The sequence below is a fragment of the Neltuma alba genome, unplaced genomic scaffold (assembly GCF_004799145.2).
Source record: "Neltuma alba isolate B1F8T4 unplaced genomic scaffold, ASM479914v2 tig00011388_pilon, whole genome shotgun sequence".
In the NCBI taxonomy this organism is placed as follows: Eukaryota; Viridiplantae; Streptophyta; class Magnoliopsida; order Fabales; family Fabaceae; genus Neltuma; species Neltuma alba.
Genome location: NW_021636081.1, coordinates 97901 through 169989, shown reverse-complemented (window position 1 = coordinate 169989; position 72089 = coordinate 97901). Strand labels below are relative to the sequence as shown.

The 72089-nt window shown below is 31.5% G+C and overlaps 2 protein-coding genes and 2 long non-coding RNA genes across 4 annotated transcripts; 3 read left to right on the top strand and 1 right to left on the bottom strand.

Annotated features, from left to right (window-relative positions):
- Positions 1 to 22093: 22093 nt before the first annotated feature.
- On the top strand, positions 22094 to 39913 carry LOC114712650 (uncharacterized). Its single transcript, XR_003737257.1, has 3 exons — positions 22094 to 23298; positions 23926 to 23927; positions 39903 to 39913. It is a non-coding gene; the product is annotated as an uncharacterized LOC114712650 (long non-coding RNA).
- LOC114712651 (uncharacterized) lies at positions 38606 to 39516 on the top strand. The gene is made up of 2 exons (XR_003737258.1): positions 38606 to 38739; positions 39260 to 39516. It is a non-coding gene; the product is annotated as an uncharacterized LOC114712651 (long non-coding RNA).
- Positions 39914 to 40115: 202 nt separating the features above from the next.
- On the top strand, positions 40116 to 42647 carry LOC114712659 (TMV resistance protein N-like). The gene is made up of 5 exons (XM_028897206.1): positions 40116 to 40352; positions 40487 to 40783; positions 40882 to 41892; positions 41975 to 42067; positions 42150 to 42647. The coding sequence occupies exons 1-5, from the start codon at positions 40116 to 40118 to the stop codon at positions 42645 to 42647; spliced, it is 2136 nt and encodes a 711-aa protein (XP_028753039.1).
- A 1060-nt stretch (positions 42648 to 43707) lies between these two features.
- LOC114712658 (BURP domain protein RD22-like) lies at positions 43708 to 44949 on the bottom strand. Its single transcript, XM_028897205.1, has 4 exons — positions 44908 to 44949; positions 44702 to 44816; positions 44309 to 44580; positions 43708 to 44223 (listed from the first exon to the last, which is right to left on the bottom strand). Exons 1-4 carry the CDS (start codon positions 44947 to 44949, stop codon positions 43708 to 43710), a joined length of 945 nt encoding a protein of 314 aa, XP_028753038.1.
- Positions 44950 to 72089: the final 27140 nt, after the last annotated feature.

Below are 72089 nucleotides of genomic sequence, written 5' to 3'. Positions count from 1 at the left end.
TTGAATTTTCAAAGTTGAAATGATAATCAAGAGAAACCAAATTAGACAATGGTGCAATTTCAATTGGCCCTATTTGTGATCACGATTGAAATCACTAATAACTAATAAGCATGTTTCACATAAATTGGGACAAAACTCCTATCATATATTTATTTCGTATTCCATAAATCACGATTGAAAAATTATTTATAAGCTATTCAAAATAGAACCAAGAAGAATCTCACCTACAAAAGAAGAGAGGCTTAAATTCAGACGCGTGAGAGTAGGATGATCACCAAAAAAAGAAAAAATGTTAAGGTATTAGCTATTCCGCTATATACATCTGGGCCAAAACTAATGAACCAATATACTTTCAATCTGTCACATCCCGAGAAATTTTACTTCGACATAGGGAATCAAAAATTGGGATGAGGGCTAATATAGAAACTAGATGTGGAGATGAACCAACTTTTGATGTGAAACCCCGATAAAGTTCGGGCTGGTATTTTCGTAATCAGTGTAGGAAGGGCAAAATGGAAAAACTTGAAAAAAATTCTAGAAAATTCTTGAAAAATAGTAAAAGTATAAATTGGAAGTTTTGGAAGCTTGGTTGAGGCCCGAAAGGTGAATTATCATAACGAGAAATGAATTTTTGCAGGTCTAGAAAAATTATAGAATGTTACTAGTGAATAGTAACTGATAAAATTTCAAATTAGTCTGAGATAGTGATTTGGTTTATGAGCCAGCTTTTTGCACTAGTCCAAATCATTTGTAGGGCCCACATTAAGCCCAATAAGGGTCCAATTTTGTTCAGCTTCTAGGTCCTTCTATTTTTATTAAATAAAATGTGAAATTCATGGATAAATGCTTGGAAAAATCTGGAAATTGGCCACTTGTTCAAATCTGACTACTTCTAGCATTTGATGACTACCACATAACCCCCATGAGGTGGCAAATTTCATCCAAACAGAGAGAGGGAAGGCAGATCAGATTTTTCTATATATATCCCTTTAGAAAATACAAATAAATGTTGGAAAATTAGAAAAACAAGGGAAGACTCTATCACTGTAGCTCCAGCCCTATTTGTTCAAAAATTTCAAGTGTTTTAGGCAAGGAATCATCCAACTTACATCAAGAAAACACCAAGGTATGCTTAAACCTTCCTATCCCTAAGCTTTAAAGTAGTTTTGGTTGAGTTTTGAGTTGAAAAACTAAGTGTAAATGCTGTCAAATTTTTGGTTTGTCCATGGAAGGTTTAGGGAAGGATAGAAACCTTAAATACCAAATCGAATAAGTAAGATTAAGTAGTGTATGGATTGGTTTTTGGAAGAAAATCCACCTAGGGTTTAAGAGCAAGATTTCAGCCTAGCATTGTTTATGAAGAAGCAAATTGTTTTGGCTTGATTTGATGATTCCAATGGGTTTAAAACATGTTTTTGTGTAGGGATATGTCGTTGGAACGTATTTAAAATCATTGGAATAAAAAATAAAATTTTTGGAAGATTACACCCCTATTTAGCCAAACCAAGTTCATGGAGAAGGAGTTTGAATTTCAAAAATCTGATTCCATATTTGAATTCCTCATGAAAAATTGTGTAGGAATAATTCGTGAGGTTATTGATTCAGAAGGAGAAATCATTTTAGCAAAAATCAAAGAAAGGGGGAGAAAATGCTAAGTTAAAGTTTAAGAATTATGTTTAAGTTGTTTGGTTATTAATATAGCCTATATTTATGCTTGATTTAATAGGCTTTGTGAGGAGGAATTAAGGAAGATCATTGTTCCTTGAGGTAACCGAACTGGACAAGTGATAAAAGGTATATTTGAATTATAATTTGATTGTTTATCTTGCTTGTTCAATGTGACATATTGATTGCTTGGATCAAGAGACTTGTGTTGTGATATTGGTTGGTTGAATGATCTTTATCTATGCTTTGGCCAAATGCATTGATTGGTGTTAATACGAAAGTGCTGATGTTCCTTTCCTAGCATGAGAATAAGTATGATTTTATGTGACTTGAGGATGTCTTGAAGTTCTATAATGTGTCACATGATAACTTGCTTGGTTTGCATGATAATTATAATTCAAATGCTACTGAGATTTCTATGAAATCTCATCCCTCCTATATCGAATTATGTCTCAATAGGGAGTGGCTCATTCATGGATCAAGGTAAGGAGTTGATATTGGGATCACTACAAAAAAACATATTTTATAGCGGTTAAAATATGACGTTTCTAGCGATTTTAACCGCAACAAATAATATTTGTAGCGGTTAGACAAACTACTAGAAAATCAAGTGCAACAAACAGATTTCTAGCGTTTATAAGAAGCGCTACATAGTATGGTCAAAGCGCTAGAAACTTTCTAGCGGTTAACACAACTACTAGAAAAAACCAGGATTTCCACGGTAATGAGATGAAATTTGTAGTGGTTATAAACCGCTAAAAATTTTTGAAAATTTCTAGCGGGTTATTAACTGCTAGAAAGTTATGAGTGAAATTTCATTTTGTCAGGAAACAAAAATTTTTATTTTGGCGCCAAATATTTCTAGTGGTTTATAAACACTAGAAATTTTGAAGGAAATCAAATTTTGTTGGGAAACAAAATTTTGGAATTAGCGCCAATAATTTCTAGTAGTTAGAAACCACTAGAAATGTGGTGGCAAATTTAAATTTTGCGAAATTTGTCCCTCTTTTTTCATTTTCTAGCGGTTTGGGAACCCCTAGAAAGTTTATTCTATGCGAAAAAAAATAAATTGAGATGTTTGATTATTAAAAAATATAATATTATAAATTTAAAAACCATTAAGTAGATTATATTAAAGAATATTTGTTAATATGTATATTTACTAATGTATTACATGTTATATATTTGAATTTTTTGATAAATAATAAGTAATTAAATGATGATTGTGTTAAATGAAGTGAATTTAATTTAATAAGATAGTTGAATTGGAGATGAGATAGTTTATAATATTGAATCTAAATTGTTATGTTGATAAGTACTTGAATCAGTTGAGGAAGGTGTAACAAATGTGAAGAAGAAAAATCTAAAAAAATAAGAGAAATAAATATGTTAGTAAATTATAAATAAAGACAAATAAAAGATATTAAGACTTATAAAATGAAAATCACCTTATCATATAATGAAGAGAAAAAAACTACCATATCAGAGAGTAAGAAAAAAAGATAGAATTATAAAGAAGAAAGGGGGAGAAAGGAAAAGAGATGGGGTAAATGAATGAGTAGTTGATGTGGTATTTATAATGATCAGCAAGATATTTGTCGCAGTTTTTCTGCAACGTTTTAATTCATTTTGTAGCGGCTTTGCATTTTCCAGCGTATAATACAACTGCTAGTTTTGTTAGCAGTTTTACAATTTGTAACAATTATAAAACCGCTACAAATTGTAATTTTTTACTTTTTAAAAAACTAAACCAATTTTAATTTATACATATTTCTTTATGAAAAAAAAATTTTGAATGATAAAAATTTTTGAAACTACTATTCTTGATCCTCATCCCGCTTGAAAGGAGATATTTAAAAAAATTATGTTAGAATTATAATATATTGAGACAAAAATTAGTAATTAGTAGTTAATTATTTAAATAATTTAAAAAAAGACATATGCCTGATAATTGCCAAATTATCGTCTCCTTGAGAAAAGAAGTTTTCAAAATTCGAGGGTTAGAAGGGTTCATTGTCATAAGTAATGTCACTATCACCCATATCATAAAGATCCCGTGGCTGGAAGTGAACGACCATATTCCAATCTTTATGTTTCTCGTCCTCAACATAATAAACTTGGTGTGCCTCGGAGGTAAGAATATATGGCTTATCATCTTCAGATTTCCCCGTATAAATAAGTCTAGAAAAATTAACAGAGGTGATGCCTAAGTGGTCAGTAGTGAGTCCCCGTGAAATTGTTGTATTTGCTCAGGAGCACTTGAACAGAGTTACAATGAAAAGCTGGTAACTTAACTCAATGATGTTAATTAGCTTTCCATAGTAAGTGGTGCCTCCAAAGTGCATATCACCGTCGCTGCTGCTAACATAATATCTCATCCCGAATGTCCCGCCAACTCCAAAGTTTTGTGTGAGCAATCCTTGATCATGTCCAACTGTACAGAACTTGAAGCTGTTGATATTATACGCGGTAAACCTTCGTACATGGTCTAACAAACTGAGGGAAAGAGCTATGAATTAATTTGTGTATGGGTTCTTGTCATTATATATTCGATGTGTAAACCAGTCGAGAAACTCTTTGTGGACTCTTTTATCAATGTCAGTAGAACGCGCACGCCCCCATAGCTGCCGCCTGAGGTAACTTCTAAACTCACCACAGTAAAGTGTAATTTGTTAGAAGAGTCAGTGAAAAACAAATATAAAGTGAAAAAGTTAGTGAGCTTATATAATACTTACTGCATGAAGGGTTCAACTTGCCTGTAATTTATCAAAACATGTTTGTGTGCCTGGAGTTTCTCTGTGGGAGTGAGTATGAAGAATTCATATCCTCCAACTAGTTTCCTAACAGGAGGAAATAAAGTTGATGTGGAAGGACTAGGAGGAGAATCATCTACGCAGCGCTGGCGGTTAAAAGATGTCTTTATGTCATCAAAGTACCTTGAATAGAAAGTTAGAACCTTATCTCCGGAATAACCTTCTGCTATTGTCCTCTCAAGCCACACCTTATTCCTAACATATGATTTAAATTTTCGCAAGTACCTACAGGTTAATATTCCATTAATAACTGCGAGCAAATGAAATAACAATGTGAAATTTAAAGAGGCGGGGATAAAAGATAATCTAGTACCTCTCTATAGGGGACATCCATTGATAGTGAATTGGGCCAGCAACCTTTGCTTCTCGAACAAGGTGGATAGTCAAGTGAACCATAACAGTAAAGAATGATGGAGGAAATATCATCTTCAAGTAACAAAGTGTAAGAATTATTTTATTTTGCAATTGATCAAGCTCTTCCGCTATCCAGACCTTTGCACACAACTTCTTGAAAAATGAACACAATTCCATCAAAACCACTGATACATCAGAAGGAAGTATGTTTTTCAAAGCCAAAGGGAGTAATTGTTGCATAAGAACATGGGAGTCATGATTTTTTAACCCAGTAACCTTTTGCCAGAACATCCATTAGGTACTTTTATGTTCTTCAGTGTCAAAAGGAAGATATCCTTGTTCTGCTTCATCAAGGTGAATTTACCTGGTTGAAACTTGTCATTTTCATCAGGCCAAGCCTCTTCACGAATTCCCCAGGCCCGTAAATCTTTTCTAGCTGGGAGATTGTCTTTGTGTTGGAAATTGTGCCCTAGGGGCCAATCATTGTGTTATGAACATTGTTGATTTATGAATTTCTTAATTATGTTATCATATTATTTGCATGTTTACTATGATGACTATCCTTGGATAACTCATGATTTATCCTAAATGTCCCTGGTCGGTCATTTATGTAGGAGCAGAGATGAAATAAGACCAGTATGACTTTGAAGATATATAGAGATATAAATCAAAGTCATAGGCACACGTAAGAGTACAAGGTGTTAGACCGACCCGCTATGAGAGAGCTGCATGGGTTAAGTCATAAGATTCTCTCATATACAAACCATATCACTGTGCCCTTTGACCTGAGATCATCATGGATTCCTACATGAGAAACGCTCAGCTTTGACCTAGTCAAAAGTCACTTTTGACCGAGTGATCATAAAGACTATGTTCAGGCTTAGTGGTTTTTCATGCAGAGGAATGTGAATGGTCGAGATGGAATTTGTCCCTCACATTCGTAGAGAGATATTACTGGGCCCCTCGATGAGTGAGTCTGAGAAACGTATGGCCATACTATAATGGAAAGGTAGTTCCGTTTTTATGTTCAGACTACTTAGGGATCGAGAAAGTAACGGTCATAAATAGGAGGATGACGTTCTCTATGCCTCATCCATGACCAAAATGTCGTGTGACAAAAGGGACATGATATGGTTGTATGAAAGGTTACATCGTTCAACGATCCTCATATGATTTGGGTAGTCGTGATGTCTTGCTAGAGACCGTTTACGACTTGTGAGTCATTATAGTTAATGGCCCACTGCTAACTTTATATGGGCCTACAGGGTTGCACACAAAATAGCCCAACACGAGCTATGATGTCCAGATTCAATGAATAATATAGGGTGGACGTGTATATATATATATAAATTCGTATATATATACATATTATATATAAGAAATATATATATCTTAGATTTAATTTATTAGGATAAATTAAATCTATATATCAATTTTAAATTGATAAGATATAATATAATATTTCAAATTTGATTTATGAGAATAAATCAAATATAATTCCGTCATATCTTTATTTTGAATTAAATAAATAGGTGAATTAAATCTGTAGAACGGATTTAATATAAACCATATTTATTTAATTGTTTTCTTATCTGATTAGGCAATATTTGATATTGTATTAATTTCGGAATTAATTTATGATTAATTTCGAAATTAAATATCCTTCATAATACCTATAGCATCCTATATATTTGATATTAGGAGCTAGGGTTTTGGGTGTGAGAGTGGAAAAAACACTTGCAGATAAGAGACGGCCAAAAATAGAGAAGGGAGGATGGATTCTTCGAACAAAAACCCTAGAAGGACAAGAGGTGCTAGCATGTCGTTCGTGATTGGAACGCTGTTCGTGTGGATACCGGTAGAGGAAGTCGATCTGAGTTGTCGACTTCGAGCGATAAAAGAGGCGAGCAGAGGCATCCTGAACGGCGGAATCCCCGAGCCACCAAGAAACCGAACATCGAAGGTAATGCTTTTTACTACTTGACTTAAACACAATCAGTAGATCCGGGCAAGGGATTGAAAATTTTAAAGTTTATTCCATTGCGCGTCTTTCAATTCCCTTCACTTTGGACTTTCCAGCTTTGTTGAGCAACGTATATAGCATATTATGGCACACATTTTTTTTCAATGTGCATAACATCCAAATTGTATCGTAGCACATTAGATTTCCAATAAGGAAAAGTGAAAAATATGCTTCTCTTCCACCATTACATAGGTTACGCATCAAATGTCCCACGAGACTGTCGTCCCAGTCGTTCAGGATCCACATTCTTGCCAAACTTGACATTAACATCTTCTAACTGCTGCAAAATATCAACACCAGACAAAGTAACAAGAGGATCTCTCTTATCCTGTTTCCCATCAAAGCGAATCCATTGCAATCTAAATTTGTGCTTGGAATCGAGGAACCATCGATGTCCTATGAAGCACCACTAACGACTGTGTGTAAGGCGACGTGGTACGGCATCAAAACTGCACTCAGAACAGGCCAACCCAGTATGTACGTTCTAGCGGGATAAAGTTCTCAAACCGGAAAAATCACTTACTGTCCACATCAAGGCTGCATGGAGATTGAATATTCACTTGTTATATGAGTCATATGTCTAAACACCATTCATCTACAGGTCGATCAATTCGTGTATCGACGGTTGCAGGTATATGTCTATATCATTTCCCGATGCTTTCTTGTCAGGAATGACCATGGAAAAGAGCTTTACTTCATGCACATCCAAGGTGGTAGATTGTATGGAATTAACATCGCTGGCCAGATACTGTAACTTGTGCTCATATTTCCAAAGGGATTAAAACCATTGGTTGCCAACGCAAGATATACATTTCTAGGATCACTAGCAAAGTTTGGAAATTTCGGATCAAATGTTTTCTACGCCTCCGAATCTCGTGGGTGCCTTAACTTGCCATCTGAATTTTCCTCAGTTACATACCACCTCATGTGTTGAGCCATTTTTGATGACATATACATTCTTTACAACCGCGATTTCAAAAGAAAGTATCTAAGGAAATAATGTATTAAAAATTTCAAATATGGAATATTTAAAGACTGAATAAGTAACACATTATAATCAATTGTATTGAAAATTTCAAATATCAATATTTAGAGACAGAACAAATAACACATTATAATGAATTATACCTGAGAATTTTGGCTAGTTTCTTCTTCTACTTTTTCCCCTTCCGTACTGATGTATACCAAGATATCTTACATCTTGTACAAATCTCCTTATTTGCATCATCTCCTTAGTACAACATACAGTTATTTGGGCATGCATCTATCTTCTTATAGTTCAAGCCAAGCTTGTTAATAATCTTCTTTGTTTCATAAAAAGATGGAGGGAATTCAGCTTGAGGGAAAGCATCTCTCAGTAATTCCAGTAGCATGGACATCGCCTTATCAGTCATGCCACACAAGCATTTGATATGATACAACCTCACCAAGAATGACAACTTACAATACATTGTGCACCCAGAGTAAAGAGACTTATCAGCTTCACTCATGAGGTCAAAAAATTCTCGAGCATTTTCATTTCTAAGAAACTCCGATTGAGGCCCCTCTACTTCATCTTTATTGGGATCCTTACTTTCGTGAATGCCAAAAGCATCACTCAAGCATCATTCACGGCATCGGCTTCTTCCACTTGAACTCCCATCCATGAAGCTACTAGAAATGACTCAGCAACCATATCTGGTCGTTCCCCATGTAGTTGCCAAAATACATATTCTCACGGGAAGGGCTTAAAGATCAAATGTTCTTTGACAATATCTCTGGGATGCCACTTCTTGAAATTACATTTAGGACATGGATATTGAATCTTACTGTTTACGGCGGCATTAGCTAAAGCAAAATCCAAGAAATAGTTTAGACCAACTAAGTATTACGGAGTCGACCGGTGCAAGTTGATTCACAACCTATCCATCACTAATGTTGCTCAAATTTCATGAACATATATGACATGGAAAGCTCAAAGAGAAGTTAAAATGAATTTCAGATAGAGTTATTCAGCTTATAAAGGAGGTTGCCAACGGATAGATAACGGTTAAATTTTTGCAGCAGTTCTAAACCGCTAGAAATTTATAGCGGTTTTAACAGCTAGAAATTTGAATTCACAAGCATTTTCTAGCGATTATGGATTTTCCAACGGTTTATAACCGCTAGAAGTTTCGAGTCGGGAGGGAAATTTGAATTTGCCAACGGTTATCTATTTTCTAAAGGTTTCTAATCGCTAGAAATGTTTTTGGTAACAGTTCTTTATATTCTATCGGTTTATAACCACTAGAAATTCGAGGGAGGAGGGAAATTTGAATTTCACTGTAACAGTGTGACTTTTCTAGCGGTTATTAACCGCTAGAAATTGTTAACATTTTCCCAGGTTTTGTAGCAGTTTATAACTGCTAGAAAGTGTTAGTTAGTATAAATTGATATTTATTAAATTAAATTTCACAAAAATAATAAAATAATAAATAGGTATTAAAAGGTACAAATAATATATGTATGCATAAAATTAAAAAAATTCCATGATATGTTAAATATTAAAATACATATTACAAGAAAGAATTTTAATGTTAAAAGGATATATGTTTAGCATGTTTTATATAGTGCAACAATATATTAATTAATACTTGATATAAATAAAATTATAGAAATAAATAATAAAAGTAAACAAATAAACATAAAATTTAAATAAATATCCACATAAAACATAAGATAATAAAATCCTACATAAGGAAAACAGGGGAAATCAGGGGTGAGGGGTAGAAGCAGCATCATTGTGATCATCAGGCACTGGATCCTCCTACTGGTTCTGCTGGTCATGCAAGGGCTGGACTGGTGGCAGGCGTATGTTAGGGATCCCGAGAATCGGGATGTTTGGAGCGAAAGTGATCATAATATCACGCATGGTCATAGCACCTGCCTTCAACTGGTTAAGCTGCAACTGAAACTGACGATCACGCTCCTCCATCCTGGCCTCCATCTCTTGCCTGATCTCCTGTCGGAGCTCGTCTGAGGATGAGGAACCCGGCCACTTCGATCCTGCACTTGCCTGAGAGCTTCTCGCAGTGTATGAAGGGCCAACGCAACCAGGGTGCTGCGCTCGGCCACGACGGACTAAAAGTGAGGCGGTGGGATCCAAGACAAACCGCCTGAGACTCACACAACTCGGTATCGACCTGAGTCATCCACACCTATCAAAATTAATATAAAAATATTGATTAGTATGAAATAATATTTATACTGCATGCAATATGATATTAATATTTAATTAATTACGTACTGCCATCTCCTTAACCTCATCCGATGCAAGAGACCCGTCTCGAGGCCTGTATAGAATCAACCATATCTCGCCATAAGTGGGCATGTATCCCCACTCCTGTCGCATCTTTTCCCTCTGTAAATGAAATGAAAGAAATTATTAATTACAAATTAAATACACATGCATATTTAACAAATTCTTTTCAAGTACTTACAATCTCATCATAGGTGATAGCAAAGCTCCTGGATCTAGCCCTATAACGTATTGTCTACTAGGAAAGAGCCTGAAACAAAATGTAAAGAAATTCAATTAGTCAAATTGGACAAAAAATAAAAAATTATAATTAATGCAATACTATCATACCATCTGGTCAGCCGACATCCTAAAATAAACATAACTCGACTAGTCTTGCTTCGGGACTCCACCAGGTATGTCTGCCAGTATCTCCTGCAGGGGTCTCGTCCCGTCACCTTTCTTCTTCCGTCCACCCCAAGTCTCCTGATCATATCCTCCCTCAACTCCTCTCCCAGTATAAAGTTACTCTGTAATTAAAAAAATAAAAATTATATTCATTTCGCTAATATAAATAAAAAATAAATTAAATAAATAAAAAATTATAATCAAATAATTAAGCAATTTAAATAAAATATATATTCATTTAACTAATTTAAAACTATTATAAATAAAAATAAACCACATCAATAACAAATCATAATCAAACAATTAGATAATTTAAATAAAAATATATTTTAATTCAAATAATTTAAAAATATTATAAGTAATAAATTAATAAAATAAATAAAAAATTATAATCAAACAATTAATTAATTTAAATAAACAATATATATTCATTTAACTAATTTCAAAATATTAGAAATAAAAATAAATTACATCAACAACAAATCATAATCGAACAATTAAATAATTTAAATAAAAATATGTGTTCGTTCAACTAATGTAAATATTATAAGCAATAAATTTATTAAATAAATAAAAATTTAAATACAAAAAAATTAAGTACTTTAAATAAAAAATATATATTCATTTAACTAATTTCAAAATATTATAAATAAAAAATAAATTACATCAATAACAAATCATAATCAAACAATTAAGTAATGTAAATAAAAATATATTTTCATTCAACTAATTTAAAAATATTATAGGTAATAAATTAATTAAATAAATAACAAATTATAATAAAAAAATTAAGTAATTTAGATAAAAAAATATATTTTCATTAAATAATTTTAAAATATTATAAATAAAAATAAATTACATCAATAACAAATCAGAATCAAACAATTAAGTAATTTAAATAAAAATATATATTAATTCAACTAATTTAAAAATATTATACGCAATAAAGTAATTAAATAAATAAAAATTTAAATACAAACAATTAAGTACTTTAAATAAAAAATATGTATTCATTTAACTAATTTCAAAATATTATAAATAAAAATAAATTACATCGATAACAAATTATAATAAAACAATTAAGTACTTTAAATAAAAATATATATTCATTTAACTAATTTAAAAATATTATAAATAACAAATTAATTAAATAAATAAGAGATTACAATCAAACAATTCAATAATTTAAAAAATATATATTCATTTACTTAAATTAAAAATTTATAAATAATAATTTTATATTACCTTCATCATTTCCCAACTTTGTTGCTTCTTCTCCAACGTGATTTTCTCCTAGTCCTTCACATAAATGGGGAACAGGGTCCACTGCTAACCAAGAAGGACCACATGCTTATTATACAGCTAGCCACCTTTCTTGGTCAGTTGGCCCAATTCATTCAGCGACACAGCCACTCGTCCATTCGTCCTCATGGACAGTTATCTGGCTGTCAGCCTCCTGTAGGACCTGTTCCCCTCAGAGTATGCAAAATTTAATTAAAAAATTAATTATATATTAATTAATTAAAATAATTTCTATATAAATTAAATAGTTGCCAAATTTAAAAAAGTTCAATAAATACTTACCCTCAAATTCCATTTTAAAACTGCTCTGGTGTCGGGAAGCAGGATGCTGCTCATTATGGGGATTCTTATTCCCCTGAACCTGCTCCTCCTCCTCCTCCTCCTCCTCACTAGCATCACCATAGGGTTGTTCATCTCCCGAGAAATGAGCCTCCTTAGTCTACTGGATATCATCATACTCCATAAAGCTCAAAATATCCTCCTCGTTTAGATCGTAGTCATGAATGCTCGGGAACGGCTCACCAGCACCATGACCCCCACCACCACGATGCTCGTTGGGTCCTGCTCTCTCAGGATCAATCAGCTCTTTCCCTGGTTGACGACTCATCCTAATAATAGCAAATAGCAATTGTAATGAAAAGTATATTTTACAACTAACAATTATTAAAAATAAATAATTATATCAAATATGTTATGAAAAATGAGAAAAGTACAAAGATTGAGATGAGGGAGATGGAGAAAATAAGAGGAAATTGGAGGAGAAATTAAGGGGGAGTTCTCATTCACTTCATTGTCTCAAATGTGTGTACATCATCTCCTATTTATAGGACCCCAATATTGAAGATTAACCTAAAGAGTTACAAGTACATAAAAAAAGGAATTAAGCAACATAATTGTACAATTGGAGGTTATAGGAAATCAATACTTGAAACCCTTCAATTTGGAAGTTATAAGGTATAATGCCATTAACCATGAGAAGGCTAAGGAGTTATGAATATCCACACAACATAATATTTACAACACTCCCCCTTGGATGTTCATAAACAAATATTGTGCCTTATTAAAACCTTAGTAGGAAAAACCCAGTGGGACAAAATCCTAGTGAAGGAAAAAGAGTACACAATATACATTGAAGCTGTTTTGTTAAAAAACCTTAACAGAAAAACCCTGTGGGACAAAATCTTGGCTAAGGAAAAGAGTACAACATGATCTTTACTCCCCCTAATGACAACATCACTTTTACTCCCCTTGTCAACAGCATCACTCTCTATCATTTTATCATAATAGAGTATACTAATTTCTCAAGTTGTCCAATGCTTTTTCAAGCATATCTTCTTTTTTGCTGAACTATGCATAGTATGTCATCATCAAATTATATTGAAATGTATTCCTCTAACATATCTTCTAGATATGTGGAATTATCAATATATTCTTTACTTGCACTGAGAAAAATGTAAAGAAAGTTTATTCTGAAAAATACTATAATACTCCCTCCGTTCCTTATTATAAGAGACATTTGGTGCTTATAGCATGTTCCTATATATAAGAGACACTTAAAAGTTGTCTCTACTTTTTTGTGTTGATTTTCTATTTTACCCATATTTATTGTCTCCAACTCACACTCTCTCTCCTTCCCATTTCTCTTTCTTTTAATAAATTACTATTGTTCTCTCTCATATTCTCTCTCCTTATTAATGAGGGCATTTTTGGAAAAAAAATTATACTTTTTACATATTAATTGTTCTTAACTAATTTTAACTGTTTTTTTGATCAACGTAATTCGGTTATTCGTCTCTTATAATAAGGAACGGAGGGAGTATACCTTGTATCGACATAATTAATTTAATTTGAATAAAATGATATCATGTAATAGTTTCATAGAACTGCATATCCAATCTCAATTTCGTTATTCACATGCATACCTGCAGAAACTTATCTTTACTATAATATTGACAATATATGTAAATATTATTATAGAATAAATATATAGGACTTCTAATATATTTAGTTGAATATATTTTGCAAACAAAATTATCATAACAAAATCAATCATTTTGCAATCATTGATGCATTCAATAACTTGATCTACGGGTCAAGTAAGATACGAAATTATTTATTTTCTAATACATTTTTCTAAGCTAGATATGTATACTCAGATTATCTTATTCAGCATAATATTTTAAACATTGGATGATTTTCTTCTATATAAATGCTTCTGGCATTTTAAATCCCTCAAGAATTCTCATGTAAACTTCATTATTTAGTGAGCCACATGTATAGGCTATAACGATATCTAACAGACGCATATTTCATTTTTCATATACTGCCAAACTAGTAATATATGCAAAAATTATTGCATCCATCATAAAATATTATGCCTAATCATAATCACTGGACCTTTGTGAAATTCTTTATTTTCACAAAAATATTCATATGTCACATAATAACTTCGTATTTGATGTGTTTGGACTGCAGATCCATAATTTTCACATATTAAAATAATAATTATGGTTCCATTTCATCTTTTCTCTTTTCCTTTTGCTTTTGGCCAAATTTCTATTTTCATATAAGATCCTCTTTAAAATCACATGATATTATTATCAAAAATGTTGTTGACAACTTTATCTTTTTGGTTCCATTTTTACTCTTGTGACATAACTTATTGAAATCTATTCATTACTTTTCAGGTACCTGAACCTCTTTTGGGGCTTTTTTTTTTCAACTAGTTATGTCTCAATACTCTTCTAGAGCACATGCCTCCTTAATATAACTTTTAAATTTCATGCTCCTTTTTGTTCAATATAATTATATTGGAACCAATTAATCTTTCATGCTTCAGGCATGTCTCACTTTTATTTATATTAATTGGAGCATTTTCAACTGGAATATGAGATTTAGTAATACTCACTTAGGTCAGTAATAGCATCTGTCACATATTTTGTAATATCTCATGGATGCATTCTTTGATGAACTTCTGGTTCATACTATGATATATCTGAGGATCTATACTTGATAATAATAATGCATTCTATATGTTATCTTTTCCAGCTACTCGATTTCTCCCCCTCATGTTGGGAAAATTTGTCGAATGATAATCAATTAATCATGCAGTATGAGTCTCCTCAATTCATTTGCTTCTTTTAGAAACATTTCTTTTGTTTCTTTTAGATACAAACAAGAAGAAGGAGATTCTTACCCAACATTCATTCCAATTTTTTATATCCATCTATATGTATATTGTGGTGGATCAATAGACATAAGCATTGCACATTTAAACTTTTAAGATGGAAAGTATTTGGCTCCTGACCAAAAGCCAATTTCATTGGGAGAATTTTATTGGCTTGATTTGCATAAATGTTGCAACATATCAAACTAAACAAGCCAACCTTGAGATGAAGATCTTCTTCTCAAAAGTATTGATCTAGCCATTCATGGAGGCTAATAATTCTGCCAAATCATTCTGTTAAGTAGACTTTTCAATTATTTTTCTAACAAATGCATGTTGATCACTGAAATTCTGGGATATAAGTTCGCAATCTTTTTCAATAGAAATTTTCTGGATCTCATAGTCTGGAACTTGTGCACTCAACATTATGATTACTCAAATAATTTTGCAAACTTCAGGTTGCAAATTAATAATAATACATGTAACTATCTTATAGATGCATCTATCAAATTTATTAAATACTTGTATGGTTTACATGCTATTGGTATGGGCCCATATATCTGAATTTGATATATTTCCAGAAATGTAGAGATCTATTCAACATCATAACTAGTGATATCAACACAATCAATTTTTCTTTGAGAACAAGAACTATATGAACTCTTGAATCATATAATATATTGTCTATTCATGAAGAATCTTCTGGTTCTTCAATGGATATCAATAATAATCATCAGTGATTTGTTACATCATATATATGATTCATGATGATCAAACAAGGCATACCAACCATAAATTTAATTGGACAAATAAACTTCTGGTTTACTGTAATAAGTTTCTTATATAAGTAAAACTCTATCTAATATCAAATCACACTTGTATTAATTCAGCTGGGCTATTGCGTTTTAGACCCTTTGGAGAATCGAAATTCTAATGTAAATCAATGGGTTATATTTTTCACTATCAATTCTTTGTCTGCCCCCAAAAAAAAATTGTATTAGTTCTTTATGAACTATGTTAATATTTTTACACATAGTTCTTCAGAAACTATATGATTTAGGAAGCATGAGAAGAATTCATCTTAACTAATAATTAATAGTTATAAATATTATGGATTGAACTTGCAATGTACATAGAGTTCACACATGCCATAAAAATGATTTTGTCCAACTAATCAAGATCAATATCAACTATTTATAATAAATTTTCTCATAAAGTTAAATAACTTTTCATTCTCTCAATTCAAATGTGACATAAATATATGATTTTTTTTCTCTCAAATGTCACAGCAAAAACTAATTTAATTGTAGATATACAATTTTCTTTTATATTTTTTCAAAAATGTATGAACTTAAAGAATTAAATAATGTTTGAATTAATCAAATAATCCTAATTTTTTTAAAACTATAATTATCATTTGCACATGCTTAATTTATTCTCATAAACAAACTCATATAATTAAAAAAACACAAATATAGAATATCTTTTAAAATAAACTTTCTAAGAATAAAGTGTAAAATTGAACTTATTGTCAAAACTTCTTAACATTAATATATATTACTTATTTAATTTGTAACACTCAAAATATATCTTTTGAAAAATTACTTACACATTGTATGAATGCTTAACTTTTCTTTCTCAACTAATTTCTTGTTCAGTTAAACTCAAAACAACTTCTAATGCTCACAATAAAATTTATTGTCAATAAATCACAATAAATCATTCAAACTAAGATCACACAAATGGCATATAAATAAACAAAATATGAACAATATATCATCTCTTTAATTTGCGCACAAATAGCACAATAAAGTACCAATATCATAATATGACCATCTTTTTGGCTATTCTATTGATATGAAAATAAATTATATTCACAATTCATATTCATAAATATGCAAGTAAATTGGCACAATAAATTAACATTTCAAAGTGACCAATAACTACTTTTAATGTTTATCAATATCTTAATATCAAATACTTATAATAATACATTTCTACCAATCAATCACAAGAAATTTAAAATAATATTATATAACCTTCTGGATATAGCGTTCTGGGCTAATGATTATATTTCTCAACTTTGACTAATTTGAACATATTTCTCTATAAGACATTACCTTGGGTATTATAACTACATTTTCCTACTTTTCATAATATCTCTTGATCTTTTGATTTCATAACCAATTTTAACATTTACTTTCAATAGATTGGCACATATATTTGTCTATATGACTTCTGGTCATATTATGATATTTACTCATAATTATTTTTTACTATAGAGGTATCAATATCTCCTCAATTATGGTTTAATAGCTAAAACCAAATATTATTGCCCTTTAATTATTAATTCCAATGGTACAATGTGGGCATGCTCTTTATCACTCTTATAGACCTCTTCCATACTTTCAGTAGTACATAATCAATTTATTCAAATATTAGTCTTCAGGACTATAGTAAAAATCTTTCAAATAAAACTCTTTTATGCCATTTGATGTTTGAACTATTAGCCTTCAAGGCTTTGATACTTGTCACAATGTAGCCTTCAGGGCTTCAATCTTTGTCATCATGTAGCTTTTAGGGCTTTGATATTTGTCACTATCAAATCATCAAAGTGCCATAGATTTTTCTTGTCATTCCATTTAAAAGCATCCATAGTGTTCTTTCACAAAAGAACAATTGCAAAAGTGATATGACTTTTGGTCATCTAATCACATATGGCTTCTAGCCATTTAATAAAATGAAATTAAATAATATCGTAATGAAATAAATTAAATAAATTAAAATTCATAATCAAATATAAATAACATTATATAATCATATATATATATAATACTACGACATAACATAAACCAAACAGATATATGTAAACAAACAATAGAACAAGAAGTATGGAAAAATAAATAAAATAAACAACACAATATCACAATGGGGAGATAATAGAATTAAAATGTATAAAAAAAATAAATTAATAAATAACATAAAAGAACAACATAATATATAGCAAATATATAGAAAATTAAAATCAAACGTGATAATAAAATAAAAAGAATAATTGGGTAAGGAGAAGTTAGTAGAAAGTATTATCATATACTATAAGAATATATTAATTTACAAAGGGCTCATACCTCAAATCTTCAGAGCAAACTCGTGCTGATAACGTGTTATGAAAAATGAGAAAAGTACAAAGATTGAGATGAGGGAGATGGAGAAAATAAGAGGAAATTGGAGGAGAAATTAAGGGGGAGTTCTCATTCACTTCATTGTCTCAAATGTGTGTATATCATCTCCTATTTATAGGACCCCAATATTGAAGATTAACCTAAAGAGTTACAAGTACATAAAAAAGGAATTAAGCAACATAATTGTACAATTGGAGGTTATAGGAAATCAATACTTGAAACCCTTCAATTTGGAAGTTATAAGGTATAATGCCATTAACCATGAGAAGGCTAAGGAGTTATGAATATCCACACAACATAATATTTACAACAAAATAATAATTATTTCTATTAACTCTAAATAATAATATCAAATAATATTAATTGAAAAACAGATATTCTTATATTTAAATTTGCCGTTAACTCATTAAAAAAAATAACTACTTCTATTAACTCTATAAAAACTAGCCTACTATAAAAAAAAATTTCTATTAACTTAATTCTAACTAAATTAAGCTAGTCTATCAAACTTAACATAAAAATATAATAAAATAAATAAAATAAAAATAAAAAAAAATTATTTATAAATCAATTTTTGTTCGTACCTAAAAATATGGATCTGGATCTGGATATCGATATACTTTGTGGAGAGAATTCGGCAGAGCTTCGCTTCAAAATTCGGCCAAACAGTGAAAATGACATGGTGGTATAGGCCGCGATTTTCTAGCGGTTCCATGAAAACCGCTAGAAACTTCTAGCGATTTAAATAAAACCACTAGACATTTCTAGCGATTCCCATCTGCCACCACCTGCATTCAGCCACGTGTCAGAACTCCTCAGGAAAAATAAAAAAAATTTCTAGTGGTTTCAAGAGAAACCACTAGAAAGTTAGTTGCAGTAGTAGCGGTTTTGTAACCGCTAGAAAATGCAACGACAATTTGCATTCTCTAGCGGTTCCAATAGCAAAACCGCTAGAAATGAAATACTGGAAATATGATGCCAACTTCGTGCCAAAACACGCGAACAGTTGTGGCAGTTACTTTCTAGCGATTGACTCCTAACCACTAGAAATATATGGAGCCCACTCGGTTTATGGTCAAAGCGCTATGGATTTCTTGCATTCGTGTACAAACCGCAAGAAATTTCTTAACTTGTAGTGGTTTTATTTAATCACTAGAAGTGTGCCACTGCTAAATCACCCTTTTTTTTGTAGTGGATAGAGAAGCTTGATGATCATTATGTTATTTTGGAATGTCATATGATGTGTTACTAAACTTTATGCCAAGTTTGTAATGAATTATGAATGGTAATATGTTATAAATTATGTTGGTATGACATGTCCAAGTGTTGAAATAGTGGTAGAAGGCCTAGAGGGTATGGAGAAGGAAAAAGGAATATAAAATTCAAGAAAGAAGTGATTAGAGGATAAAATTGCCTAAATTAGGGGTAAAATGGTGACACATGAGATAATAAGCAAATGATGGAATTTGGACCTGAGATTTTGTAGGTGAATAGATCTCATTTTTAGCTTTAAATCAAGTAGTAAAACATCAAATTTGGAGTTTTGTGCTAAGAGTTATACCCTTCCAAAGTTTAGCTAAAATCATGAAAATTCAAAAATTGACCATATGAACAGTACACCTTGTCAAATTTTCTTGTGCTGTTCTGGATGGAATTGAGTCTAATAAATATTTTTCCTCTATAGAACTCTTAGCAAACTTTGCGTAAAAATTGAAACCATCTCGTTTTGATTTTTCTAGAATTAGTTATCAATTTTCAAAGTTGGCTCAAATTCAGATGAACAGTGTGTGGACAGAATTAAATGTGACATTTTGAAACTGAAATTTTTTGCTCGGAAACACTAGGAAATGCATTATAATTGTTTCATTTGATGTATAATGGGGTAATAAAGAAGGTGTTACACAATCACAGTGCTTGGCCCAAATATTTTCTCACAAGGGGCCAAAGGACTCTAATTAGACCAGAGGAATATTATTCAATTGGTTAATCTTGGCCCAATTAATTAAAAAAAAGGTAATCCAGAACCATGTCTTGTTGCATTTTAAAGTCGGCTTAGCTTTTATTTTTTTACCATAAGGCATAAGCTTTTATTTTAGGTTTCTATTTATTTTTAAAAAAAAGGTTTTTCCTGGTTTTAAGTGATTATTTTATGTTTCATTTTTTTTTAAAAAATGCCTACTATGTATCCTTCAATTGTTTTATCAACAGAGGGTCTTATTAGATGTACAGTTGAGAAAAAAAAGATTTATAGTAAAGTCTTTCCATGAAGCTAAAACCTTTAATTGATTTGAATGTGAATTTAACTTCTCATAATTGAATCTTCTGAATTATTTTCATCTGGTGTAGTAATTGAAATGAAATAACCAACAACGAATTAACACAAGTTGCTTGTATGTGCTAGCATGAGCAACAAAAAAATTTCTTTGGTCTCAAACCTGTACATACTTCATTAACCTTCAACAAACACAAAACAAAGCAGTGACAAAAAATCCCTTAAAATTACATAAATAGAATAACATGCTATTACATTTAAAACAAAAGATGATACACTCTCAACAGACATGATACAAACAAAGAAAATAAGAAAAACCAAGACCAATAGCTTGTAACAAATTACAAAGCCACATTCTTAGGAAATTTATTCTTTAATTTGCATAACCTCTATTTTTCATCCTTTTGGCCTGTTTCTTGGATTGACCTCCAAAAGTCCCTACAAGCCATTAAGGTTTTCCAATTGAGAACATAACATACCCTATGAAGATTAGAAATACCATTCCACATCTATATCCCCAGGCTACTGGTTTTCAACCAAATCCAAATTTCTCATCAACATCAAAGATTGGTGCAGGATTTTGATAATGGAACACCGCACAATCCTGAATTCCCCTCATATGAATCTCCCTGGAATGTACCAAACTATTTACCACTTGGTATCATCTCCTCAAGCTGACTTTGTGAAAGGTTCAAAATAGCAAGAAAATTGAGATTTGTCAATGTTTGAGGAATCTCACCCTTAACCTTATTGCATGATAAATCCAACAATTCTAGACTTGTCAATTTTCCAATTGATTTTGGAATAGAACCAGAGATTCTATTGTGGGAAAGATTAAGGCCTATTAGTACATGTAGCTCTTTAATGGCTTTTGGAATCTCTCTATCAAATCTATTATTTGACAAGTCAATGGTGGTGAATATTGTCAAGATCCTTTTCAGCTCTATGGTATAACCTTTCTATGTGATCATCACTGAATCCTTATATGCTGAATAGTTTTTATTTTTGATATATTGCGAACTAGCTTTAACTTTATCTATTTTCATCATTCCTTCAAACTGCTTGATGTATGTTGCGGGCAAAGATCCATTAAAATGGTTGCTGGAAATGTAAAAAATCCTTAAGTTAGGGAATGGATGCTTGGTATTGGAACTAGAAATGGCCCTATAAAAGCTATTTTCTCTCAAAACAAGCACTTGTAACTCTGGCAAATCATCAAACCAACTAGGAAAGGTATCCCTGATCTCGTTGTGTCCAACATCAAAAATTTCTAGCTAAGTACAACAAGCCAAAGATAGAGGCAACAATCCCTTAAGTTGATTGCTATTTAAATGCAAAGTTTGCAAGGAACTACTCCTCGAAAAATTATTTGGTAAAGTTTCAAAAAAACCATTCATCTGTAGATCTAGAACTGAGAGATTGGGAAGGCTAACAAGGCATTGTGGAATAGATCCTGACAAGATATTATGAGAGAAGTTGAGTATCTCAAGTGAGCTTGCATTGCAAAAGAGAAAGGAGATATTCCCACTGAATTGATTGTTTGAGACTAAAAAATAATTTGCTCCAAAGAATGGATTTGGGAGGTTTCCATGCAACATGTTGAAGCTAAGATCAAGAAATGTGACACTTGTATTTGAAAGGGTTGAAGGGACTTGACCACTAAAATTATTATTATTAAGTGCCAAAGATTGTAATTCACCAAGCCTTCCAAACACATTTGGTATTTCACCACTAAAATTATTCACTGAAAGATCTAAGTTGTAGAGATGTTCAAAGTTTGAAAGTGAGATGATGGGATTTGACTACTAAAACTATTATTGGAAAGATTCAAGGAAGGGAGATTTACAAGCATTGAAAGAAATGAGACCCCACCACTAAATTAGTTGGAGGAAAGGTCTAACCAGGTGAGATTTACAAGTGTTGAAAGAAATGAGACCCCCCCAACTAAATTTGTTGGAGGAAAGGTCTAACTCGGTGAGTTGAGTGAGATTCTTGAAACTCAAAGGAATAGGCCCTTCAAATTGACAATTGCTAAAATATAATGTTTTAAGAGACTTAAAATGGCCTATGGAATCTGGTACTTCTCTAAAGAAAGGTATGTCATGTAGATACAACTCCACCAAAGGAGAGCTCTAGTTGAGCTTTAGAAGTTGAACCTGAATATTTGTATTCCCTCCCAAACTTAGAATTTTAAGATTTTCTAAATACAAAATGGTATTTGTTATATTACCTTGTAAAGAAGTTTCCACAAGTGAAAGGTAGATCAAAGAGGACAACAAATTCCTGAGTAAAGACAAGGAGTTTGGTGTAATAGAGGACATGTTCACATAACCTAAACCAAGCGTTCTTAAATTAGTTGTATTTAGAATCAGCTTTTCCCAAGTAGATGGCTCAAGTCTTAGCGCTGAACTCCCCTTCATGTCAAAATTTAAAGACAAGTCAAGTGAGACCAATTTAGACAATTGAGAGATTTCGGACTGGATTTCACCAAAAATAATTATTTAGATAAAGGGCTAAGGATGTGAGATGTTCTAGGTTTGAAAGGAATGAGATCTCACCACTAAACTTGTTTGAAGCAAGGTTCAAATAAGTCAGTTGAGTGAGATTGCTCAGACCCAGAGGAATCCGCCCTTCAAAATTATAGAAGTATAGATTCAAATGATTAAGATATTTCAAGTGGCCAATAGAATTAGGCACTTCTCCTAAGAAAGATGTGTCACTAAGATCCAAAAGTGATATAGGAGAGCTCCAATTAGACTTTGGAAGTTGACTGTTGAGATTAACATTACCTGACAAATCTAGTTGTTGAAGGCTTTCTAAGCAGAGAATGTCACTTGTAATATTTCCCTGCAACTTAGTATAAGAAAGTCTAAAAGAGACCAATGAGGATGACAAATTCATGAGCAAAGATAGGGAGCTTGGTGCAATGGAAGACGTGTTTACATCATCTAAAACAAGTTCTCATAGACCAGTCATGTTTAGAATGAGCTTCTTTAACGTGAATGCCTCAAGTCTTAAACCCGACCATTCATCTAAGAAAAATTCATTCCTAGATAAATTAAGAGAGACCAATTTAGATAATTCTGCACCCACAAAACTAGAATAGCTTTAGTTTAGATGCATGGGAGTGGAAAGATCACCAAATCGAGATGATATCAAAGACCCACTAAAATCATTGTAAGCCAACTTGAGTGTTTGGAGATGAGAAATTTGGAAGAGACTATTGTTTGGATGGAGTTGACCTTGAAGCCAACTACAACTAGGATCAAGGCCAATCACGTGGCCTGATATGGAGTCGCATGTAATCCTATCCCACAAGCAACAATTTGAATCATTTCCCCATGAAACTATCTTTGGGTAAGATGAGTTCTTAAACTGAACAGCATAGGGATAAAAGTCATCAAAATATTCAAAATATTCATCACAAATGATTGAAGCAGAGTGATTAAGAGAGAAAGAGTTTTTGAATTCTAGAAGCATAAAGGAGTCATGAGGATTACATAATGGTGGGTTAAGAGAAGAAGAAAGGGAGGGAGAAAGAAAGAACAACTAGAAACAGATGATGATTGGAAATGCCATGACGGAAGCTAGAAGGCTATCAAGAAGCGAAAGATTGATATGGAGTTTAACAAAAGAGGCTATATTTATAATGGTACCTGCACTCCAAATGGCGTGATACACATGCAAACTCAAGATTTTTATTACCAAATGAACCTCAAAACCAAAAATATAAATCAATAATTGTTCTTCAAAAAAGAAGAAGCAAAAGTTTTGGTCTACAGAGCCCACTTTTAGCTGATGCTCCAAACAAAGAGAAAAACATGGAACTTTGCTAATGTTTTCTTATTTGACTTGGTCCATAAAAGAATGTATAATTACAGAAAAAATATGACGAACGAAACTTGGTGGTTGTTTCTTACCAGACTTTGCTATTGATAGTTCTACAATACGGGCAGATATTGTAAACAAATTTGAAAAGCGGGTCCTATTTCTTATTGTGTAATTGATAATATAATATAATGGTAAAAATATACCATAGAAATATCATCTCAGTCCATTCCAAGTAAACAGATGGACTCATTTTTTTTTTTAAAACTACCTTAAGATGATATATTAAAATAAAAGGTTTAAATATCACAAACAGTCGGATAATCTATATTAGAAATATTAAAAGAAAAAAACTATTTTTAGAAATTACATCAATATAGTAAGATGAGAAATTATAAATAAGAGAACTTAATTCCTCATTATCATCAAAATAATTAAAAAAGTATAATACGCAATTAAAGTTTTAAACAGATACATGTTAATTGTTCGTTGGTGTTCATAATTTATACCGACAAGAATTAGCCAAGAATTGACAAATATAATAATAGAAAAATCATAATATAATTATAAATTTGATTACAACAAATTAAACATAATATAATAATTTTCTTCTCCACAATTAATTAAACAGAATCCACTGTTGCATGATTTTATAAGGATGGGACTGTATGGGATAGCATTCAAAAATAATTATTAGCATGTTTTACATAAATTAAGACAAAACTCCTCTCACATACTATTTTGTATTATGTAAATTATAATTGACAAGTTACTTATATAAGCTATTTCAAATGGGCCCATTATCTTTTCCCACTCCTTTCATAATTTTTGTTGAGTTGAAAATTTTGAAAAATGGTAAGACATCTACACAGATATTTTCTTTTCCATTTTTAGAATATATACAAGCTTTTTGTAAACCAAAAAATTTAATATATTCTTATATTCAAATCATGTGGATGTAGTCACCTTCATCGTCGATATATTTATTTTTCTATCACAAATATGCAATGGAAATACCTGTCGCATATTTATATGAAGCGTATTCTACCCTGTTTATAAAATTGATTAAAGTCATCAAAATATGCAATGATATTTTTTTACTCCTTTTGTTATTTTTTGTTTAATTAAAAAATCAAGAGAGATAAATTATACAAGAACTTATGCACAATTTATTTAAAATCACTTGGAGAACTGGATTGAATAAAAGCGCGCTGACTGAAACTTATGCTTCATTTACCTTCAATGCACTCAAATGAAAGTAGTGATAACAAGTCACTTAAAAGTACAAAAATAGAATAACAAGTCATTATATTTAAAACAAAACATATATAATACACTCTTATATTGCTAGAATACTTAACAGACATGATACAACTAGATAGACAAGCAAACAAAAGAAGAAACATAAAGATCAAAAAGTTGCAACAGATTACAAAGTCACATTCTTAGATAATTCATTCTTCAATTTGCACTAGCTCTATTTCTCAGCTTTTTAGCTTGTTTCTTGGAATGACCTCCAGAAATCCTTACAAGCAATTGAGTTTCCTAATTGAAAACACCATATACCCTATGAGGATTTCAAATAGCATTTGACATACATATCCCAAGGTTGTTGGTTTCCAGCCAAACCCAACTTTCTCATTAGTATTCTCCTTCATCCTTACTGCAAGTTTTTTTATAATGGAACACTACATAATCCTAAATTCCCCTCATATGAATCTCCTTTGAACATATCAAAGTGTTCATCTCTTCGTATGACCACTCCACACTTATTCTGTGAAAGGTTCAAAAACATAAGAAAGTTGAGATTTGTCAATGCCAAAGGCATATATCTAACAATTCTAGACTCAGTCAATTTTCCAATTTGGAATAGAACCAAAGATTCTATTGTGAGAAAGATGAAGTCCTCTTGGTGCATGTAGCCGTCCAATGACCCTCCAATGACCATGGGAATCTTCCCGTCAAATGTATTATTTGACTAGTCAATAATGATGAATACTGCAAATAATTGCATATAAATTCACTTTTCTTTATTTGACTTCGAATTACTTAGAAGCATGCTGTATGACTATAGGATCAGTTGTTATGATATACTTTTTCTATATTTTATTACTTTAATGACAAAAAATAGGCAAAAGTCAGTGGACCACACACAGAGCTAATATATGAATTGATCCCACAAGTTTCTTTTCCCCTCTTTCTCTTGCGATCAGTAGGCCCAAAATTTAAATATGCGGCAACCAAGACTATTTATCCCAAAAAAATTTCAACAGTGCAAAATTTTAAAACAAAATTATATCCTGCATATGTAACATGAAATCTTTATCGCCTTCCATCATTTATTTATAAGCTGCATAACTAATTTGGATAGATTAACGGAACTAAATAAATAAGTTAATTATAAGAAATATAATGTTATATGGCTAAAGTACCCCTTTGTAACATGAGATTATACATTTGTTTATATGTTAGGTAAATTAGCTTGAAAAAATGATAAAAATAAAAAACAAAGTAAATTAAGATTTCATATTTAAAATAAAATCTAATTTCCAAATAAGCTCAATGGAGGAGAACTTTCTTGCGTATATCTTGAGATTGGGTGCAAATTTTCCACATTTGTTTTCTTTGTAGAATTCCAACTCTGTAAGTGAATGACACTTTGTGATATGTACCATAGATGAATTGATGTGGCGTGAATAAAGGTTTGCAGAGTCATATTATAAATCAAAGATCCGTGAAAAAAAATATGCTCGTAATAACGAAAGCATTCCTTGTGACGCAACCGGTCCTTATGATGATTATTTATGAGTGGCGAAACAAGATAAATAAATAGAAATAACTGAGTCACATCCCCCTTTCTTCCTCTATATCTGTTTTTTTTATTTATTCTCTCTCTTTAATTTCTTTTTGGATATAATTTAGAATATTTTAAGTCATTTTAGACTTAAAACTAATTTCTGTCGAGTCGAGAATATTGAAGTCAAAACCCTCCCAATAAATATATTTCCAGTGATTTAAACTTGTATTATCTTCTTTACAAGAATAAGACTACTTACTATCTCAACCAATGATTTGTTCATTCATCTTTAATCCTTAATATAGCTATAGCAGTAAGTTTGACTTCTACTGATTTGTTAGAGACGTAAATGCATAACTTATTTAAAATGATTTCGAGAACTGGATTGAATAAAAGCGCGCTGACTTAAACTCCCCCCCCCCCCCCTGACTTGGAGACTTGCTGTAAATGTATTAGTTTAAATTAAGAGTAGTGTTGGCCTAGACCCCGGAGGAACACGGCAACATGGGTGGAACGGATAAAGGAAGACTTAAGCTGAGTTTTTTTTTTTTTTTATAAACTGACTTGAGCTAACTTTGATTACTTCATTCTTATTATTTATAAAAGGAATCAAGAAAAATAAAATAATCAATATTATAGAAAATAAGCAAAGAAGGAAATTTGAATTTCTCTTTTAATACAAAGGGACAATCTTAACAATTCAAAAGTTAGTAGGGTTGAACACACAATTTTCTATAAGGAGAAAAAAATTAGGTGTCAGAAGGCCCAATAGGAACACTGCAAAAATTTGAATTTTGAAATTTTCATTTTATATACATTACCTTTTTAACTAACTTTTGGTATTTTTAAAATTAAAGAATAAATATGAAACATTTAATTGAAAATTAATATTTATCTTCCAACTTATGTTGGAACAAATAATGGCAACTAGCCAGCATGGTCTTTAAAAAAAAAAAAAGACCTTCGTTGCTTCCCTTCAGTTCTGCATAGCCTAAGTATATATTTGATCCTTTACTTTTAAACAAGATTTTAATTTATTTTTTAACTTTAAAAAGTATATTTTTAGTCATTTAACACTATAATCATTAGTATTAAATGATAATTTTTTATGTCAATATTATTTTTTTATTAACTGTTTATGGTTAAAGAACTAAGCCATTAACATTTTATAATCTTAGATTCTAAAGTGTAATTATTATCTTAGTTAGTTATTTATTTTTTAAATGAAAAAGTGATTTCCACTTCCAAAATTTGAGTATTTCTACAAGGAAATGTAGAAAATACTGCAATCACAGAGGACATTGTAGGTTAGATCCAAAAACGCGATTTAGTATTACAGTATATATCAGTTCTAAGTTTTATCCATGCCGATATTAACACAAATTTATGAAGAACTGAATTGAGTTGGTTTATTATACGATTAACAATTAAGCGGATCCATGAATCTAATCTCGTTTTATAAAAATAAGTTATCAATGAAATGTCACTGATATATATATATATATATATATATTTATAGCCTTGCTTTTATGTTTGCTCAAAGGAACACGGCAACGTGGTTGAAACGGGTCAAGGAAGACTTGAGCTGACTTGCATTATTCCATTGTTATATTTATAAAATCAATCAAGAAAATAAAATAGTTAAGATGTAAATTTATCTCAAAAGTTTTCACTCAGGAGCACCGAGCACCTAGTAGTTTTTTATATTCAAATTTGTCCCAAAAATTCTAAATCATAACAATTTTGTCTCGTACCATTAAAAATGTTAATGATTATTGTGCTATTATTTTAAATTTTTGAGGTAAATTTGTACCTTAACTTTAAAAACAAAATAAACAATGTTTTATAAAATTTTCAAAAAAAAAGCATACGGAAACCCATTCAGAAAAATTATTGTTGTCATTTGCTTATTAATTATTATCAAAACCAATCCTAATATTTTAACGGTCCCTTTTTGCAAATTTTCTGTTTCCAAAGTCTTTTTTTTTTTTACGGTTTTTCCTTATTGTTTTTTAAAAATGGAGTTTTTGAACTATCTATACAGATGGACTATTGACTATGTGCCATGAATAAAGGTTTGTAGAGTCATCCTATGAAGAAATTTCAAAAATGGTCCCATTTTAACAAATTATATTGACCACATGTGCATTATAGTAACTAGGAAAAAATAATTAGATACATCAAAAAATACTTTAGTGGTTGGAAGCATTTGAAAAAATATTTCAGAAAAAAATATTTTAAAGTGCTAGATCTACCTTAACTATAACTTCATACAAAGAAAACTTACAAGCAAAATCTTAATTATTGTTACAAACTCCTTATTATTCGTGGACATTAATAGTAATAAGTTAGCCAGAGTTTCTTTAGTTTTAACAAAAACTAGAAAATTTATTCTTAAAAGGATTTTTCTCCATAAAAAATTAGAAATATTCATTGTAATTTATTTGAAAAACAATTCTGTGAATTAATAATCTAACACGAATAGGGTTACAGTGAGTGAAGAAGAACTTCTAAAACTTGGAAAAGTTGGTTGTCATTTACTTAAATATCTCTATATATAGCTGTAAATAATCGTAAAGAAGCCTCATTTGTCTTTATTTGACATAAAATTAATTTAACATCAGGCTTTATGACCAAGATCAATTCTTATAATATTTTTCTCTATTATATTATTTGTATGATTCTAAAACAATTCGCAAAATGCAGTGGAAATTTCTTCTTCTTCTTTTTTTCCTTTTTGGTGATAAGTGGAAATTTCATCTAAAGATGAAATGCCGTGCAAGGGGGGCCAATCGACCAATTGAACCCCAAATTTCCTCTTCTTTTCCTTTTCTTTTTACCCATAGTCTTTTCGAAGATTCCAAAAGTCCAACATTTAAAAATAAAACAGTCTATCCTCTATATATATATATATATATATATATATGTATATATCCTGAATATCTTTATCACTGCTATGTAATTTTAATTTTTTGCATGTCTTAGATTAGTTGCAAATTATCCAGATTATTTTGGCAGAATTCCAAGCTCAATAATATTCCATACAAATAGTAATTTGCATTACGGGTTTCTCGATCTGGCTCAAATAGCAGGAGTTTCTTTAGATTTAACCAAACTTAGCTTTGTTCTTCAAATTTTGGTTTTGCTTTCAAAACAGAAAAAATCATTTTAATTAATTCAAAAGAAAATTCTGTGAATCAGTAAAACAATCTGCAATGCATTCATCATTTTTAACTAAAGTATATGAAGCTTAATTTTGCTATGTTCATAAAACTGGTTAATGTCACCTTCGAAATATTGATATTATTTCCCCTCCTTCCCTTATTTTTTGTGTAATTCAAAAATGCGACAAATTATATTAAAAAAAATTTCAAGTTATTGTAATTTTTATAAGCTACCTGTCTATGATTATTTAGTTAATTTATATGTCTAGAAATATCTTCCTATATATAGCTGTAAATAACTGTAAAGAAGACTCATTTGTCTTTATTTGACATAAAATTAATTTGGCAGCAGGTTTGATGACCAAGATCAATTCTTGTAATCTTTTTTCTCTATTTTATTATTTGTATGATACTGAAAAAAGTTCGTAAAATGCAGTGGAAATTTCTTCTTCTTCTTTTTTTTTTCTTTGGTCATAAGTGGAAATTTCATCTAAAGATGAAATGCCGTGCAAGGGGTGCCAATAGACCAATTGACCCCCAAATTTCCTCTTCTTTTCCTTTTCTTTTTGACCAATAGACCCCCAAATTTAAATACTTGGCAACTAATGCTGCTATTTATCATGAAAAATTCCAATAGTCCAACATTTAAAAATAAAACAGTCTATCCTCTATATATATATATATATATATATATATATATCCTGACTATCTTTATCACTTTTATGTACTTTTAATTTTTTGCATGCCTTAGATTAGGTGCAAATTATTCAGATTATTTTGGCAGAATTCCAAACTCAATAATATTCCATAAAATTGTAATTTGCATTACGGCTTTCTCTGGCTCAAATAGCTGGAGTTTCTTTAGATTTAACAAAACTTAGAAGATTTGTTCTTAAATTTTTTTTTTCCTTTCAAAACAGAAAAATTCATTTTAACTCATTCAAAAGAAAATTCTGTGAATTAGTAAAACAACCTTCAATGCATTCATCAATTTTAACTAAATGTATATATGAAGCTTAATTTTGCTATGTTCATAAAACTGGTTAATGTCATCTTCGAAATATTGATATTGTTTTCTCTCCTTTCCTTATTTTTTGTGTAGTTCAAAAATGAGACAAATTATATAAAAAAATTTCAAGTTATATTGTAATTTTGATAAGCTACTGTCCATGATTATTTAGTTAATTTATAGGTATAGCATTATGTCAGTATACACACACTGAAAAATCAATTGGAAATGTGGATAATAACGTGAGCACCAACCAATGAAAATTTAAATAAGTGAAATATATATCTATATAACTGTAAATAATTGCATATAAACTCACTTTTCTTTATTTGACTTAGAATTACTTAGAAGCATGCTTTATGACTATGGGATCAGTTGTTATGATATTCGCCCCCCCCCCCCCCCCAATATTTTATTACTTCAATGACAAAAAAATAGGTAAAAGTCAGTGGACCGTGGACGGAGAGCTGATAGACGAATTGACCCCACAAACTCCTTCCCCCCCCCCCCCCGGCGGTTTTTTTTTTTTTTTTTTTTGCGATCAATAGGCCTGAAATTTAAATATTCGGCAGCTAAGACTATTTGTCCCCAAAAAAATTTCAACAATTTAACATTTTAAAATAAAATTATATCCGATATATATAACATAAAATCTTTATCACACTCCATCATTTATTTATGAACTACATAACTAATTTGGATAAATTAACAAACTAAATTAATTAATTAATTATAAAAAATATAATGTTACATCGTTAAAATATCCTTTTATAACATGAGATTATATCTTTGTTTATATGTTAGGTAAATTAGTTTGAAAAGGATGATGAAAATAAAAAAAACAAAGTAAATTAAGATCTTATATTTAAAATAAAATCTCATTTCTAAATTAGCTCAATGGAGGAGAACATTCTTACATATATCTTGAGATTAGGCGCAAATTTTCCACATTTGTTTCTTTTTTTTTTTTTTGGTAGAATTCCAACTCTGTAAGTGAATGACGCTTTATGATATGTATCATAGATAAAATGATGTGGCGTGAATAAAGGTTTGCAGAGTCATACTATAAAGAATTTTTAAAACGGGTCCCATATTAAAATGTTAGTTAGCAATGACATCTTTTCAATGTAGTGATATGTATGAACCATCCAAAGAACAATGATGGACATGGGGCGCCTATAATAAGCTATTAGGAGTTTTTTTTTAATTTCTGGGGAATCATTATGCATTTTAACAATAAAGGAAACTAGCAGGAGTTTAATTTCTTTAGTTTTAACAAAAATTGCAAAAATTCTTGTTAAAAAAATTTTATTTGCAATCGAAACGTAAAAAAATTCATTGTAATTTATTTGCCGTGAGAAAATTTTGTTAATTATTAATAATATAACGTACTTGTAGAGTTTATAGAGGACTTCCAAAACTTGAAAAAGTTGATTGTGATTTTAAAATGGGCCCTTTTTGAAATAATAAAAAATCAACAACTAATTAATTAACGTCGTATGTACTAACATGAACAAACAATTTTTTTTAGCCTCAAACTTATGCTTTGTTTACCTTCAACGCACACAAATGAAAGTAGTGATAACAAATAACTTGAAATTACAAAAAACAAAATAATAAGCCATTACATTTAAAACAAAACACATATATCCCAAGGTTATTGGCTTCCAACCAACCCAACTTTCTCACTATCAAGCCATTTTGCAGACACTTAATTACTTGCCATTGCAATTCCACGCTGGAAAAAAAAATCATATTGAAAAACAAAGTGATAAAGAAAAGGATGGGCTTTGCAGTGGACGGATGACGGAAAATTATTAAATTTAATTATTTTAATAAATTCATTTTATAATATTTAGTTTATCCAGATACATCACCTTTATCACTATGCAGATGTGCACGTATTGAAATATTTACATTACACCCGTAGCTAGTGTTTGCTGCAACATTTTCCTCTGCGTTTCAAACTCCCTTTCACGCTCATTAATTGTTTCAGAGGCAAAGCCAAAACATATATGATTTTTTTTCTCAAAGGAAACCAGCAGTTTAATACTCCCTCATGTAATTATTATAAGTTTTAAATAATTAATTTAGGAATAATGAACAAATAGTTGAAATTAATTAAAAACAGTAAATATGTTAGAAATATATTTTTATTTTTAAATATGCCCTTATAATACATGAGAAAAAAGATGCAAGAGAATATGTGAGAAAATATGATAAGAGAAAAATAATTATGGATAACATTGAAAAAAATATATTAAATGTTAAAACAAATTCAAATTGAAACTTATAAAATGAATCATATCTCTATCTAAATTTAAAACTTATATATAGGACCAGAAGAGTACAAAACAGGCCAAATCAAAAGCCAATAAAACCCTCATAAATCACACAGTTTGCACCCATGAACTAGCAATCTAGTAAAATGTTACTCTTTCCTACTTATAAATCACTTATATCTTTAAGACCGCAAATCAAGAAATACATTGAATTGATAATTTTTTTTTTCACATTTGCCCTTGTTTAATAATGGGGTATTAAAACTATATTTTATATTTTCTCTCACCTATTTATTTTACCCCTCTCTATGCATTTATTAAATTATTAGGAGTAAAATTTTAAAAAACTTATTAATTACTTTACAAGTAACATATATTTAGAAACAAACCTTTTTCCTATAAAAAAGTTATAGGGAAAACTGACTTGGCAGTCTTTATGCTCCAATCAAATTTGGAATTAGGTGCCTGTAGTTTTTTTTTTTTTCATTTTATTAGATCCTTATTATTTGCTCAGTTAGTAACTAAGGTCCTTCCGTTTATAATTGCCGTTACTTCAAGTGAACAGCGGTGATGTGGCATGACTAAGCACCATCTTACTTACCTAACCTGCAACACCTCCTCCCTCACTTTCTCTCTTCCTCCAAACCAACACCATCTCTCTCTCCACCACCATCATTTTTACTTGTTCTTGCGGAAGCTTTATCCTGTTTCGATTTCCTTCTCAGACGGCGATGCGGATCTGGGTGATGACAGTAAGAAGAGGACCACGATGTTGTGAGATTCATCGTATTCATCGGCTTCATCCTTAAATTTTTTTTTTTTGGGAAAAATTAGCACATTTGAATATACAATGGGCATTTGGATAAAAACCAAACCATAGTTTTAAAAGCGCTTTTACAGTTTACAAAGTAAATATGTAAAGAAATTTAGTTTGTTTTACATAAAAGTGCTTTTTAAAAGCACTTTTGAGGATAGCCAAGTGTTTTTAGATAAAATTAAACCATGGTTTAAAGAATAGCTTCTAAAAAATAGATTTTATGAAGGATAGATTTTGTGAAAAAATAATTTTAATAAAGTGAGAGTGTTTGGATAATGTTATCAGAAGCACTTTTTATGTGTGCAAATCACTAAAAAATGCATAAGTTAATATGATAATTACATAAAAAATAGATTTCATAATATATTTTAATTTGAAGGAATAAAATTGTTAATAACATATTTTTTACCAATATAATTAATAATATATAAGATAATGTAATTAATAAATAATTAATATGTGTATATATTAATAAAATATAAGATTAAATATGTTTATAGAAAAATACTTGAGGAGTGTTAAAGTCATATTACCATTGGCATCTACTCTAACAAACACAATCATACTCTCTAATTTGAGCCAAAAGCAGAATGGATTCACTTATTCTAAAATCATGGTTTTGAGCTCAAAACCATAGTTTTGGTCTAAAACCATGATTTGTTGATTTTTCTTTCAGTTTGACAATCCCAAAATCATAGTTTCAAATATTTGCCAAACAGACGCTTAAAGGGGTGTTTGGATGGAAACCAAACCATGGTTTTAGAAGTGATTTTACAGTATATGAAGTAAATATATGGAGGAGTTTATCTCCATTTACGAAAAAGTGCTATTTAGAAGCACTTCTCATGCCATCCAAACACCTTACAAGTCCAATAGTGAAACGTGGAAGAGGTTCTACTGCTCTCCAAAAATATAAGTTAATAAATAGAGAGAGAATACGATGATTTCGAAACATGGAGCGACACTTTTACAAGTAGAGGTAAAGATAACGTAACGGTAGCGGTAGTGAGAGAGAGAATATGCGGTGTGTGAGAGAGATGATGATGTTAGTTTGGAAGAGAACTGAGTGGAGGTGGGGAAGAGAGAAGATGAAGGCATAGGTGTGTGAAATGAAGATGATGATGGTCAGACGCTGAACAGTGCCTCATCAGTGTTGTCAACTCAAAGTAACGGCAATCATAACGGAAGGACTTTAGCTACTAACTGAGTAGAGAATAAGGATCTAATAAAATGGGAAAAAGAATTATAAGAACCTAATTCTAAATTTGATAAAAGTATAGAGACTGTCAAATTAATTTTTTGTAAGTTATAAATAGGAAGAGTGGTAAAAATAGTTTTAAAATGGGAGGTCGTGGATTCGGGCCTTAGTGCCTATATCTTTAATTTAAAAAAAAAACTAATAAATCAAAGATCAGTGAAAAAAAAAATGCTCGTAATAACGAAAGCATTCTTTATGACGGAACCGTTTCTTATGGATGATTATTTATGAGTGGCGAAACAAAATAATAAATAAAAATAACTGAGTCACATCCCTCTTTCTTCCTCTATATCTGTTTTTTATTTATTCTCTATCTTTGATTTGTTTTTTTTTGATATAATTTAGAATATTTTTAAGTCATTTTAGACTTGAAATTAATTTATGTCAAGTCGAGAGTATTGAGGTCAAAACCCTCCCAATAAATACATTTCTAATGATTTAAACTTGTATTATCTTCTTTACAAGAATAAGACTACTTACTATCTCTATCTCAACCAATGATTTGTTCATTCATCTTTAATCCTTAATATAGCTATAGCAGTCAGTTTGACTTCTACTGATTTGTTAGAGACGTAAATGCATAATTTATTTAAAATGACTTGGAGAACTGGATTGGATAAAAGCGCGCTGACTGAAACTTTTTTTCGCCACTTGACTTGGACCCCGGAGGAACACGGCAACGTGGTTGGAACGGATAAAGGAAGACTTGAGCTGACTTTGATTACTTCATTCTTATTATTTATAACAGCAATCAAGAAAAATAAAATAATCAATATTATAGAAAATAAACAAAGAAGGAAATTTGAATTTCTCTTTTAATACAAGGGACAATCTTAACAATTCAAAAGTTAGTAGGGTTCAACACACAATTTTCTATAAGAAAAAAAAATTAGGTGTCAGAAGGCCCAATAGGAACACTGCAAAAATTTGAATTTTGAAATTTTCATCTTATATGCATAACCTTTTTAACTTAACTTTTGGTATTTTTAAAATTAAAGAATAAATATGAAACATTTAATTGAAAATTAATATTTATCTTCCAACTTATGTTGGAACAAATAATGGCAACTAGCCAGCATGGTCCCCGCCGGGGGGGGGGGACCTTCGTTACTTCCCTTCAGTTCTGCATAATGCCTTGGGCGGTCCGATGGATAAAAAGAGTCTTTTAATTGACATCAGTTAAAGTATATATTTGATCCTTTACTTTTAAACAAGATTTTAATTTTTTTTTTAACTTTAAAAAGTATTATTAAATGATAATTTTTATGTCAATATTATTTTTTTATTAACTGTTTTAGGGTTAAAGAACTAAGCCATTAACATTTTATGATCTTAGATTCTAAAGTGTATTTTTTTATCTTACTTAGTTTTTTTAAAAAAAAAAAAAAAGTGATTTCCAGAGGACATTGTAGGTTAGATCCAAAAGCGCAATTTAGTATTACAGTATGTATCAGTTTTAAGTTTTATCCATGGCGATATTAACACAAATTTAGGAAGAACTGAATTAAGTTGGTTTATTATATGATTAACATTTAAGTGGATCCATGAATCTAATCTCGTTTTATAAAAATAAATTATCAATGAAATGTCATTGATATATATATATATATATATATATATATATTTATAGCCATGCTTTTATGTTTGCTCAAAGGAACACGGCAGCGTGGTTGAAACGGGTCAAGGAAGACTTGAGCTGACTTGGATTATTCCACTGATATTTATAAAATCAATCAAGGAAATAAAATAGTTAAGATGTAAATTTATCCCAAAAGTTTTCACTCAAGAGCAACAAGCACCTAGTAGTTTTTTATATTCAAATTTGTCTCAAAAATTTAAAATCATAACAATTTTTTCTCGTACCATTAAAAATATTAATGATCGTTGTTGCTATTATTTTAAATTTTTGAGATAAATTTGTGCCCAAAAAAAAATTTTAGATGCCCAGTACTTTTGAGTAAAAAATTTTGAGGTAAATTTGTACCTTAACTTTAAAAACAAAATAAACAATGTTATATAAAATTAAAAAAAAAAAGCACAAATACCCTCCTGCATGTCGAGCTTGGAGTGTTGCCTACGTTGCTTCTTTCCTCTTGCTCTATAAATTTGTAGTAGACCAAAGAGGTCACTCATCAAGCCGCAACTCAGATATATATCTTCCAACATTATTCCGTCGATAAAGTTCATATGTTCTTCCTTGCTCTTCTTTTACATTTACTCAATGAAATGATTACTTTGTTATTTCTGTTTTCTTTTTTCACTTATATGCGCAAAAAGTTAGTTACTATATGTGAATTTTTCCTTTGAAATATTCAGGCACGAGAAAGGATATATCAAATGTTATTGATACTTTGATTTAATACACGCATAAATAGTGATTCTTGGGCTGCACTGTCTGATGAAGTTTCTATAATCTGTTATCTTTTCTATAATCTGTTGAAGTTTCTTTGAATCTTCTATCTAAAAGTCTTGCTTTGAAACACAAAAATCGGTTCACTTTCTTCCATTTTAGTATTCCGCACTAATTGCCACACGGTCTGTTGAAGTTCCGCTTGTACTTTTTTCGTCTCTTTACCATTTTCCAGATGTTGATGGCTGTGTTTATACTTTGAATGATTCAGTTACTTTCTTATTGCAATGGCACTTGAAGCTCATGGAGTTGAGTATTCTTCAAGCTATTCTCGTTCATATAGGAAGCACAAGTATGATGTGTTTTTAAGTTTTCGAGGAGACGACACTCGCAAGACATTCACAGACCACTTATATGCTGCTTTGTGTGACAATGGACTGATAACTTTTAGAGACGAAGAAGAACTGGAAAGGGGAGAAGTTATCAGCCTAAGTTTGAATCAAGCAATTGAAGAATCTTTATCTGCAATTGTTGTACTCTCTAAAAGCTATGCTTCTTCCAAATGGTGTTTAGATGAGCTCCTAAAGATCCTTCATTTTAAGAAAGAGCTGGACCTTCTTGTGTTTCCAATTTTTTATGGCGTAGATCCATCTGATGTTCGGCATCAAAGAGGAGGTTTTGAAAAAGCCTTTATAAAGCATGAACAAATATTTGCACATAATGAAGTGCAAAGATGGAGGGATGCTTTAAAGGAAGTTGCAAACATAGCTGGCTGGAGCTCTCAAGATTATCGGTAATTTTACTACTTCAAAAACTTATCACGACTTTAAGTAACTTAGAACTTATTTCGGACAAGGAATTGAAATTGTTTAACTTGGGTATTGCTCTTTAAAACGATTATGATATTATTATAAGATAGGAAAATATATATATTGATCTTTATATAAGAAATAAAAACATTTAAATTAAATGCATGCTTGCACGTGCACGTCTAAATGCGGCAACAAAAAATATATTGTGCTGTGGGTGTGTGTGTCTATATATACATATATATATATATATATATATATTTATATATGTTTGTATGTATGTATGTATAATGCATCTTCACAATTCGTTCTTTCCTTTGCAAAAGTGACATCTATTTTTATATGCTGTATTTTTACTATGAATCTCGGCATTTCTCTCTTTTCAAACATGATAAATCACTACAGTAAAACCTGCGTAGAACACAATTCAAATCATCAAATGACTGGCTTTTTTTTTTTTTAGCGAAAAATGATTCTTAGATATTATTATGTTTTTTTTAACAGATATGAAACAGCACTCATTGATTTTGTTGCTGAAAAGATGATGAGGTCAAAATTAAATGATGAACTGCCGTTTGACTTAAATGATGATGAACTTGTTGGAATTGATGTAAAAATAGCAGAGTTTGAGTCAGTTCTGGCAAATATATCGGAGGAAGTTCAATTTATAGGAATATGGGGAATGGGAGGGTTAGGCAAAACTACTCTTGCGAAAATTGTTTATAAGAGAATATACAAAAACTACGAAGTTCATTTCTTTCTTCATAATGTTAGAGAGGAATCTGCAAAAGAAGGTGGTTTAATTTCATTGCAACATAAACTTCTTTATTATTCGAAAAGAAGAAATCATATGGAAGTGCGTGATTGTGACGAAGGAAAAATGCTGATAAAAAGAAGGTGGTGTAATACCAAAGTTCTACTCGTCCTTGATGATGTGAGTCTCATAAGCCAACTTGAGAATTTGGCTGGAAAGAAAGAATGGTTTGGTCAAGGGAGTAGAATAATAATAACAACTAGAGATCAGCATCTGTTAGTTGAGCATGGTGTTTCTCAATATAAGATGAATTTTTTAAGTCAAGTCGAGTCCCATCAACTTTTTCTTCAAAAAGCTTTCAAGGGAGATCAACCAAATGAACATTATTTGGAGCTTTCTAAAACTGTGATTAAATCTGCCAATGGACTTCCTTTGGCACTCAAAGTATTTGGTTCATTTCTTTGTGGAAGAAGTGAATCAGAATGGGAGGATGCACTTAGGAAGGTTCCTCCAAATGACATTTTGGAGATACTTGAAGTGAGCTTTCATGGACTAGAATATAATGAGAAGAATTTATTCTTAGATATTGCTTGCTTTTTCAATGGGATGGCAAAGGATGATGTCATACAAATCTTAGAAAGTTGTGGTCTTCACGCAAAAATTGGAATAGGAATTCTTATTGAGAAATCAATGGTAACCGAAAGTGATGGGCGTTTGAGGGTCCATGACATGCTTCAAGCAATGGGTAAGGAAATTGTTGTTCATGAATCACCAGATGATGCAGGCAAACGTAGTAGGATATGGTCCTCAGAGGATGCCATTCATGTGTTGGGAAATAAGAAGGTAAACTTCCCTCTCTCTTGTGATTGTGCATTCTTAATACGATAATTTATTCCATGCATTTCATTTTTTTTTTTTTAATACCAATTCCGTGCACTTTAGATATTATTAGCTTGATCCTACTACTTTACATACAGGGAACCGAAGCAATCCGTGGTATGGTGGTAAGATTTGACAAACCATATATCATACGTTTGGATCGTGAGGCTTTCTCAAGTATGAGCAATCTCAAGTTACTTGTCATGTCAAGTCATTCAAATTTGTCACAAGGCCAATTGAATCTTGAAGGACTTAACTGCCTTCCTAACACATTGAAAGTCATCGAATGGAAGGAGTATCCTTTAGACTTCCTACCAAGGCAAAATAAATTTCAAGAACTTGTTGATCTTAAAATGCAATACAGTACATTAAGAGAACTTTGGAGAGAAACTCAGGTAACTAATGTCCTCTGCTTAGATTTGTTTGTCTATAATATGATGCATGTATCACTAGCTTCTTGTTGGTTTTTGAAGGCTCCTTTTCCTCTTTTCAGTTTCTGCAAAGTTTGAAGTTCATTGATTTGAGTCATTCAACAAACCTGATCAGAACACCAAATTTTAATAATACTCCTAATCTTCAAAGATTAATTCTTAAAGGGTGTACAAAGCTTGTTGAAGTTCACCACTCTCTCTGGCAACACAGGAATCTTGTCATTGTTGATTTTAAAGGTTGCAAAAGTATTAAGAATCTTCCAACCAAATTGGAGATGAATTCTTTAGAGACACTAGTTCTCTGTGGTTGTTCAAAAGTTAAAAAACTTCCTGAGTTTGGTGAAGGTATGGAACGTTTATCCAAGCTTGATTTAGAGAGCACTGCTATATCCAAACTACCACAATCATTGGTCAATTTGATTGGTCTTATTATATTAAATTTAAAGGATTGCAAAAATCTGGTTTGCCTCCCAAGTGATTTTCAAAAACTGAAAGCTATAAAGATTATCAATATTTCTGGTTGCTCAAGGATTTCAAGGCTTCCGGAGAATTTGAATGAAAATGATTCATTGGAAGAGCTTGATGTTGGTGAAACTGCTATAAGAGAAGTGCCTTCATCCTTGAATAATTTAAAAGTATTATCTCTTAGGGGATGTAAGGGCCATCAAGTTCAACAAAGTCGTTCCCTTCTCAAGCTGGCATTTAGGCTTCAAAGGCCACCAAGTTCAACAAACTCTTTGTGGTCTCCTTCTTTTTCAAATCTATCATCTTTGGGCAATTTACGTCTAAGTTATTGCAATCTTCATGATGACTCACTGTCCAGCGGAATTAGCAATTTATCATCACTGAAAGTGTTGGATTTGTGTGGAAACAATTTTGTTGAATTTCCTTCTGGCCTCATTTCCAAACTTGAAGAGCTTGAATGTATTACTTTGAATGATTGCCCAAGCCTTCAGTCTTTGCCTCAAGTTCCAGCAAACCTATCAATTATAGAAGCAGTTGATTGTCCATCATTGAAACATTATGTTCGTTCCCAGCAACTATGGGAATTCATTGAGCAATTTGAATATCAGGTTTGTTTTATTTCTTTTTTACTGTTAAGTCTTTCATATTAGTCATTATAGTTCTATATCATACCATTTTTTTTCGTTACAGACTCGATGTAGACTTGAAATCTCCGGTCAAAAATGGAAATGTCACTGTTTAAGCGACTACATGTCTGCAATTATAACTTGGGATTCACAAGTTGTAAGCTATTTGAATCTCTAGTTTATTTAGTTTTCTTGTCATTCTATTTCTTACACATTAAATATTACAATTTTCATCGCAGTCTGACTTTATGCAACCGACTCGAGTATTAACTATTCCTGGTAGTGAAGTGCCACCATGGTTTCACCATCAAAACTATTCTTGTGCGGAAGATTGCCCCTATGAGTATACTCCAAAAAATGCGTCAATTAAAGTAAAAACTCCTGATTCTTGCCGTTCAGGTGAATGGTGGGGTGTGGCTGTATGCTTAGTGCTTGAAAATGATTTGGAATTTGCAAATTGCCGTGACAACGTTTATTGGACTTATAAAGTTTCTAAAGGTAAATACTCAAATTCATTCCGTTGTTGTGGCATTCATGTGCAGTCTAATTGTCGTCATCAACGATGTATCATCTACATTCGTTTTTCTTCATTTGTTGTGGAGCAACTTCAAATGGTATTCTTCACCAATAACGAAGGTCCAGAGAAGAAGTCAGCTTTTAAAATAGCACAGTGTGGGTGGCGTGTGTTGTGTAAAGAAGATGTTGAGAGATGGCAAAATACAAGAGATGAAGAATGATCAGTTCATTAGTTGAAGATGAAGGCGTTGGGATTGATGAGACTCAAATTCCTATGGCCTATAGTGATTCTTTTATTTATTATCTTAGCTTAAAGTCCATCATATTTCTCCTATATTTATAATTCAAATTTTAGGAGATATTATTTATCAGCCAGGTTAATTTTTCTTAGTATATGGTCTTTTCGTCCTCATAGGGATAAGACTATAATCGTAAATGCTATTTTTCTCAGTGAAATTTCTTGCTTGTCGTTGACCTTGAGTTTTTTATCCCCACACTGTCGGTTTTTCCTCATTAAAATTTTGTGTTCCATCTTCTATAATTTTTTTTCCAAATGTCTTGGAATGTTTGGAATAGAGCTCACAAAAAAAAAAAAGCTTCTGAAGAATAGATCTCGAAAAATAATTTTGAGTAGAATGGATTTATTGAGTGATGCCTCCTCCATATCATATATTAAAATACGTACCAAGTCATCATATATTTAGATCAGAAAAGAAGCTAGAGTGATATTTTTCTCATGTAAAGGACTTGTAGAGGGTTCATAAGAATTTTAGAACACCCTTATATGATTTTACTATAATTAGTTATGAATTTTTAAATTTGAATCAAAAAAATATAAAAGTTTCAAATAAATAGTAGCCCAAAAGATAAATGCAAATTTTAATTTATGTGCTTCAATTAACGATTTGCCATCATAGTACTTTCAACGTATGTTAAAAAAGTGTTGAAATGACATAGTATGTTAGAAGTTGGAAGAATGAAATTGCATGCCAGCAGGAGCCAATGTGAGATTCCGTATGCGTTTTCAGTGACGCCAAGAAAGAGAGAAAATGAGAAATTGAGAATATCCAACTTGCATATCATATATTACAGTACATAAACACGTGCTGCACCTGCATATCATATAATACATGAACATACCTAAAGTGAGACAGAGATAGAGAGAATATTGTATTGAAACTCTATTTTTATATTTCTTGTGAGTTTCATCACACTCTCTATCTGTGCCTCTTATTTTTGAAACACACACACAAACACACAGCACTGACATTCACATTAGTTTTATTTGGGAACCCACATAACGGTCGATCGAGAAAGGAAGTGGCACACAGGAACAGTCCCAGGCTTCACTTTTAACAATTGGAAGGACACATGTTTTGGGTTCCAAGTTGATGTGTCTTTGTGACAAACACATAAAGCTTTCATTCTGCTCCCATCAGCACCCTCCAAGGGCACTGTATAGGCAACTGTATTCTGTATTTTGTGACAGAGAAACACAGCATACGCGTAATAGAGTTTGTGGCACACCACCTGTGTTTCCCCCACCTTCTTCATTCCATGCAATATTGTGTATTCTTCTACTTGCTTTGTTTCCTCTTTCATCCCCTCTACAGACAAAGCATTCACATTTTTCCCAAGCTTCAAGGTAACAAAATCAACCATGGATTCTAAAGACGTCGCACAGTACTTTTCTTCCCCTTTGATCCCTGGATCTTCACAAATCTCAATTGTAGTCTTTATTGCCTTAGCATATACTGACCCATGTTTCGCGGCAAGCTTGTTCAATATTTCAGCCATCTGTTGGTAAAATATAAGATAATATATATGATTTGGCTATATACATCTCTTCTCAGTAGAATGAATGTGACAGTACTATATATACCTTGGTTGAAGAAAAGGGAAAGGATTTCGCAACTTGGCGAGGCAGGAAGGAGGCATGGCTGTAGATGTGCGTGAAGAGCAAGTTCATTTTATGACCGGCCTTCAAGTCCTTTTCCAAAAAGAAGACAGTCCCATTGGTGCTGTTATGGCGTGGGATCCCTTTGTCAGCGTGATCATATCTATACACCTTATACCCATTTTTTGGATAAACAACCTGGGAAATATCAGGCATTTCATCCATCCCACCGACGCCGTGGTTGTTGGTGCCACCACCTGAGTTGCCAACATACATTTACAGAGGAACTTAACCAAATGACTGCATTTATTTTATATATACATATATATGAATGTAATTTTGAAACTCATAAAAATGTTACCCATGAATCATACTAACCAGTTGGGTGGAGGAGATATTTGAGGAGTTCAGGCATGCGAGTACTGGGAAGCTTAGACTTCCAATAAATCTCTGGAGCCAAGGCAGCATCATGAGCTGCCGCCACCATCACAACCTGCTATTTCATAGAGACGCACACATTCACACCTTAGTTCCGTCTGGAAAACAAAAGGTGAGAGAGAATAGGAAAGGGAGTGGAAGCTCACAGTGAGAAAAGCAGTAATGATGGAAAAGAGTGGAAGCTTCATTGCTGCAAAACAAGTGGAGACCCATGGTGCTAAACGAGAAACCGAGGTGAATTATATAGACGCGGAGAGGGTCCCACATTGGGCTCTTGTTGTGAAATATGGGACCCAGACCTGGATATCCTGACATACAGATTTCATCATATATGAATATGCATAATGAAATACAAAGAAAAAATAAAAACTGCATACGGGCCTAATACTCGAAATTAAGGAAACATTTCTGGCCAAAAAGAAAAAAGAAATTAAGTAAACACTAAAATAATAAATAGTACGTAGTTTTGTTTGACCCAAAAAAATAAAAAGAAATGAAAAAAAAAAGTAGTAGTTGCGCATGAGATAAGGTAGTTGGGAGGAACATTGAAATAAATTATAGCTGAATTTTAAATTTTAAATGTGCATCGTTGAAACAATATTTGGATAGAATAGATTTCACCATAGTGATGAGCACCGACTTGATGTCAATGTATAAGACAATTTTGGCCAACTAATTAGTATTTTTTATTAATAACTGATCCCTTTTACTAGACTTTATTAGAGCTGGAGGTATTTCTGTTACATTTTTCGGGAGAAAATGGTGCAAGTTAGTATTGTCACGCAGTGTTTATTGCGGCACTAGAAGGTTTTTTTTTTTTTGTCTTCTTTTTTCGCAAGCATGTTTTAGGTCACTTCATTCAACAAAAGAAGAAAAAGAAAAAGGAATTTACCCAAAAAAAATGAAAAAAGTATTCATTTTATATTCGTGGTCATTACTCATTTCCAATATTCATTGCATCCATCCCCGCAACAGCCAATCGAAAGCTGCATGATTGAAGGCAGGCGGCTGCCTTCATAGCTAGTAAAGTATTGAAGAGATCGAGTACTTATCATGTAATTGACATGCTAACTTGAAATAGAATGAGAGACACATTTCTCTGTAAAATTATGAACAAGTGCTATTGGTTTGGCGGGACAGATTTAAAAAGATAAAATTCCAAAATGATGTACTGAAATTGCAAAATTTCTGTGAGATTTGAGGTTGGAAAATGAGATCTTGAAATTCAAAAATAAAGTCAGAAATGCCTCTTACTTAAAAAAAAATTCAGATAATTGCTTTGAAGTCCTAAAGCAACTTGACTGATGAAAAAGTTTTTTTGGGGGGGGAACCTTCTTGTCCTTAGTAATTTAGACAAAAAAAAAAGTGCTAAAAAAAGAGTTGCCAATGTAGATAGTGATAATTGTCAATATTGCTACTTCACTTATTATGAGCTACTGTGTCATGGAGGTTCACAGATGGCAAGCATGTCCGGAAAGCATTTATGTTGTTTTTCATATGGGGAGAAGTTTATAAATGATGAAGAAGATGGTATGCTGTATGTAAGAGCAATGAACATATAGAAAGCCACAAGTTATAAAAAGTTGAAAGAAATTATATAATCAATTTTTGAGGGAAAAAAAAGTCACTACTTTATTTTGAAATTATTAATTATATTTGATAAAAATATATTTGTAGATTTGATAAATAATACTACCTCCTGTCCTTAATATAAGACCCTATTTGACTTTATTTTGGTCCTAAATATAAGACCCCAATCAATTTTGTCTCTCATATTTATACATTTTTTTCTAAAGTAGCCCTTCTAATAATGATAGTTTTAGTCAATACATTTGATTAGCAAGGATATTTTATAAAAGACAACATCTATTTAGGACAAATAACTAACTCAACTTACTTCTTTAATCTCTTCAAATTAGTCAACTGATTTTTATAATTAGAACCGGACGTAGTAATAGGATGAAGCATTTAATAAAGTTCGGGTGTGAATGGTAGCATTAAACCCAATTTAATTTGACCCCAAAAACGGTGTCACTATTGACACCAGACGGGCAGCCCACGAAAATGGCAGCTCTGCAGACACTTATCATAGCTTGCCTTGTCTTATGTGTTGATCGCCAAATGTAGACAATTCAGATTAAAATTGTATAATCTAAATTTAATATAATTTATTTTTATATTTGTAATTTTTTGATATTTTGATGTCCACATGATCTAATTTAAAAATTATCTTTTAATTTTCATTTTTTGAAAAATAGTGTTTGTTTAAAATTATTAATTAAAAATTAAAAATTTGGCTCATTAAAGTTATATTGGGATGGTGCAAATGTCATGTACTCATGACCAGGGCTCTGTTCCTATATATAATTACTTGGAGAAGAAAAATTTGCTCTTAAATGTAAATTACTTGCAGAATAATTAATAAGTTTTTTAAAAATTTTACTCCTAGTGAATATAATAAGAAAAAAAAATATGTGAGAGAAAATCTACAGCATACCCACCTTTTTTAACACCCCTTCTTTAATTAGGATAAGTGGTATAAAAAAAAAGAAAATAAAATACAAGTCACTTATAGAAGAGAAAAGAGTGACATCACTGAAACTGCTTCGTGTCTATTTTCCATATTTTCATCCTAATTTACAACTATAATTAGCAAATTTACAGCAACACATAAGAAAAAATTTACAACAGACATAAAAGGAATTTGAACTAATGACCTCTTGGTACCCAAAAGGTTGATGGCCACCAAACTACCAAACATATTTAAACATATAATGTAAAATATACTTGTGCGTGTAACAATCTTAGATCTCTATTTTACATCTTAATTCACTTATAAACCATTATAAATTTTCTTATATTGCCGTAAATTCGTTAATTATAATTGTAAACTAAAATGAGACTATGAAAATTGAGAGTTGTAATTTTTTTATATGTTGTTCTAAATTTGTTCATTATAATTGTACATTAGAATGAAAATATGGGAAATGAGAGTAATAAATTTTCTTATTTTTTATTATAAATTTGCTAATTGTAATTGTAAATTATTCTCTGGTGGCCGCCTGCCGACATTAAGGGGCAGCCCCTCGCAATGATTGGAATTAATTAAAAATAAATAAATAAGAGCACCAGTATCTTTACATCCACAAAATTTAATTTCAGTTTAATTCTTGGGGTCCGGTAAAATTTCAATTTTTTTTCTGAGAAGGTGAAATTTTCTCAGTTAAAAAGATATTTGAATAAAATTAAAATCATAATTTTTAAAATATTTTTACATTTTACAAAATAAATATATAAAAAAACTTATTTCATTTTAAAAAATATTTTAAAAAAATATTTTTGAGTGTTTCTAAACAGCCTTTGAGTATTTTTTCAAGGCATGCTTCATGAACCGACCATAGGTACAATGTGGCAGGCTTCTCTGCTTTGCCATTTCCGTATACGTTCTGTGGGGTTCAATTTAATGCTAACAGTCACTCCTCCCTTGCACTTTCAACACGTGGCTTCATTGGAGGCATGCTTTGGCATTCGCGAAAGTGACTCACTTCTCATCTTAAACAACGAGAAAGCGACAAATGTGACAACTTGGTTTAAATTTTTGTTTGAAATGATAAATTATATATAAAAAAAATATAGTTAATTTTCAATATTACTCCGAGTCCTTGAACATAATTTTACTAAAAAATAGTACTACTTTTAGTCCTTAACATATAATTTTATTTGATTTTTATTTTAGCCCTAATATAATATTCCAATTCATTTTATCTCTAGTATTTATGTATTTTTTTTAAGATAATCATTTAATCAATAGTAGTTCTAACCAATACACTTGATTAGCAATGATATTTTAGGAAATACAACATTTATTTATGATAAATAAATAACTTAATTATTTTTTTAATCTTTTCAAATTAATTAATTAGCTCTTATAATTAGTACCAGAGGTGATAAAATGATACTACTAAAATTACATCGTTACCTCTTATATTTTTATCATTTTTTATTCATAAGCATCATCACTTAGTCACTCAAGCTGGTAAACAATCGACGGTAAGGGAGATGGATCTACTTCAATTATAAGATGGCGAGGTCGTTGTGAACTTTATATATATATATATATATATATATATATATGAAATTGCATCAAAATTGAAAAAAAATAATACTCTTCCTATTTTAATATAAGACATATTTAACTAATTTGATTAGATTAAAAAAGTTAGATGAGTTGTTAATTATAAGAAATATAACATTTTTTTTAAAATATCATAATCATCTTTATAGATATCCTTCTTCTCTCACTTATTTGATTATGGTGAGATAGTATCTATAGAAATAATTTAGAAAAAATTGATAAATATAAGAAATATATCTTATATTTGAAATCAAAATTGACTTAACAATTAAGTCTTATATTAAGAACCAAAGAAATTGATAAAATTATATCACTAAAAAATTAAGAAAAATAAAGGGTTAATATAAAATTTGATCCCTCAAATTTTCCTTCAATTTGGTTTTAACGGTTGTTTGGGATGCCAAAAAAGTGCTTCTCAAAAACACTTTTCGATAAATCGAGTTAAACTTCTTCACATATTTACTTCGTATACCGTAAAATTATTTTTAAAACTATGGTTTCGTTTCCATCTAAACACCCCCTCAATCCATCAAATTTTAAATCATAGGTTTTGATCCTTCTAGCTGCAAAATGATCTAAATTTTTATTGGATTATAGGAACTAATGTTTTAAATGAGAAAAAACTTAAGGGATCAAAATCTATAATTTGAAATTTGAAGGATTGAAACTAAAATGAGGATAAATTTAAAGGATAAAAATTATATTAATCTAAAAATAAAATTAAAAATAAAGTTTTTTGAAGAAATGTCTCTCTTCCTTTCTACTTGTATTTCAAGTCAGCATGTGAAGTACATGATTGGCACCGGATCTTTTGAATACTTTACTCGCTGCAAAGGCAGGCAATAATGCAGCTTTGATTGATTGTTACTGCAATGGATGCAATGAATCTTGGAACTGGCGACAAATTAAAAGGGCATCCCCTTTTTATTTATTTTTCGTTTTTTGGAATGAAGTGACCCAAGAAGACCCAACAAAACTAACCACCAAATCCACGTCACAGAATCACGTCATGAAATCTTGCGTCATACACATTGCGTATTGTTGAGTTGTCATCTTTTCTCATTCTTTGATGAAGTGCTGACTTGTATTTGCTTTATTTTTAGTGAGGATATATATACATAGGCGCGGGTATTTTCAAACGGATCAAAAGGTATATAACAGGACACAGAAAACAGCACATGATATGTCTATTTTTTGACATTAAACAATTTCAGTGCACCAGCATAAGATCTTATATTTTTCATGTTCATTTTTCATTACCACCACCCCTAAAAAATCATATTTTATAAATTATAATTAAAATATTACTTATAAATTATTTTAAACTGAGTCTTAATTGCTCAATTTTACATATTGACCTACTAATGTGAGTCCACAAAAACCATTGGAGTCCGTCACTGACGGTCCCACCTTGCAAGGGTAGTTGCTTGGAAAAATCTTTAAAAACAAAGTATAAATATATGAAATTTTAATTCACACAACCAGCACTTAAAAATAAGAGGAATGGAAAGTGACGTCTGAACTACTCCTACTCCCTCCGCTTTTTATTATAAGAAACATTTGATGTTTATGGCATGTTCTCATATATAAGAGACACTTAAAAGTTGTATCTATTTTTTTGTATTGATTTTATATTTTATCCTTATCTATTTTGTCTCCAACTCATACTCTCTCTCCCTCCCACTTCTCTTTCTTTTAATGATTTAATTATTCTCTCTCATACTCTCTCCTTATTAATGGGGGCATTGTTAAAAAAAATATTATACTTTTCACACATTAATTGTCCTTAACTAATTTTAACTATTTTTTTATCAACGTAATTTGATTATTTGTCTCTTATAATAAGAAACGGAGGGAGTATTTTTTTTAAGAATATTATAAAATTACCCATATGTTAAGATGTCTTCCCTTTGCAGCCACGTCAGGCTTATCTGCACGGCCATTTCCGTACGCTGCCTGTCCTTTCGGTCAGGTTCAATTTAATGCTAACATTCACTCCCCCCTTACGCTTTAACCACGTGGCTGGATTGGAGGCATGCTTTGGCATTTGTGAAAGTAACCCCCTTCTCAGCACCCACAGCCCCCTTTCTACCTTTTGTGCTTATCCATTCACTCCTCAGTTCTCAACACGGACAATTTAAATTATTAAATCTAAAAAAAAATTATAATAAGATCCTGTCTAAAAAAATTAAATATAAAAATATCTTTTAAAATTATCAAATTATTTTAAAGTTTTAAGACACCTTATCACAATAAATTGTATTAGTTTATTTACCAAATTGTTTTTATTTTTTAAAAAATTTGCATTGATAATTGAAAAAATAATCGTTGATAACTTAAAATGTAAAGAGTGACAACTCAACTCATATTATATTTTGTGATGTGTTGAGAAAATCTGTCGTCAATATTTACTATGATAGTTATCAATTCTTGCACCTTAAGTTGTCAACAACTACTTTTTCAATTATCAATGCAAATTTTTTTTTAAAAAAAGTAAATTGGTAATTAAATAAATAAATTTTCTTACAATAAGGTCTCCTAAGACTTGAAAATAATTTGATAATTTTAAAGGAACTTTTTTTATTTAATTGTGAGATCTTGTTGTAATTTTCCCTTAAATCTATTCTAAAATACCCCACCGCTTCAAAATATAAGACAAATGTTATTGGAGGGGTTTGGTTTTTTTTATAAGACAATATTCAGTTTTATCTAAGTATTTAATAAGTTTTTTTTCCAATTTTACCTCACATATATTTTCTTTCTTCTTTAATTCATTTATTGCATCTTTTTATTTATTCTTTTTATTAATAAGGGCATATTTGGGAGAAAAAAATACATACCTTGCATATTTATTGTTTTAAACTGATTTTAACTAATTTTTTGATAAACATAAATCGATAAAGTTTAGCTTATATTTTAAACAAGAGTGAGTATTATCTACAATTTTTAATATAAAAATAATTAATTAATTTAAATAGATTAAAAATAAATTAAATTATTTATTTATAATAAATATGGATTTTTATTTACGGCAGCATATATGTGATTTAAGGTGTAAAGTAGAGAGCTGAAATTGTTACCCATATGTATGTCGCATATGTGGCCGACTTGCTTGAAACGGCCTAATGGGCAACATCTTTTTAAAAAAATTAAACTCACTTAAAAAACTCGGTAGCTTAAATATGACGGAGTGTTTGGGTTTAGAAAAGGAAAAATCCAAAAAAAAAAATGACTGTTGAATTTTAAAATTCCAAATCAGTATTGGTTGCTGCACTTGTAAAGAAAATTACTACACTCAAAAAGTAAATAACAATACATTTTTGTAGTAATTCCTGATTTGTCATTTTAAAATTCAACAGTCATGTTTTTTAGATTTTCTCTTTAGAAAATAGCTTCTTTTTTTTTTATTGCCAAAAGAAAGTCCATTTTATTGATTAACAAAAAAAGGTTATTACAAACACTAATAGCTAATTAAGGCCGGGAAAAGAAAAAAGCACTAAAAGAAACTAACAAAAAACCTAACACAAACTCACCACCTAAGAAACACAAAGACAAAAGAAACACAACCCAACCAAGCAAACCAAAGACGAATTAACCAATACCACATCTGTCAAAACCTTAAGCAGCAGCACTATCAGTAGGCATTGCAGAACTTCTTCCCATCATAGCATCAGCAACATGATCCTATCAAACCCATTATCTAAACCGGAAAAATGGGATACTGGAACCTCTCTCCTTCTTGCAGCATTCATTCGAGCCTTCACTGCTTCCTAACACGTAGCATCAGAAGCTAAACATTTAGCAAGAGAGGGTGATGGTGATTCAATCCACCCAAATGGACACACCCCCTTTCTACATTCAACAGCAACGCAATTTGGTGCTTCATTTCTCTTTCTGGAAATTAGGGAAATTGTCACATTCAGCAAGCAGTTCAAGGCATCAATGACCTCCTGCATATCCCGCCTTCCCATCCATCTTGCATTTTCAAGCGACTTATTTTTCTAGCAACAATACACATCAGCACAATCTACCTCTACTTCTACCTTCTAAATGCCAAGATCTTTAATCACAGAGATAACTTTCTTGATAGCAAGAACTTCAGCAACAAAAGCAGAATTAGCCCTCACTTTGTTTGCAAAACCCCAAACAAACTCGCCCAAGTCATTCCTGCACACAATGCCAATAGCTGCATCATTAGTAGTATAGGAACCATCACAATTAACCTTCAGATAGCCAGGACTAGGAGCTCTCCAACCTTTCTAGTCATCACACCTACCTCTGACCCTCTTCACACCGATCTCTCGGCCCTTAGCTTGTCAGAATTCCCTAACTGCTTTAGTTGCAGAATCAATGACCTTTGAAGGATTAGGGGCATTAGCCTCAAACACTGCACTATTCCTCTCCTTCCAAATTAACCAAACTAACCATATCATCTGTGCTATCTGAAACTCATCAATCAAATTTCCATCCACTATCAACTTACAAAACCAAGCATCAAATCTACTCATCTTTTCAATATCAATTCCTAGAGTTAAGTCCGAGCCAAACCACACACATCGCACCCAAGGGCAAAAAAACAGTGCTTGCTTAATGGATTCACTTTTAGTTTTACAAATAACACACATACCTGAACTGCTACATCTCCTCTTCAAAGAGCTTCACTCACAGGAATTGCACCAACTAGACATCTCCAAATGAATTGTCTAATTTTTGGCAGAACCTTCATTCTCCACACCTTCACCCAGATTCCACTTCGTAAGGCAAATGAAGAACTCGCTCTATCACTAACCGCCTCTTTCTTTCCTTTAGCTTTAACATAACCTTTTCTTACAATATATCTTCTGTTCTTATTTTCCAACCAGATAGGTTCATCATTTCTCTGATAGTACAGAGCATTAACATTATTCATCATTTCAATAATATGGCTAGGAATGATTCCTCCCAGCTTTTCAAAAATCCATCTACCATCAGTTAAGATTTCTACAACCTGCCACTTCTTCTTGTCCTCAGGAACAGAAACATACTGAGCAATTCACCCACTCATCTCTGGAATCCAATGATCAAACCACACATTAACCCTTCTATCATCGCCAATCTTCCACAACACATCCTTCTTTAACAATTCTCTTCCTTCTAATACACTTGACCACACCTATGATGCTTTGTGGCTATTTTCTACATTGGAAAATGAAGTATTTGGAAAGTACACTCCCTTCAAGACATTCACCCATGACTCTTCATCACTATTCATAAGTCTCCAAGCAGTCTTAGCCAAGAGCGCTTCGTTCATAGCTTCAAAATCCCTGAGTCCCATACCACCATCCCTCTTAGACTTGGTCATTGTGCTCCAAGCCTTTCAATGAATTCTACCACTTTCCCTCCCCCCACTCCACCAAAAACGTGCTATCATACTGTCAAGCTCTTTACAGATCTGCCTTGGGAACTTAAAACAGTGCATTGGATAAATTGGTACAGCACTAATAACAGCCTTGATTAAGACTTCTCTACTAGCATGATTCAACAATCTCGCACTCCATCCTTTTATCTTCCTGCTCACTCTTTCTTTGATATAAGCTAAAGCCTAATTCTTTGTTTTCCCCCACACATTTGGTATCCCCAAGTATTTACCAGGCTCTACAACATCTCTAATTCCCAATATGCTGCACACCATATTTCTCACAACCTCAGGAGAATTTCTAGAGAAAATCAGACCTGATTTAGATAGGTTTGCTTGCTGGCCAGAAGCCACACAATATTCATTTAAAATGAGAGCCAATCTTCTGCAATATTCTTCTTTGGCATTCATGAAAAACAACACATCATAAGCAGAAAAACTATGAGTTAGCATAGGGCAATTATTTGCTAACTTAATACCTTTCAACAGCCCAGCCTCAACATTCTTTCTGATTATACATGCCATAACTTCCACTTCAAGGATAAAAATATAAGGAGAAAGAGGATCCCCTTGCCTCAATCCTGGCTTGATTTCTGCCACTTTTCTTCCAGACAAGCACAAGTTTAACTTCACTGTAGAAATACACTTCATTATCAAATCAATCCAATTAGTGCAGAAACCAAACTTCAATAAAATAGCTCTCACAAAATCCCATTCCACCCTATCATAAGTCTTGCTCATATCCATCTTCAAAGCAAAATCACATCTCACTCCCTTCCTCCTTCTTCGTAAGTAATGGAAGACCTCATGAGCCACAATGACATTATCATGAATCAAGCGACTAGGCACAAAAGCACCCTGATTCTTAGAAATACAACTATTTAACCAAGTCTTCAACCTATGGGAAATCACCTTACAGATGACTTTGTAAGTAAAATTACACAAACCAATAGGTCTAAAATGACTTACATCCTTAGGCTTCTCCACTTTAGGAATAAGAGTCATATTAGTTTCATTTACAGCATCAATCTTTCCTTTACCTTCAAAGAAATCCTTAACCATTAACCACGTTTCTTCTTTCACCACCTCCTAAGAGCATTGATAAAACTTACTAGTAAAACCATCAGGGCCCGGGGCCTTGTTTAGAAAATAGCTCTTGAATAATAGATTTAGGGTTTAAAAGAATAGATCTTGTAAATAAATTTAAGAATAGATTTTGTCAAAAAAATTATTTTGATAAAATGAGAATATTTGGATGGTTATTATCAAAATTATTTTTTTAATGTAAAAAAGGACATAATTTAATATGATAATAATATAAAAAATAGATTTAAATTTAAATTTTTGTTTGAAATAATAAATTCTACATGAAAAAAATGGTTAATTTTAATTTTACTCCAATCTTTGATTACAATTTTACCCGAAAAAATCATGAGTAAAATGGCACTACTAAAATTACACCTTTAACTTTTACATTTTTATCGAAAATGTAAAGAAATGAATTCAAAAGGTGGAGTCTACTTATTCCATAAAGTAAACAGCAATCCCTTTGATGCTCTTAGGACCTGTTTGGTTTGAGGGGAGGGGAGGGGAGGGAGGGGCAGGAGAGGAGAGGGGAGGTTTCATCCTCCCCTTGTTTGGTTTGATTAAAAAGGAGGGGAGGGGAGGGCATTTAATGATCCCTTGTTTGGTTCAAGGAGGGGAGAGGAGGGATAGTAATAATCAATTTACCATTTTACCCTTACATATTAGTTTATATTTTTTATTGATATATTATATAAATTAATTTACATCTTAATTTAAATTATATAATTTAATAAAAATCCAGTCTTATCATGTTAATATGTGTATTAAAAAATTGGTATAGTAATTTTTTATTCTAATTAATATAATAATATATTTAAAATAATTAAATTAACAAATTTTATATGCTATAAGAAAAATGAAATTTTATTTTCTTTAGGCTATCTTTTTTTCCAGCTTTAAAATATATTTAAAAAAAAATTAATTTTATAATATTATAATTTTTTATTTAAATATTTTTTATTTTTAAATAATTTTTATATATATTTTTAATTATAATAATGTATATATTTTTTATTTTTTTACTTAGGATAATATATTTTTTATTTGAAATAAATATTATAATAATATATTTTATGGGTAGAAGTAGAATATTAAAAAAACCATAAAGGCATAATGGTCCAAAATTTTAGCTCCCCTCCAAAAACCCCCAATTTGGAGGGGAGCCAAAATGGGGGGTGGGAGGGGAGGGGAAGGGACATTTTAGCTCCCCTCCCCTCCAAAATTTTTAACCAAATGAGGAGAGGGGCTCATTTCCCCTCCCCTCCCCTCCCCTCCCCTCCCCTCCAACCAAACACACCTTTAGTGATTGACATATCCATTTCATTGAATTATTACTTTTTGCAAATTTTCTCTTCTAAATTGATCTCTTTCTTTATTTAATTGAAATATTTGTGGGGATTTTGAACAGAAAGTTAGGACGTCATCTTTGGATAAATTTGAACAGGCCTCCACCAACAAAACTCAAACTGATATTTCCAGATAGTTTTGGTATAGTCTCAGAAAGATCAAGCACTGTGCATTACAAGTTGGGGAACGCTTCCCAGGTAATCTTAGCAATGGTCCCAGTTCCACCAGCAACATCAACAATGGAACCCAACGCATCAAAAACAGATTTAAAGTCCCTAATCAAAGCCACTTTAATGAATATCGAATCCCTAGCCATTCCTTCTTAAACGACCGCCATATCTTCTGGGCTTTGTTTAAGAAACTCAAAAGCATTATCTACGCCAAATATTGTCTCTTTCAATGCGTTTTCCTTCCGATGAGCGCATTCCCTAAGGTCCCATTTGGTATGAAGCAATAAAAATGAGAGATAGAGATTAAGATTAAAAGTACAAAACTACATCAAAAGGGTGTCTCATGTAACTAATTGTATGATACTTGAGATTAAACAAACCATTATATATGAGATTGGGATATACCAAGAGAGGAGGTCGTATTCTCCACTCCTATCTATATGGGATTGCCTAATCCTATGTGATAAAAATCCCTCATGCTAAGCATCCTTTTAACATATGTTTTCAACCACAGTCTCAATCCTTATTCCTCATTTTCAATATTTCGTGCCAAACGTAATCTAAAGGTCCATATGGTACGAGGGAAACAGAGGGAAGGAAAGGGGAAGAAAAATTAAATAAGCTTTTTTTAAAAAATTAAAAAAGTAGGGTTAAAATTTTTGATTAATTTTAATTAATCTTTTATTTTACATTTTATTAAATTTTTATAACTTCACTTCTTCAATTTTTAAAACAAGCTCATTAAAATTTTCCTTCCCCTCCCTTTCTCTTCCTTCACCTCATACCAAACAAACCCTAAGTGATAATAAAAATCAATCATAGAAGGGTATGTTGCCAACCGAACCATTATAAGAACAGCTCTCATCCTTATTATAAGAATCTTCTAATTAATTTACGCATATTAACAGAAACAACTAGAAGTATTAAATTTATCATAAAATCCAAATGCTTTCTAATTAATATCAACTTCGTTAATTATACTAAATTTTAATACCATATTACTCCTTCGGTCCTTAATATAAGACCCATTTAACTAATTTGATTAGATTAAGGAAGTTAGGTAAGTTAGTTAATTATAAAAAAAAGTGACACATTTTTCCTAAAACACCATAATAATCTTTCTTAATACCTCATCTTCCTCTTCTACTTGATTATAGTTGAGGGAGTATTCATAGGGGTAATTTAGAGAAAATTGATAAATACGAGAAATGGGTCTTATATTTAGGACCAAAACCAACTCAAGAATTGGGTCCTATATTAAGGACCAGAGGAGTAATTTGTACTCTCTCACTAAATATTCGATGCTAATTAAAACTAAATAAAAACAAGTAAAATTTTTTGATAGAAGAGATCATGTGATAAAGAATAGTAGAGGAAGTATAGAATCACACATAGATTATTAACACACATAAATTGTTGCAGGTATGTTTTCCTTCTCACAATTTATGCACTACATCAATTTTCAGTTTGCTGTGGGGAACTGGGCCTTTTTGCCAAGTGTAAAACATGCATGCAAGACATTGTTATTGGAATAACACATTAGCCGGGTACTCTTGTCTTCACATGAATAAAACTCATACCTATGCCATTAAATTTGATTCTATATTTTCAAAATAATTATAAAAGACTGACGAATAAAATACTGTCATTCCTTTATTAAAAAGCTAGGTGTATTTCCCAACACTGCTTTCACTTTCATTTTTCCACGCCACTGTTAACTCTTTCACAACCTCACATCACTTCGTCACACACCACCACACACATTCACCACTCCCCCCCCCCCCCCCCAAAAAAAAACTAGGCATGGCTGGGTATATATTCTGTTATGAGAGGCAACTGTATTTGAGTTACTACATTATAAGAAATTAACTCCTTCTACTAGACCCAAAACCAACTACACACATCCCACAAAGCCAATTACAATATTTTTCAAAAGGTTTTTTCCCCCTAAGAATCCGTTTTTGGTAGTCAATCTTGTATTTGCCGAGAGTAGTTCCCTGGTTTCTTTCTGTTTTTGTTTGAGTTGTAAGCTCTGTTAAAGTAATGTCATTCAGTATGCATGATGCCCAAACCCCACATCAGATCGAGTACTGGGCTGAGGTGAAGCCCAGCCCATGGGCCCGCTTAGTCTTCGCCAGCTCTCAATTACGTTGGTCGATCTTTGTTTTGGATGAAAAGTCAATTCACGTAATATATATATATATATATATATATATTCAGGCCAAAAAAAATTCATATGTATATATATAGAGAGAGAGGACTCAAGAAGTAAAAAGAAAAGGAAGGAAAGAGCGGAAATTGATAATTATTTTCCATTCCTAACAACTGACAAGCCAAGTCGTCGATCTCAAAGGTGATAATGAAAGCCCGAAAGCTTCAATTTATTTGCCCCTTAAAAGAAGTTAGAAAAAGCCCATGCAAAGACCCCTGTAAAGAGAACAAATCAAAAGGCTTAGAAGACGGGGACAAGTTTTATACAAGAAGAATTCTAGAATTTAGGATTTTTCAAAATGTGCAATCGACTCAACTACACATAACACTAAAGATTAGTTAAGCCTCAAATGCCCAAAAAAAAAAAAGTTAATGCTAAAATAGGTATATAAGTGAAAGGTGGTTTTTACAAAAGGATTAGAGAAAAGGACAGATTTTTTGAGAAAATATAAGGAAAATTTGGAATCTTTCCGAAAAGAGATACAGTTTTTTTTCCCCTTCTGGTACTTAATACAAGATTTAGTTGACTAGTTTGACAAAATTAATGAAGTTATTAAATTACTTTAAACTATTTACATTTATTGTTCTTCTCTAAACTAACTAAATTACTTTAAGCTATTTATATTTATTGTTCTTCTCTAAACTAATTTATCTCGTTTATAAATTGATATATAATCTATAATATATATAAGTTCTTTAGAGAGATCATGTAATAAATACTACAATTAAGTAATTTAGTAATTTTTTTAATCTTTTTAAATTGGTCAATCGGATTTTATATTAAATGGCAAAAGTAGCATGTATTTAGTTTATTCTCAATAGGATGAAAATGACATATTCAATCATGAAAATGATTTTTTTTGGTCCAAAGCGAACTGTTGAATTGGTCCAATGCTTTCGTCGTCATTGAGTAAATCCTAAGTTCCTAACAACTCACAACCCTATTCATAAATTAAAAAGGTGATAATTAAAGCCAAGTTCCAGTGGGTTGGTAAAACAACGACAAAACAAAAGTACTAAACGGCCTAGATAGAGACTCAGTTCGCAGTTGGAGAACCCCAAGAAAAGGATTGAAGCAAAGGAAAGAAGCATACCTCTTTTTTTTTTTTGACCGGAAGGAAAGAAGCATACTGAAAAATGGGATTTTGGGTGACAGACCAGATCTGGATCTTCTCAGTGGCCTTTTGAAGCTTAAAATCACATCCGTTCACTTGACCTCAACGCTCAAAATTGGGACACATCATCCAGCTTCTAAAATTGCATCTCTACCATTGGCTTCCTTATAATCTTGACCATCCGTTTATTTTCAGCTTTCAGCCAAATCCCTGGCTATCTGAAAAAATAGTGTTCGATGCCTTTCAACTCGCTCGATGACGACAATGCTCGTGCTCATCGGAAACAACCGTCGGACACTATGGCTTTGCCCAGAACAGCCTCATCATTTCATTTCGTCCAAGTCCCTAGAGCTTATGGGTTTGTACTTATTCTTCCTTAATCGCATCTATTGTTAGATGATAATGCTTTTGGGCTTCCATTGGGGCGATTTTTTTGTTTTTCTGAATCAGATCATCATTTCCTTGGAGCAGTAATATGTTTTTTTTGAAAGTAGATTTCGACATTGCATGCAATATATGTTTGTTAATGTAACAGGAAATTGTTATAAATGCCAAATATAAGAAAAATTAGACTTCTGTATTTGCTGAGACTTTCGAAATTCTTCAGATTCAAGTTTAGATTAAAGACATACTTCAACTTGCATAGTTAATGCTCTGACTTCCATGAATTGGTCGTATTTGATGCTTTGATCTTTGTATTAAAATCTGAAATAGAAAGCTCATACGGGTCTGGATGTAGTTTATAATCATCTTTGGTATTCATACCTTCCATGTTTTCCTGTTTCAATGCATTTTGTTTCTAGTTGGAGCGCGTTTGGCATGCTGAAAATTTGGTGAAAGAAATGGAAAATCATGGTTTTCCATCAGTGATGCACGTTTGGCAGGCAAACTTTTCTGGAACCTATTTTTGGCGGTAGTATATTTTCCAACTTATAAGGGTGGTGGGAATTGATTTTCACTCGTGAGCAGGAAAATGTGAAAGACCACGTTACCCTTAAAATTTGAATAAAATGCTGAGCATCTTATCCGTAACCTCCACGAAAAGTATGAAAACTGGTTATATTCCTCTTAAAACATTAATTCCTATGTAATTAACAATGAGAGATGGTGTGTTTTGAGTTATTAAAGCACCATCAAATCACACACACACACACACACACAAGTAGTGGTCTCAATCATACTCCTCTTTGCTACATATTAACAGGGAATATGGATACTCTGGGTATCTTAGTTTCTAGTCCAAGTTATTAATTAGTGTAAAATGCATATGTCTCCCAGCGTTTTGTAATATTATCCTAGATCACATTGTGTGTGTGTATAAATGGCAGCCTACTACTCCATTATTACTACTAAAATAGTATAGATAGTGGCCAAAGAACTTGTTCTAATATTTATTTATGATGCTGAATTTTTTTCTTTTCAGTTTGCTCTGTTTTAAGTTAAAAAACAGAGGTAAATAAATTTGAATTTGATGGGATGATATTCGAACTTAATTGCTGCATAAAATGTGAATTTGCTCACCCGATGATCAAATTCTTTGCTGCATAAATTGTAAATTTGTTTGAGCAAATTCAAATGTGATGCAAGAAAATTTGATTTTTTAACAAATTCAAATTTGATGTAAGAAAATTTGAATTTGTTGCATCAAATCCAAAATTTGCTTGCTCATTTTCTTGTTATATTAAAGTCCACAATTTACCGAACATAACTATAAAAATAATTTTGTTTTGACTGGATCGTATTCCATTAGAAATTAGGCTGTGAGATTTACAATGATATGTTTTGGCCCAAAAAAATAAGCCTTACACTGGTATGTAATTGGCCTAGTTTGTGTTTAAATGAAAAAAGATAAGTCAACTAAAAATTAACTTTTAAATTGATTTTATTTGGGTTAATACAAATTTTAGTCTTTTAAATTTAGATCCAATTTGATATTGGCCCTTGAAATTTCAAACGTGTGATATTGGTCCCTGAAATTATCTCTGTTTCAAACCGTTAGTCCCTGACATCTTGACATCGTTAAAATCTTCTAACATGACATTAATACCATTAACTGATGAGGTGGACATATAGGCTGCCTTATACTCCTATGGTCCTATTTATAGGGCAGAGAGAGAAGACTTTTTTTGGTCTTATTTATAGGGCATTGAGAGAATTTTTTGTATGAATGTACAATTTTACCCTTCATTCATTATTATGTTGACTTTGTTTACATGAGGTATAATGTATATTAAATAGGGATAAAGTTGAAAAGTTATTAAATTTTAAATGAAAGTTAATGGAGTTTAAAGTTTTCCTTAGTCTGTGTGAAATATGTTAAAAGTGCCTTATAAATAGGATCAGAGGAGTATGTGACATATGACTGAGCATGAAATTTTTTTTTTTTAAAAAAAAGAGGACAATCAGATACAAAACGCGCACACACGACAGACGCTGAACACATGCACGGACATCGCAAAACCCACAAGCAAGTTTCCCCTATCTGGGCCGATCCATCTTTGCTTGAGCACATCGTAAGACCCATACGAGTAGTGGAACAAAGTGTTTGGCGGAGCATGGTGGTGGAGACACCAAAAAGCAGAGCAGAAACGCCCGCAGAGCGAAGAATCTGCACAGCAACCAATATGGGTCCTGCTCTAGAACCACGGGCAGCGATACCAAGTGAGGAAGAAGCATCCACTGGATGAGACTGTGTGGGAAGAGCAAAAGCGGGACGAAGATTATGAATGTTGTGAGAGTTAACAGAAACAGAGACTTGCTCGCCCTGAAGCTGCATCTGAACTTTGATCAGATCAAACGGATTAGTGCTACACCTAGTAACAATGGACGCGATACCACCCTCAACAAAACTCCTAACACCCATTTCACTTACAGAAAAGGGATCGAAGATTTGAAATTTGTATGGATTGGGGGGGGGGGGGGGGACAACGATAATCATTTTCTTTCAGTGTCCATGCGTGTGTTCAGCATCTATGGTATGTATGCGTTTTGCATCTGATTGTCCATTTATTTCTTTTTTTTTTAAAAAAAAATTTCTTGTCGAGGTCATATGTCACATATAAGCCAGCTTATGTGTCCACCTCATCAGTTAACGGTATTAATTTTATGTCAGGAGATTTTAATGGTCAAGATACCGGGGACCAATGATTTGAAATAGACATAATTTCAGTAACCAATACCACACATTTAAAATTTCAGATACCAATACTAAATTGGACCCAAATTTAAAGGATTAAAATTTATATTAACCCATTTTGTTTATATCGATTTGTTTATTCTCCATTAAACATTTGAAAAACAAGTGCAAATACAGTATACTGGAGATAGATTTATGGTTCTTCAATATTTTTTGTGTTTTTAATATTGAAAACATGTCATTTGTTCATAAATGAAACAAATGAATTGGGATGTTGACTACTTATTCTTAAAAGTTTGGTTTGATGAATCCCCATCTTGGAATGTTGTTCGAACCATAAATGGGGAGGATAATTTTTGAATCATGAATCCGAAATCATGTTAACTAGCTTAATATCTATGGCGATTTTTATCTTTATTTTGAATATTTATATTTGATTATTTATTTAAATTATAATTTATTTTTATTCAGTTTTTGAATTAGTGATTTTTTAATGAAATTATTATTTTTTGAGGTTAAGAAGCTTTTTTGTTTAATAATATAAGGGTAACATGGTAAAATTATATAATTTTCCAACCTATTTTCATCCAACCAAATATAAAATTTTCTATCAACTTATTTTCCATTTCAATATTTACCAAATATGTCATCACTTAAAAATTTTTCATTCCATTCCATTCTATTTTTTTTTTCTATTTCTTTCTATTCTAACCAATTCTTTCGATCAAATGGCCCTTTAGAGATCATTACGTAACAGGCAAAATGCCAAATCTACAGTCTTTTATATTCTTTTTTTGTTTTTCACCAAATCATTTCCCACATCCACGGCTTTTATGTATAGCATTGGCATGACCAATATTTCTTGGAATTTTTATTTCTATAAACATGAATAATGGGAAACATCAATGCCTGAATACCATTTGCTCTGACTTTTTTCTTCTTATGGTTGAATTCCTTTGTTGATCCTTCTTATGAGTATTCAACTAAGTTCCCTCATCATTTGTCTTATTTACTCCCTGATTAGAGAGAAATTTCTTCCTTGAAAGGAAATCTAAGATTTCCTATGAGATTTCATTACAGATTTGTAGAACTCACAAAGATTTTTCTCCTAATTTTGTCATGTATTCTTATCTAGAAACAGCTATCCATTTGAGTTAATTGCTGCCACATCTACATTTGGAGTAGCCTTTTTGCTGTTATTTGGTGCCTTTGGTAGAGCACGTGTATTTAATTACAGTAAAACGTTGACATACTTTAGAAAGAAATTTTCTTGCATGAGGTTTGTTAATACAATAGGAGATAATTTTATAGATACTTAATGCCCTAGTGAGAGAAATGGGATGTTGGAGGCATATTCTGGAATTTTCTAAGGTTTTAAAAATTCATCCAAAACCTTTAATATGTGTAATTACTATATTGAGGACTGGAGGTAGTGTGTATATATAAGGAAAAAAGACACTAAAATACCCTCAAAATTACTAAATAACAAAAGAGGGTAGGTAAATTTTAAAATCCCAATTCAGACCCCAGGTACTATTTTGGAATTTTCAAATGATGTAAAATTACACAAATGCCCTTTACTTTTTTTTTACTTTTTTTTAAATACTGTCACATCAGCAATTCCGGCCGCCGGAGCTCCGACACCAGCGACCAGCCACCGGAGCTCCGACGACCTGTTACTGGAGTTCCGGTGACCAATTGTCGGAGTTTCGATGATTACTCTTTCTTATATATTGACTACTCTTTTTTAACTATTGACTACATTTATTTTTGAACTTTGATGACACGTTACCGGAACTTCGGTGACTAGTCAGGGGAGCTCTGGTGACTAGTCAGGGGAGCTCTAGTGACTACTCTTTCTTATGTATTGACTACTCTTTTTTAGCTATTGATTGCATTTCTTTTTAAATTCTGATGACTACTCTTGCTTATGAATTGACTACTCTTTTTTAGCTATTGACTACATTTATTTTTAAATTCTGATGACTACTCTTGCTAAGCTATTGACTACTCCAGTAATGCGATTTACTACTCTTGTGTAGTCAATAGCTATATAAAAATATGCATTGGAACTTTGAAAACAAAAGTTGTCAATAGTTAAAATAGAGTAGTCAATAGTTATATGGAAGTAGTCACCGACAGTAAGGATAATGTTGTCATTTTACAAGATTTGAAAATTTCAAAATGGTACCTGGGATCTGAATTGGGATTTCGAAATTTACCTACCCTAATTTGTCATTTAGTAATTTTGAGGGTATTTTACTTTCTTTTTTCCTATATATAACATAGATAAATATGAAAGATAAAATAGATTAAGATTATATATTTATGACTAAATTAAAAGTTAAAATAGCTCTTATATTAAGGATTAGAGATAGTGTGTGTATATAACATATCAAATTGATAGAATGCATTGTTTTTTTTTTTTTTGGTATTGAAGTTACATGCATACCTTAATCAGAATAGTACCAATAAAACTTAAATTGGCATTTCCAGGTATAAGTTTGCGGCAACCTCAAGAAGATCAGGCACTATGCATTTCAATTTAGGCAATGCTTCACAGATAATCTTAGCAATGGTCCCAGTTCCACCACCAACTTCAACAATGGAACCCAAACCATCAAAAACAGATTTAAAGTCTCTAATCAAAGCCCCTTCAGTGAATCTCGAATCACTCGCCATTCCTTCTTGAGAATGTTAGATCAATCCATATGAGCACATATATTTATCCAAATAGTCATATAGAATTCTACAATCATCAGAGTAGCAGCGGAAGACTTATAAATACCTCTCGTCATGCTAGATAGTCTGAAGAAGCAATCCACAATGCTTCTGGCCTTGATCTGGATTAGAATAACTGAAATTATTCAAATGTTGTTAGTAGAAAAGATATTAGGATCTCTTCTGACTGGGAGGTGGGCACAGTGATGGAATAAGAAAGAGCCGCCGCCAGTTAGGGAACCTCAAGAGCCATGTATTAGGTTTTTCTTCAGATGCTCACTCAGTCAGCCTTCAAAACCTAACCCACCATCAAGGTCAAGAATGACTAAAAAGCACTGAGTCTAGAACCCTACCTGGACTGGGCCTAACTGACTAACGGGCCATACTTTGGATATTTTAATTAAAACAAATAATATAATATAATATAAAATATATAATTAAAATATCTTACATTCTCCCACTTGGCCGGTTCACAATATGTTAGTTGACATGTCAAGGTTAATCAAGGCAATACTATTAGAATCATGGCGATAAGTCCCCTTAATCGAGTATTATCTTCCATGTATTACAAATAGCATCCTTACTTAATGGGTTATAACTTTATGAATAAACCTTAAATGTTTATTCAGTTCCAACTTGAATGTTTGTTAATCTCACATAATTCAGGTACCAAACTTGAGACAACAAACCAAAATTTAAATTTCATCACTTGATAACACCTCATCTAGATCACTACATGTGATCCATCTCTGATAAGATATTAATCCTTTGACATTTTTAATAGCATGCTCTTTACTCAAAGGATTTACGCTTTATGTGTTTTATGACCAATTAAATCCATGGTCATATAATAAACACCTTTGATGAATTTGAAATTAATTCAATAATTTAAAATCCTATGATGAAATTCATTAATCAACAATCTTACAACTTGCCTCTATGAATGATTACAAGAGACACTTCATGATGAAAGGAAACAATCAGTGATTGTTTAGTAATCTTGAACTCCTTCATGATGCAACTTGTTCATTAAGCATGGATATGTATCACAATGTTAACAATTTGTTGCTAACTCATCCAGCTCAATTGAACGATCTCAATCATTCAAGGAAATTGACTCATATATGTGAAGCATGATACCTAATGTACATTTAGTAATGTACTTTACCATTGTAGCTTTTCAGTTATCATTCAAGTATTAATTTACTTGTAACTCCTACTAATATTCATTGTAATGACATTGCCCATTTTGTGCACATTCAAACAAGGCAATATCCTAGCAATTGACTTAGAAGAAATACTCATCATCTCCTTTACATGATGATTATATTAGAGACATATGGACAATCTAATCATATCCTCATATCAGGTGTGTTACACATGACAAATGTCATCTATTCATGGATGTTCAAGTACTTGTGATTATATGTTACTTATGATAATCTCAAGTACCTTGAGAATAATCCATTTATGTATTCTAAAAGAATACAACACCTTAACCAATAATATCACAACTCTTGAACAATGACCATCCTCTCATTTGTAACATCTTGAGTCATAAATATGAACAATATATGGATCATCTATATGCAAATTATAGATGACCCAACTCCCACTAATCAAGTGATACAAACAAAACCATGATATTCTCAACTTGATCATACATGTGAGTATACCATGATATATTAGTCATCACTATTTTGAGACTTGCTCATGGACTAAATTCTTCTTGTATAAACTATTTGACTTCTTTTACTAATTCATGTACCTCTCCTTGTATCAAAAATTGGAAAGATTCTAACAATATTCCAAATCAATATAGACATTGGCACCATGAAGATATGGTGGGAACTATTCATTAATATAGGAGGTAATATCTCACTATAATAAGTTCCTTTTCTCCATAGAGAATATTTGGCAAACAATATTCTTGTGTATTACTTAATGTTGCATACTAGTAACTATACAAATATTCAAATGTTATTGTTTGTCTTGAAATCTCACATATCTATTATGAAGCAATGCCTTTATTTGAAATTTATTTCATTTCTTGAAATATGAAATTGAGGTCATACTCCATATTTATATTTATGTTCTAGCTGAATACTTTTATGTACATCATGTAGTTACAGTGAATTACCAAATTTCAATCACTATTGATCTTAACTCAATCTGTTAATGAGATTGAAGTTACAGAAAAAGAGTATCACCCATTAATTTTGAGATACCCTTATATATTTTCAAATACTCCTTATATAATTGACGGAATTCTTAATGTTGATACTCTTAATTTCAAACATGATCAATTGTGAATCTAAGAACTTCATGATGGTTTTACATTCACCTTAACAAGATGAGTGCCATGCCAAACCAATGTTATACCATAATTAAAGGTTGTTCTTTATGTGTGATCATTCTTGATTAGTTTGATCACTCCCACTAATCATGGCAATAATAATGAATTTGGCATTCCTCCAAATACTACACTAAAATATGATGGACAAAACATTTGGATGCTTGAGACTTTTATGCATTTTCATCAAAATATGCAATATAAATCTCAAGAAATATTTTCCTTCTACACTCTTTCTTTCATAAGACAATTTTCCAACAAGTATATATAATAAGTTAAGCTTTCAACTCTTTAGATTTTCAAAAGAATTTAGATACAAATTTGGTTGGAATCTCATTTAGTATATACATAATTGTCTTGAGTGTGTACTTGAAGAAGAAAAACAAATTGTAAACCTTATTACTCAATATGTTTATTAATATTATGTTTCTTCTCTCAACAACATCACCTAGTGATTTCTTATATGAAGAAACTTAATATATAGACTAGGTTACTGTTTATCACTGATGTACTCACCATCTATCTCCCTTGTTGATCTCACTGTATTAATCTATTTGTCAGATTAACCACCCAATTTTGCCTTGTACATTACACAATTATAAGGCAAATAGTGAGCAGACATTGTGAGAGGCCACTTATAGGAAAAATATGTAATTCCATTTACTACAACACAAACTTATAATAAATAATAGTACATGTAATCTCTTACTAATCATAACTCTTCAAGCTTTCTTAAAGTGGTGCGATGGTTTACGTATTTTTTAATATAAACTATACATAGATTGGAATCAATAAGGTTTAAGAGATCATTAAATCTCATTCTTGATAAACCTTTTGACCCTTTCATAAAGATTTTTGAAACTATTATGCACCACACAACTTGAAGAAATCCTTCTCATGATTAGTACAAACAAAATGAGATTTTAAATGCACCAATGGCAATAATTTATCCATCATTATCTCCAATTAAACCTTTCCTTGTTAACATATAATTCTTATATATGCATATCACTTTATGGTCTTGAGGTTGGTGACTAAATAACCCTTATTCAAAATCTCATTCGTATTCAAATTTAAGCCAATCATTTAATATATACATTTTCAATAAATACTTAATCTTCCATGTATTTATGAAAACGTATATAGCTCATACTAATGGGATAATAAATTAAGAATCTCTTTCACCAACAGTAATGGAGATTATTTGTGCCAATACACTTTATGGAGAATCACTTTATAGTCCGCATATAATGCAATGACTCTTTATGAGAATTTCTCAAATTCACCCTTCAGCCCATTTCTTGACTTTTGTTCCATTCATTATGTACCCATAACCAACTCTTAATTGAGATCATTGTATTGAGACAATTTAGTCTCATAATACTATCTCATTTTGCATGCTAGTATTAATAGGCACTAGAACTTTCTTGATATCAAGTTCAATTTAGTTGAAGAAGTCACATTTATCTTCTTCTAGGCTCAATAATTGTCCCTAACTCAAAAGATAACAATAATGCTGCAAAATAAAGAATTAACTTTTAATCATGCTTACAACAACACTTTATGAGGCATTTAACCATCACGTTTAAGCGTACATTTACCAACGTAAATCATACAATCATAAATTTCGTATCACTGAAGTCTACCTGTGGGTAAAGACTTCAGCATAGCACAAATTTATGTTCTCTAATTGGTGAAACTAGAACGCATTTAGATTTCTAATACCTGTGGGCTACTTAGGAATCATAAGGCCGTTTCTATCCCACCCTAATTAAATATGTAATTATAATTATCTACCTGTGGGCAAAGATTGACCATAACTACATATTTAATTACAAGTGATGTCTTTAAATCTTTATGTGATGATTTGTCTATTAAGACAAATACATGTACATGTAAGGATGCTGTGGCTACTCCTCAACTCTACATTTGCATCACAAAGACATCAAATCATTGTGTGTATTGATTGTGCATTTAACCAAAATTGATATTTTAAATCCACATGTGATTAAATATGCATACAACATGTGAATAAGGATGCTGTGGCTATTCCTTAAACAAATATATATGCTAATCACTAATGTCATATATGTACAATTAAATTCCATACACACACACAATACCAATGAGAATTTCAACTAAATAATTTAATCAACTAAACCATTTATATGATCAAATTGTAATTACTCATTGATTATAGTTGATATTTAAAAATCCATATGTGATTATTTATCCATGCACTATATAAGAGGATGCTGTGGCTACTCCTCATCAACTTTGCATCTAATCACAATTATCAACTATGTGCATTTAAATCTCATATATGCACAACATAATGGAGAACTTAACCAATTAATTTAATCAACATAAATTACTAAATAACTAAAATTAAATTCTCCCACTATTTTATGCATCCAAAAATTGTTTAATAAATCAAATTTAGCATATTTCAACTCAAATATAACTCTGTAAAATTCAAACAAATACAATAATTGTCTAAAACTATTTTTCCAAATATTTAGACAATTAAATCACATATCAGAATTAAATTTTTGCAAATTTTCCTAAATGTCAAAATAGCTGAAATTAATTTCCCATTAACTTAAACAATTAAAACGGCACATAAAATATATTACACATAAAATGGCTAAATAAATTAAAAACAATTTATTCAGACCAAAACTGTTTCTGAAAATTAAATAAAATAAACCCATGTAACAAAATTGCAAAATAGGGCCCCACTTCAAAAGCCCAGAAACAAGCACAATTTTCCATACCCAAAAGGAGCTCAAATAATAAAGAAGGGAACTCAAACAGTATTTATTTAGCCCAAACAATTTCTGAAAAATCAACCAAACGGTTTAGATCACTATAACCCAATACAAGGCCCAAGAACAATTTCCAGAATAAAAAACTAATGATTTAAACCCAAGTATTCATTCAGATATCTGACCTCTGGAAATTAAAAAATTGCAAAGCAATTAAATCAGGCCAAAAAGTTTAAAAAACTTAAATTAGCCTATTTTTTCAGAAATTAGAACAACAAATATATGGCTCAAGAAGTTTCTGAAATTTGACTAAAAGCCCAGTAAGATTTTTCCAGAGTTAAAGGCCCAAAAAGTTGCAGAAATTTAATCAGATAGGCCTGACAGCAATGGTTCTAAAATTTTCCAAAAATGAACCAAAACTGTCCGAATTATAAAACCCTTGAGCCCATAATTGGAAAAGGTAGAAATCCAGAATTATAAAACCCAATCTCAGCCCAGTTTGACGAAAATGAAAACAGAAGTTTAAAAAAAGATTGCAGAAGCCCAAAAGTAGGCCTAAACCTGAAACTGAAAGTTCAAATGAATAAACAAATACATAAGAGAGAAGCCCAATTCGTTTCAACCCAAAACGCGCAGCCCAGCTTCTAGAATAAGTGAAACGCAGTGTTTCACGCCTAGCCACCACATGTTGGGTTTGGATCACCATCTCCATTGAGTCAGGTTAACCTACCCTACCCAACTCCCTTGTGCGACCCGCCTTCCAGTCGATGACTTGAAATTTCTGCCGACTTTATGCGGCGATTCCGGGCTTGTTTTTGGGAGTTTTCACAATGAAAATACAACAAATTTGATATAAATCGATACGGGCCAAAGTTTTCACAACGAGAATTG

What these genes read in the sequence shown, in the direction of transcription:
- LOC114712659 (XM_028897206.1), top strand. Translation starts at nt 40,116, where the DNA reads ATGGCAAAGGATGATGTCATACAAATCTTAGAAAGTTGTGGTCTTCAC. An exon ending in ATGTGTTGGGAAATAAGAAG is followed by an intron (nt 40,353 to 40,486) that starts GTAAACTTCCCT and finishes CTTTACATACAG; the next exon opens with GGAACCGAAGCAATCCGTGG. An exon ending in TTGAGCAATTTGAATATCAG is followed by an intron (nt 41,893 to 41,974) that starts GTTTGTTTTATT and finishes TTTTCGTTACAG; the next exon opens with ACTCGATGTAGACTTGAAAT.
- LOC114712658 (XM_028897205.1), bottom strand. Translation starts at nt 44,949, where the DNA reads ATGAAGCTTCCACTCTTTTCCATCATTACTGCTTTTCTCACT. An exon ending in ATATCTCCTCCACCCAACTG is followed by an intron (nt 44,581 to 44,701) that starts GTTAGTATGATT and finishes TTGGCAACTCAG; the next exon opens with GTGGTGGCACCAACAACCAC. An exon ending in TTCCCTTTTCTTCAACCAAG is followed by an intron (nt 44,224 to 44,308) that starts GTATATATAGTA and finishes TTTTACCAACAG; the next exon opens with ATGGCTGAAATATTGAACAA.